The sequence below is a fragment of the Rhagoletis pomonella genome, unplaced genomic scaffold (assembly GCF_013731165.1).
Source record: "Rhagoletis pomonella isolate Grant_MI unplaced genomic scaffold, Rhpom_1.0 Rhpom_scaffold_00882, whole genome shotgun sequence".
NCBI classification, from domain to species: Eukaryota; Metazoa; Arthropoda; class Insecta; order Diptera; family Tephritidae; genus Rhagoletis; species Rhagoletis pomonella.
In genome coordinates this window covers 1-58,366 of record NW_023459436.1, presented here as the reverse complement: position 1 = coordinate 58,366, position 58,366 = coordinate 1, and the positions used below count along the sequence as shown (strand labels likewise).

The 58,366-nt window shown below is 33.9% G+C and overlaps 1 protein-coding gene across 1 annotated transcript; it reads right to left on the bottom strand.

The window, feature by feature from the left end:
* Window positions 1-20,553: 20,553 nt before the first annotated feature.
* On the bottom strand, window positions 20,554-55,406 carry LOC118751650 (uncharacterized protein DDB_G0292186-like; the record flags this gene model as incomplete). The annotated part of the gene is given in 3 exon segments (XM_036486464.1): window positions 20,554-21,035; window positions 22,294-22,711; window positions 54,904-55,406. Coding segments are annotated over 2 exon segments (670 nt in total), but the record flags the coding sequence as incomplete, so codon positions are not given.
* Between the last annotated feature and the right edge of the window lie 2,960 nt (window positions 55,407-58,366).

The following is a 58,366-nucleotide window of genomic DNA, read 5'->3' as shown; positions in this document are numbered from 1 at the left end:
CAAAAAAATATTGAGGTGTAAATATTGTATGGAATGACCCATATGTATCATAACCATGTTTTTGTGAATACTTTTTTATAGAGGGGCGGGCTAAAGTATTTGAAGTGGCGCAAATAAGTTTAGTTTTCTGCTTTATCCCTATTTTGTAATTCTTTTATTTTAATTTTCTTTCTTTTACGTTAAAGTTTATAAACTGCCAACTAGCGCAAAATATTATACACAGCTGTAAGATAGTATAAGTAGAATGAAGAATTCATTAAGGAAGGAAATTATTGTGCCACTTTTCTTTTACCTTCCAGGAATGTAAAGAACTTTAACAATTTCATCGAACCAATTAAAACTTGTAGTAGAAAGATAGAACAAAAGCAGTTCGCGAGTTATTTCAGCGGCTGAAGTTAGATCTGAGTTGAAATAAATATAAAAAATCGTTTAATTGTTTGAAATTAATTTATGAGACGGTTTACACGAACTTAATTACAGGCCTTTATTAAGTTTCACGTGTAAGCATATTTTTAGCCAATTTCCTGACAAGATAAAGACTTCAAACTTAGCTCAGAACCCGATGACAATGCCATACGAAATACGAGTTAATCCGCTTGGTGGCGCAGATGAGTGTATATTGGGGAAATCCCTACTTATGGTCCGATATGGTGCATATTTGGAATGTAATTTATTTATACATAAAAAGGAATAACTGAACACACAAATTTTCCCCGATAAGTAATTCAGGGTCGAGATATTTGAAAAATCCGTATTTGTTGTTCGTCTTGTTTTATATTTAGAGCGTATGTATATTAATTAAACTAGTGTTCGCCAACCGCATACAAGACAAAAGTAACGATTTAGCTGGGCAAAAATAATTAACAAATAAAATTGATTTAGGGTGTTAGAAATTAATATTATATAAGGGTTTGAAACTATTTAAGCAAAAATAACAGAATTAATAAAAATATAATATAATATACCCAGTGGGAATTAGGAGCACGTAATAATACCTTATTAGCAACTTACTCTTCACCTGGCAGTCATTACCATTTCCCTGTCGAACGTCCCTTACTTTTACAAAGGCATGGCCGCCTTATGTAAGTAGGAAGGTAAGAACTGAAAGAAAACATGGCTTACCTCGCAAGGTGCTTACCTATTTTCCGAGTGGGTACCGACCCCTGCGAAAAATGGTTTTGTCTACTTTGATCTGAAAAATGATGTTTACATTTTGTTATTTACATGAAATAAACAATAGTAACAGAAAAATATTGTAAAGGTGAACTGGAACAACATGGGGTTTCGTAGCAAAGTAAATATTTGGAGATTCATCGTTTCGCTTTTGTATTTTTATATTTTTTACTTTTTTTATCATCTACGGAATAATTATTTTCTAGTTCATTTTATAGAATTTTTTTTAAATAACCACAATTTTAAAACTGTAAAACACGTAAACTAATGAAAAAATAAAAACTTACTTGTAAAAAGTGCTTCTTTGATATAAATATAATTTTAAAAAGTTACATCCACACACATACTATAATTAATACAGGGCTACCGCGTATGACTGATGATATATGACTGATAACATAATGCATAACGTTACTTCATAACTAAAACTGTCCCTTCGTGAGTCAAATATTAAGGAACGTTCATACATATTTTTATAGAAATTATATATCATCGAAGTTTTCGACTTTTGTCCAGTTAAATCGTTAAATTCAACCACTAAACTTGAGGAGTTGAGGTGAGCTGAAGTGAATTTAGATGAGTTAAGGAGAGTTAGTGTGAGTTGAGCTGAGTTGATATGAGTTGGGGTGAGATAAGATGAGTTGAGTGGAGGGGAGTTGAACTTATCTCTATGAATAACATTACATAGCATAATCTAACATACTATAACATAACATAGCATGCCATAAGATAACATAACACAAAATGTCATAGAAAAACATAGAATAAGATAACCTAACATAACATAATATCCCAGAACATAACATACAATAACATAACATATCTTATTCTTTAGTTTTATCTCCCTCTGTCTCTATCACTTTCTCTATCTCTATTTTATGTATGTGTGTATATTTATCTTTTCGTTTTTATACCCGAGCGCACTTGTGCATAAGGGTATATTAATTTTGTTCACATAACGGTTGTTTGTAACAGCCAAAACGAATCGAGATAGATATAGACAAATGTATATATAAATGATCAGGATGAAAAAAGAAATCGATTAAGCCATGTCTGTCTGTCTGTCCGTCCGTCTGTCCGTCTGCCCGTGTACACGATAACTCGAGCAAAAATTGAGATATCTCAACGAAATTTGGTATGTAGGTTTCCCTTAATCCAAGGTATGTTGGTATTGAAAATGGGCGAAATCGGACTTTAACCACGCCCACTTCCCATATAACGGTAATTTCCAGAAATACGAAAACTGCGATATTTTAGTAACTACTGAAGATAATTCACTCAAAATTGATATTTACAATAATTTTTAGACGAAAAATAAGAATATTATAAATTTTTGGAAAATAGGCGTAGCCACGCCCACTTATGGTTACATGTGTATATCTTGGTAACCGCTACACCAATTTCTTCCAAACTTGGCACAGTTGTTGGCCTTCGCATAACATACCAAATGGCCGAAAATATTTAAAATCGCTCAATAACCACGCCTACTTCCCATATAACGGTAATTTTCAGAAATACGAAAACTGCGATATTTTAGTAACTACTGGAGATTATTCACTCAAAATTGATATTTATAATAAGTTTTAGACGAAAAATAAGAATATTATAAATTTTTGGAAAATGGACGTAGCTACGCCCACTTATGGTTACATGTGTATATCTTGGTAACCGCTGCACCAATTTCTTCCAAACTTGGCACAGTTGTTGGCCTTGGTGCAGCATAAAAAACCGCCGAAACTTTTTAAATTTGGACAATAACCATGCCCACATCCCATATAACGGTAATTTAGAGAAATACAAAATCTTCGATAAATCATTAAATATTGAAGCTAATTTATTCAAAATTGATGCTTGCAACAATTCTTTACCAAGAAATACGTTTATGGTAAAATTTTGGAAAATGGGCGTGGCACCGCCCACTTATGATCACATATAAGTATATCGGTAACCGTTCTACCAATTTGTACCAAACTCGGTATGGTTATTGTACTTGCCACGTGTAAGCAAAACGTTGAAAATTATTGAAATCGGACTAAAATAACGGCCGATTCTCATATAACGGTAAATTTCAGAAATGCTTGAAACTTCAATATTTCGAAATTGAAGGACGCTAATTTACTCAAAATTGATACACCTCGGCTTACCATCTAGCGGAAGGTTTCGGAAGGGTGAAAAACATATATTTAATACTTGCGCCGGGTATTTAATGTTCGGCTCCGCCCGAACTTAGACTTTCTTACTTGTTATCTTTACCTTTTCCTTTACCTTTATCCTGATCTTTATGTTCAAGCTTTTCTTAATCTACAAATTCACCCCCACCATTGCCATAACGTTAAGTATTTAAATTCCTTCCCCTTTTTTATCTTTAGGTTTCTTTGCTTTATTTTTTATTTTATTCTTTGCCTTTATCCCTTTATTCTTCTACATACTCAACTTTACCTTCTTCCTTGTATGAGCCATATCACCGTGCGACAAAAACCAAACATTTTTAAAACACACGAAGAATCAATATATTCACAAAACTAGGAGCCAAATATAGTATAAATGCGTTTTTAATTTTTCTCTCTGACGTCAGGATTTTTTTTAAAGGACCTTAAAATTTCTGGCATATGATTGAATAAAAAAATTATTTAAAAGATTTGGTGCATTGTAGAGTAACAGTATGGATATCAAGTAAAAGGAAAAATGCAGGGCGAATAAGTGTTGAAAATGTCATTTTAAAACTTTATCCTTGAATATCCTTGGAAATTTTCAGTAATTATTTTTGAAAAAAATATATATCAAGGACTACTATGTAAACTACCACACCCTCGAATTTCGTCCTTCTACCTTTATTAGTTTTATAAAAAACAAGTAAGAAAGTCTAATTTCGGGCGGAGCCGAACATTAAATACCCGGAGCAAGTATTAAATATATGTTTTTTCACCTTTCCGGAAGCTACCGCTATATGGTAAGCCGGGTTGTATCAAATTTGAGTAAATTAGCGTCCTTAAATTTCGAAATATTGAAGTTTCCAGCATTTCTGAAATTTACCATTATATGAAAAGCGGCCGTAATTTAGTCCGATTTTAATAATTTTCAACGATTTGCTTTTATGTGGCAAGCACAATAACCATACCATACCATAATTGGTATAACGGTTACCGAGATACATATATGTGATCATAAGTGGGCAGTGCCACGCCCATTTTCCAAAATTTTATCATAAACGTATTTCTTGGTAAAAAATTGTCGCAAGCATCAATTTTGAATAAATTAGCTTTGATACTTACTGATTTATCGAGGATTTTGTATTTCTCTAAATTACCGTTATATGGGATGTGGGCGTGGTTAATGTCCGATTTTAAAAATTTTCGGCCATTTGGTGTGCTGTACCAAAGCCAATAACTGTGAGAAGTTTGGAAGAAATTGGTGCAGCGGTTACCAAGATATACACATGTAACCATAAGTAGGCGTGGCTACGCCCATTTTCCAAGAATTTATAATATTCTTATTTTTCGTCTAAAATGTATTTTAAATATCAATTTTGAGTGAATAATCTTCAGTAATTACGAAAATATCGTAGTTTTCGTATTTCTGAAAATTACCGTTATATGGGAAGTGGGTGTGGTTACATTCCAATTCCGCCCATTTTCAATACCAACCTACCTTGGATTAAGGTAAACCTACATACCGAATTTCGTTGAGATATCTAAATTTTTGCTCGTGTCATCGTGTACACGGACAGACGGACAGACGGACAGACGGACAGACGGACAGACGGACGGAGCATTTATGTATACGTTTGTCTATATCAATCTCGATTCGTTTTGGCAGTTACAAACAACGGTTTAGTGAACAAAGTTAATATACCCTTGTGCACAAGTGCGCTCGGGTATAAAAATTAACACTTCTCTTACAAAATATTGATAGTTACAATATACATAAATGAAGATACTGGAATCTCTACACTGTACAGCCCTCGGTTGGGTATTGGACCAAACCGTTTTTTTTTTTTAAGATTGAGTAATTTCTCCGTTTATCGAAGTTAGCCTCCGAGATCGATATATGGGTCTTCGAAGTTCGAAATAGGGCCTTTGGTAAAAAATTATTTCTTATTATTATATATAAATAACTAAAAATATAGACGTAGTCCAACTTTTGCTCTTATTTAAATGATATATAACCTTATTTTTTGCAAAATTTTTTGATTAGATTGCTTAGAATGATTTTGAGTATTCAGTTTTGCACATCATTGAATTCTGGTAGAATAAAGTACAAGTTTTAAATTGCTAAACAATTCCGTTGGTTTTTTAGAATTTTTTTTGCCGCATATGTTACGGTTTTCTTCCATATAAAAATAAATTGCGTTTATTCCTTATATGGCAGCAAATAAGACAAATGAAATTCTAAAAAAAAACGGTAATTTTTAGCCATTTGAAACTTGTACTTTATTGTACTATAATTCAAAGTTCTGCAAAACTGCATACCCAGAATCTTTCTAGGACATCTTTTTAAAAGAGCGCGAAATTTTTACGAAAGAGTGTTGATTGTTTTTTTTTTTTAATATTTACAAAGTCTGAAATTTGAATTTTTGTGGTTTTTTTTTAAGAATGAACTATATTTTCATTAAAAAAAATAACCAAAATTAAATAACGAAAAAATTATATCTTAAAACTTGTCAAAATGTGATGCGGCTATAATTTGGTCGACCACTGCATTTAAAATACTGGTTCTCTCTGCTTTGCTTTGTTTTCTTCCTATATGAATCCTTAGTAATATGTTTAAAAATGTGTCTCAACCAAGCGCTAAAATCGATTGGAAACTAAAACCGCATAAAGCTAACGAAGTTTCAAAAACCAAAACGTCCCGCACGCATAACAGGCTTGAATATATTCCAAACCAAAAATGGTTGTATTTGCATGCTTTTACGTTGTCACTTATATATGTACAGATTTAATATGTACCCTGCAGTAGACCGAATTGGTTCCGCACTCGCGCCGATCTGGGTTAGCAAGGCACTGTAGTGGTCCATAATCTATCCCTGACGAAAAAGTTTGCATTTGCAAAACCGAAAACTCCCATGTTAGCGTAGGGCCTAATATGGCAATGCCTTCCGAAGCGACATTCGTAACCTTCTCCAGGGCCTTTGGACCCCTCCTCTTGTTAGTGTTTAACTTTAACATGTTTAATTTTGTTTAATTGTAAGTTATACTTTTTTCTTCAACACTGGCTATAAACATTGTTAGAGTAGTGGGACTTCTGGTGAGGTTCCTCCATATCCTTGTATAGTAAATGAGAATTTGTGCACTTAACGTCTTTGCTTTCACTTTCCTAATTCGAGTATGGCGAACTCTGAAGACTACGTAATTTGCAAAACACTAGTTTAAACTATCTCACTTCTGCGTAAGTTTTGTAGTTGTTCATATATATATATGTAAAGTAGTGTGTACTTACAGCATTACAATACTGTCTATAAATTTTGCTGCTGGGTAAGTATACAAGTGAACAATGTTTTTATGTAAGGCAACAGTGCTTTGCGGTTTTTAACAGCTGCTTGTTTGATGGCGGGCTTCCATATTACTAACTGATGTTTTGGCTGTGATAAACAGGCTTTTTTAACACAAGTGTTGGACAGTTAATACAGATATCGGCCATACATTTAAACAAATTTAATTTTAAAGTGGAGCTCGAAGAGAAAACCTCTAACAAATGTTACTCCGATTAACACAGAGTGGAAAACAATTCTAGGGAGGGCAGAGAATTAGAATTATATGAGAGCGGGCTTATTAAGAGTCAGAAAATCCCAATTCTGAATTCTAAAACTGTTAAGCGTCCTCAAACCTTTGAGGAATCTGAAGTATAAATTCTATACAATAGGCAAAAGCATTCTAATGGCCTTAATTGGCGTGAGCGTTACGTGTTTTATTGAGTTGAATTTAACAAGATCAATAATTGTAGTTGTGTTCATCTACTTTCTGAACAGAAAATAGTAAATCGGAGAAAAATATGGAGTGAAACAAAGAAAAGAAAAACAAAGAATTAGTGACATGAAATTTTAGCAGGTTGCTTCTGCATTTTTCATGGTATAAAAGGTGTATTAGGAAAACCTAGTAATAATTACACTGTGCGAAAATTTTTTGACAATTCAAACCAGCCTGGACTTTGCTAATATTTTCTGAAAGTATACATATCGTCGTTTAAAGTACAAAACCGCGTATCGTCATTCTGTAAAACCGCGTAACTGACATTGGCTGCCAAAAATTGGATTTGCTCACACAAGCTCTTGGCTCAATCCTTATCCATTCGTCCTAAAATACACTAGCCAGAAATGCGATTGCTTTATAAAAAAAAGAGAACCATTTTGAAATATGAGTGTTTTTACGCTTTAGAAAATAATTTCTAAATAATTTATACGCGGTTTTGCACTTTAACCGACGATATCCACTAATAAGACACTCGATGGATTTGCAAAAGTTAGCTCGTATTTTTATTTTATAGCCTAGTAAAATTTTCATGTCCCGGCCTAAGTAGTTTTCAAAAAAAGTGGAAAAAATGGTTAAAATAAATGTCTGAGCGAAGTTAAAAGTTGATATAGCAAAATTGCATAGGAAATATTTTCTCAGAACATTTTAACCCATTAGCTCCCAGCTGAAAATGTCGTTTTGACCCATAATTCAAGAAACCCCGCATAAATCAAATTAGGAAGGTCGTTAGAGGATTGATATATTCTAGAAAATTATTTTCGGGAAAATTGTACCAGGGGTCTTCTGAGGCAAAAAATGCATGCCACCAACGTAAAAGTCTCTAACAAATTAAAATGCAAAATCAACAAAAAAATTTTATTTCTTATTTTTATTATTATTTTGTTTTTTTGGTAAGGCGAGTCTCTCTTGGCAGTTGAAGCTCCGTTTGTGGTACAGGTGGCTGCGATCACGACATTCATAGGCCGGGAGTCGTGGTAGGTGGTGACCGACTACGTCGTCGGGTCAAATGGTTGGTCTATGTGTGTTCGGACCGCGTCCTTATAAATTAGTAGGTGCGCCCTGACGTGCCTGGACTTTCCAACGCAATGGGGGCCTCCCTGTACCTCTGCTACCACCAGCGCGTTCCGAATTGAATGGAGTGTCAGTGTCCATTCGAACGACATGGCCAAGCCAGCGTAGCCGCAGCATTTATATTCCCTGCACTATGTCTTTATCGTTGCGAAGCTCATACAGCTGATTGTTCCAAGGCACAGTGCTTCCAAATCGCCATTAATTTTTCATTCAATTTGAGATCTTTTTTACTGCAAAGTGCGGAAAAAGTAGCAATTTTGAAGAAAATCGATTCTCCTGTTCCATAATAAAAACTTGATTGATTTTTAATAAAATTAGAGCTTCCGCTTGCGTTCATTGTGACAGGGAAAACTGAACACAGATGTAAACTTGGTAGACTTGTATAAGGAATCGGTTATGTTTTATCCTCAGATTAACGAAGGCATTCAAACACTTTTAACTTTGCCATACTCAACTGCGCTCAACAATACAAGAAGACAGTTGGAATAGCTTGTGCTTGCTAAGCGTTCATCGCAAACTGGTTGACAAAATGGGAGATAAACTTACAGAAAATGCTTTATAGAGATTTTCTGGGGATACCAGAAAACTTATACTTGCTTAGACCTAAAAATAACTATTTTTATACATACAAAAAAATTAAATTTAATTTAAAAATTTTTTCCGCCTATATAAAACTCCGCCCCCTAGGTTGAAGGCATCCTACGCCCTTGTATATATACAAAACGCTGCTAAAGTATATTGCTTGAAGGGCAGTGATTTGGCCCTATGTATGTGCGTCAGAGTGGTTAAAAAAATGCTTCATAAGCGCTACCTCAATTTATTGTTATACGTGATAAAAAAGAGAAACCGCTGGTCGGTTCTTTATAGAATCTTATTTTTTTTTATTTCGTGACATGCTAAAATGCAGCTAAAAATGTTGTTGTTGCATGTAATTACTCTGGTATTATTGGGGTACATTACCTTAATAACAGACCGGTCTTGGACAGTTAGAATGTGCCTAGTGCCCGAAAATATGCTTTCGAAAAGAGGCGTTGCGGAAAAGAGAAATGCGTTGATACTGGACGACTAATGCATTGTCATGAGTTAGAACTTGTTTTGAGCAGGTTTTTGGGTTGCTAATTAGGAATCCGAAGTCAGTTTCTCAAAATTCAAAATGGCGGATCCAAAATGCAATACATTTGTTCTTTAAATGATTGGATTTGTTCGAAAATCGGCACTCGGGAGTTTTCGGTGTTTCTAATTATGAATCTGCTGCATTTTAACATGTCACCGACTAGCGCGACCTCCAAAAAAACGTTTTTCAGAATAAAAATATGCGTGTCTCTTTTCTATTACAAATAACAATATTTTGTTGTAGTGTTTATGAATTTCCAAAAAGGTGTTTTTTGAACGACTCTAATGTGCATATATATATGTTTACTCACCATTTCTAATTTAAGAAAGAAGTAAGACAGAATTTATACTTAATCGTTAGTAATTTATTCGGTTTCATTACTTTCAATAAAGATTTTACTTTTATTGTTTCCTGTATTACATAATTAAATACATATATATATGTACTTGTATATATACTCAAAACGTTTTCAACATAAACTGATTTAATAAATTTCCTTAATTTTATTATATGGTCCTATAAATACAGATTAAATAATCCTATATAGTATTTAAATAGTAATAGTAATAATAACCTTACACATGTGTAGATATTGAGCTGCATACGTATATTTTTATATACTTCGTCGTTTACGTAAGTGCCTACATTTATGCATACAAACCTCTTCATGCATTCAGTTTGGCTTTTGGAAGTTGAAATTTCTCCCAAATTAATACACTTTTTTTGTAACTAGTTATTTTATCATTACAGTTTTTGCTACTTTTTAACTAATATACAGTTACAATTATTGTTTGTAGTATGTAAAATACCTAAGTACATACATTTACATACATATCATAAACTTATTCACTCGCTAAATTATGAAATTCATATAGTTACAGTTATAATTAAGTCAAAATACAATGCCAATAAATGCAAGTCTATTATGCTTAATTTTTGTGTTCTTAGTCAAATCTATTAATTTTTTAGTACCATCGTTCACTGCATATTTTTGTCCAAAATTTAATTATTTAAATTGTCTGCATTATTACAGAAGTAAATTAAAAATAATGAAATTTTTTCAATTGCTTGTAAAATTTATAATAACGTAAATATTTGCGCTTTTTTGTGCTATTTACATAGCTTAAAGTTTTTTCGCCACTTACAGCGGGAATTTTTCATTCATCGTTTGTGCTTTTTGCAAGGAAATCATTCATTCCGTTTATTGTTTTTTTGTTCTTTGCTTATTATTACTATTTGTTTAAATAGTTGCTCGTTTGACATTTATTGCCAGCGCGAACTGTTTATTTGCTTAATTTTTGTATTAGTTCGTTTTTTTTTGTAACTCTTTTCATGTATGCATGTAATTAAATATGTATGTATGTATTTGCTAGCAAATGCCGAAAATGAATTTATTAACAGCCGTTTCACAAGTAGCTTAATATGAAATAGTACCAGTATAATTATGAATCAATAGATCATGCAAAGCAATGAAAACTCACACTTTTCTGATAAGAGTTGGCTTTATTTTTAAAGAGAAGTAGACTTAGTTCTATAATCTAAATTAAATAGTTATATCAAAACTGTAGGATGATTTTTTCACACCTCTAACTTCGTTTGAAGTAAAACCGATTTCGAGAAAAGTATTTTATCAGGCTGAGAGAGAAGAAAATACCGCTTTTAAGAACGCCTGGAACATTAAGAGCTTGTACAAGAAAATTGGGTTTTTTCTGAGCTCAGCGTCTAGACACTCTAAAATGTTTCGTAACATTTTTCGATTTTTCACTCCGCTGAAATCCACACTTTTCTTTACGAAATATGTATGTATATAGCGACCATTTCTGCACCTTTGACGAAGGAGATCAAGCCAGACATAGATTAAAGCTTGAAGATACAACTATTAGAACGTGAACAAAATTGAGATCCTCAATAAAGTACAGAGCCGCAACCAAATCCTCAAACATAAAATACGATTGGCTAGTTGGTTTGAAAGTGTGCTTCGCTTGTGTGGTCACTAGTGTAGGATCAGTAGGACGCAGTAGATGAAGGATCGCACCTTCAGAACGCCGCGCTTGGCGCTACCGCAGCATGCCTTCCGGACCGAAGAATTCCTGACCTGAGCCAATTCTGGCCAATTGATCAGATGTCTCATTACCAGGTACTCCCCAGTAACTTGACAGCCATACTAAGCAAGCTAATTATATTTACCAACATAATTTAGGCCAGACTTGCATTGCCCAATTAGTTTGGAAGTAGTTAGAGGGCTGGCCAACGCCTTAATTGCACCTTGGTTGTCACTGCAGATACGTAAACTCCTTCCCCTCCATCTATTTTCCATGGCCTGAAGAATTGCAAATACCTCAGCTTGGAAGACCGAAGCATATTTCCCAAGAGGAAAGTGAAGATTGTCCCCATATTTTTCGATAAAGACCCCAGATCCTGACCTAGAGTCAGTTTTATAGCCATCACTAAAGATTCGACAAGGGGTGTTTGCGAGATCACTTCTGGAATTAAATCAGCATTTAGCCTCAGGGAACTAAAAATTATAGAATCTCTTCAATAAAGGTAATGGTGGGGCACTATCCTGTGACATTGAAAAGACAAGACTCAGATCTCTGCCGCCAGCGATTTCCGCCTAGCCCCACCCAGCGTTATATCAACATCCGTTTCGTTTTAATCTGCAGGTGGGCTTCAAGGCGTCAGAACGTATGAAGACACAAAGTGACGTTAAATACAGCAGTGGATCAAGAGCAGCGCCAGGTGTTTAAGAGGAAGCTTCCTTACAGCACACGACAATCAGTGATCGGACTTAAAAAAAATTCTGTGTAGTACAATCTGGAAAAAAATGTGGTTGCTTTCAAAAAAATGTGGTAGATCTCTGGTTTTGGATCAAACTTTGTACAAAAAATTGAAAAAAAAATCTACAAGGTTTCACCTAAATTGCAAACTTTTAATTAGACTCTAAACAAATAATAATTTTAGTATAATAAAGTGCAAGATTGAAGTTGCTAAAAATTGCTTTGAGTTTTGGCAATTTTTTTCCTTGAAGGTGCAAAGCAGTTCCTTCCATATTAAGATATTTTTGGAACATACTTTAAGAGATTTCTAGAACCTTACGGAGTGCCGCCAGTTTTTTTTATCACATCACGAAGTAGCGAACAAATGTGGCACGTTCCAGAAACAGCTAATTCTGATTTGTCGATTTTGACAATTCTCAAGTAAAATTAAACAACACTTAGAAACTTTAGATGCACTGAAATTTGCTAATACTTTCACAAAAATCGCGTTTTTTTAATTTTCGCCATTAATTCCCTTTATAAGTCATATATTTAAAAATTTAACATAATAAAACCACGTTTCCTGTCGAAAAATTAATTATTGAGAAAATTTGCTATTTTATAGTTTATTTTATCCTCCCATTCGGCTTTGTTTACTTTTACTTGAGAAATTTCATCGTCGCCGGAATCTTGTATTATATTATTGTTGTTACCATATAGTGTTTAGTGTTGGACAATTTTTGCTCTTAAAACTACTCAAAAACGCGAATATGTGGTAGATTTCATACCTTGAGTGGTAGATGCTCTAAAAAGTGGCAAATCTACCACAATGTGGTAGAAGTCCGATCACTGACGACAATAGTTCTTTGAAGTTTACCAAGCAGACTTCCCACGCTATTGATTGACATTCTGCACCACCATACCACTGACACATAGCTGATTATGGTTCTCTGATCCTAGAGGAAAAAATCCAGAGGCTTCTCTTTTGTGACAAACCCCACTTTTTGCCAAAGACCTACTTACTTTGATAAAATGACCGCAATGCTTTGGAGGGCTTGTGCTCCACGTGAGATTTCCACAATAGTTTAGTATCCAGAATCACTCCTAGATACTTCACTTGGAGGGAAGTTTGAATTGTGACTCCTTTAAGTGCGAGCCAGACTAACTATTTATTTGTATTTACGGATATAAATAGAGAGTAAATTAACTAGTTTGTTAACTCTCGCGTGAGTTAGTGTTTCCTCCTGAGATGAGCGTTACGCTGTACAACTTAATTCACTGTATTTTTGTAGGAATTGCCCTGCTATACTCAATTTATGTATCTAAATATGTCCTAGGTGTACTTGGATGACCTTGAGCTACTTTATCTCAACTAAAATCCCTGCGATTAACTATCTTCCCTCGATAAATCATTGTAACTTTATTCTACATTAGCCAAATATTGTTTTTTTTTTTTCTTACTGCAACACTGTCAGAATACTATCTAAGCCATGCCTATTTACCATGGTCTGAGTTGCATAAGACAAAGTACATAAGTAGGCACATCTGAGTTAGGATATTTTGTCTGACACCGCTGAGATAAGATGAAAAAATTGTGCTTGGCTGAGTTCAAACAAAGTTACAATAGTTCATCGAGTATTGATCGCCATCGACCAGTTGAGCTCCATCGATGTGAAGATGCCCACCTCTTCGCATGTCCACTTAACTTAGCTCACGTAAAACTCCTCTCCCTACAGTCGACCCCATGGGAACAGCCCGTTTCATGGACCTACAATATATTTTTGTTATATTCACAATTTAAAGCAGGTTTTAGTAAGCTTCGACGACAAAGGCAACCTTAAAAAAAACACGTCTTTTTATCTCCTATGAAATTGTCTACGTATGTAAAATGGCGATTAGCAATTAAAAAACTTTTTTTTTTTATAGATTTGCCAATTTTTTTTTTATAGATAGCCAAATTTAATGGTCAATGAATAGTTTTGTGGTGATTCCAACTGTTGAAGCGAAATGGATCGAAACGCACATTTCGACCTGCTCTACGCGCATTCATTGAGGCTGTTAGCTCATTAAAAATTATCGTTTTTTAAATAATAATACACATACATATAGCTAAAGAAATATTAACATAAAATACCAAATACTACGAAAAAGCGCTAAATGTATAGTGATAATTTGTATTATATCACGTTTTGAAGTAATTATTTAAGCATTTATCTCTATTTGAATAAAATTTGCGCTTAAAAATATGTGTTTAAAAAATTTGCAAATAATTTAAATGCCAATTGGAAACAATAACTTATTTTGCAATTGACACTAATTAAATATGTGTGTCTGTTTGGGTTTTTATCCATTTCGATTTTTTGTTGCCTTTTGGCACAACTTTTCGCATGAAATGTTTCACCACATGTACATACATAAATACGAGTAAATAAAAACAATTTTATGGAAACTGTAAAAGCGCGTACGATTCATAATTAAAAACCAATAAATCAGTGTGGTTTAATGTGAAAAAATAATAATTTATGAAATTGTTTCACGGCATAATGTTGTTGTATGTTTGTGTATGTGCTTTTGATTACTTTTAATTAAGTTCTTGAAGTGATTATCTTTGAGCAGCTGCAGTGTTCGCTTTGTTGCATGTAACTTTTTCTGACCCATATATATGCACTATAGTACATACATAACTACATTCTTGTGGATGGGGGCGTCTGTATACATATACGCTCAAATACAAGTAGTAAGTAGGTACTTCTTCTATTCTGAACGTTACAGAAGATTTTGTAACCCGAAAATTGTATTACCAAAAAATGTTATCATTTCTTGTCACCGCGATTCTGGGTACCTTGGTAATGCAGTTAAAATAGCAATAGCAATTCAGCTGTGAAGAATTCTTTAAATTCCGGCATTGAATATCGTTTAGCATATTTTTATAGTTCCTTTGATTAGAATTGGTTCAATTGATCCTTAAAAATTATATAACGTTATTATTGCGCTGCTGTAAACAAATGCCAATATAAGACAGTAGTACAAATACTCAGTTCAGCATAAACAATAGGAGACAAACTATTTTCTTTCTATTTAGATTAAGGCATCCTTATGAACCATACTTTTAGCTTTATCGTGCTTCAACTACTATATATTTGTCATTATTTTTCGTACTAAAAATCTTGTTTTATTATTAATATTAGGTGGATTAAGGCAACGATAGAATTTGTAAATGAAAATTAGTCTACTACGGTACATTCCGCTTAGCTGCCTATTCAAATGCCGTAGCATTATGAATGAACATTTTTCGTTTAACAGCATCGCAGGATAAAAAAAAAAACGATTTAATCTTTCCATTTCGACTGTAAGGTTAAAAAAAAAAACACAGTTTTAAATATCCAAGTGATATAATAGTTGAATACATTTTTATCCCCCTTCTACAAAGTCATTTATATATACTTTACTCTAAACCACTCCCACATATACATACATATGTCGGCATACCAAATTTCAAGTTCATGTGACTATGGTTCCCGATTTATGGCTGATTAAAAATTCCACGCTCCACGGTCCCTTTTACAAGCTCATGTATACAAACCTTCCTATAATCACCTACCATAGATATGTCTGCATACCAAAGTTCATATTCTTGTGAATTATAGTTCCGAAGTTGTAGCTGATACAAAATTTTATGCCTGTGGGATGTGTCCCTCTCAAAAAAACAAAAAAAAATATAAATATATGTATATACCTTACTATGAGCACTTATCAAAGACCCTCACACCAAATTTCAAATTCATGTGACCTGTGGTTCCGAAGTTATATCTGTTGAAAATGTCACGCCCATGGAATGTGTCACGCCCTCTTGTACAAACTCATTTATATACACCCTGCTATAAGGACTCACTATAGATATAGTATCTAATTCCAAATTCAATCTCATGAGGCTTATGGTTCGGAAGTTATAGCTGGTAAAAAAATTTCCGTCTATGGGATGTGCCACACCTCCTTTTACAAACCCATTTATATGTAGCCTACTATAAGGCACTACCATATATATGACAGCATACCAAATTTCAAGTTCAAGTGATTTATAGTTCCGGAGTTATAGCTGATTAAAGATTTCACGCCTATGGGAGGTGCTACGCCCCCTTGTCGAATCCCAATTTTCTTCACCCTATTATTGGCCCAGATGTCAAAATTTTGTTCGATTCTGTCTGTCCGTTAGGCTGCAACCTGGCACATGCTTACATACATATATACACACTTCCGAAAATATATAGTGGATGTTTTGCGGTCTTGCTTTGGAATTTTTTAAAATCCTGCACGTATGCTAATTGCACCATTGGGTCCCTATTGTGAGAAGACGTGAAGAAAAAAAAAAGACGAGGTGTTCATTTGTGGGATGTTATTGTCCACGTTTGATTGCAGGCTATACTCTTTATATTAAAATATATACACAACTACGAAAAAATGTATGGCTTAGCATTTTAGAATAAAAATGCGCTTTCTTAATGGGGCACCCTTTAATTGGTTGCGGCGCTGCACATGTGCGGTATTCAAAGAGGTATACAGTCTACAATTCTTAACGAATATTCATCTATATAGTTGAAAGATAATAAACATCGTAAGAGGTTTAAGAGTCCACTTTTTTGGTTTTTATTTTATTGTAGCAAGTTTAAAGATGATCGATTCTCCTGTTCCTGATGATGAATGTTACAGAATGAAAACCGCTTGAAAAAAATTACAGGCTTACCCTAAAAAAAAAAAATGCAGAAGAAAAATGCAAAACGTTAAAAATTTTTTTTTAAAATTTCTTTTTTTTAGTTTAAAAAAAATAATTATGCCGTTTAATAGCCAACCAAATTTTCGTTTAATAAAATGGAAGATTCAAGTGGCCAAGAAGTCACGCTGATTTTTATTAAAATTTTTCTTTTGCTGAAGGTGCTAGGCATTTTCTTCCACATACGAAAAACGTGCTCGAAATGTTAGAAAATTGTTAAAAATCAACGCAAATTCTTAATCACTTAATAATGTTTTTTTTTGTCCTAAATTTAAATAAACTATTCAAAACATTAAGAAAAATTTAATTTTTAAATTAAAAAATGTGTCCCCTCAAATCTCTTACAAATTTAATTATCCTTAAAAAATGATCGACAACTTCAACTGAAAAAAACAATGGCCAAAAATTAACGGTGTGTCCTATCTACTTTAAACTCGCAACTCTTTTTCATTAAAAATTCGTATTTTTGTAGCGCTAACTGATAATTGAAGATAGGGGGCTGCAATTTTGCCTCCAAAATTTTTGATTGTGACCGCCAACGAAATTTTCATATGGACCGAAAGAAGAAAAATTAGTCATTTTATTTGACACAGTCTAGTACATATGTATAGAAGTGAATATATCCAAATTGAAGTCATTATCCTTGAATAAATGTTAGAAATAACAAGCTCGAACTTCTTTTAAACTTAATTTGTGCTTTGATTTTATTGTTGAACAGATTACACGTGTATATGTGTGAATACATACATACATATATATGTATACATTAGAGTGGCCCGAAAATAATCTGTGCGAAATATGACAATTTCATCAAAGTTTAAGTGCTAAAAAATTTGTTTCTTAACTTACTTCGATTCTCCTCAAAAAAGATCCATATACCAAACTATGTAGGACCAATACTTTCGAAGACAATTGTATTTTTATTAAAAAAAAAAATTTATTTATTAAAAAGTTTATTAAATTATATTATTTAAGCACATTGTACTTTGATGGACTTGGGTGAGCCTAAGGCATTGCCCGAAAATTGTCATATTTCGCACAGATTATTTTTGCTATTACCAATCAAAATTCTAAAAAAGCGTATTTTCGGTCCATGCTAATATACATACACATGTATTTATAGATATCGATGTGCTATATTACTGTCTACTTGCAAGGATAAGCAAGGTTCAAATTTAATTTTTATAATGCATAATAAATTAGTTAATCGGATTAATTAAAATTTTTAAGGGAGACCGTAAACAAAGTATTGTAGATTTTATTTAGTGTACTTATTGGTTACATGTGTATTTATTTACCTTATAAATAGAGTATATTAATATTCCGAAAATTTCCGCTTGATCAAATATTTATTTACCATTTCTGATTTAACTTAACTGTATTTATTTGTATAATAACGAAATGAAATTATTTGTCTTTAGTCAGTTTTTTTAGTTGATTTTACTTATATTTATTTAATTTGGCTTGCATATATGAGTTTTTGTTTATTTTATTTTTTCGAAAACTAATTTGGTAAGAGTTCGTCTCATCAGTTTAATTTTTTTTAAGATTTACTTACAGATTTACTTAATGTTGTTTCTACTCCTATGTAAATTTTAATATGCATATTGGTTGCTTACATAAGACTGTATGCATATAAGTTTGTATGCCTATTATAGTTAACCTAACAATTTTTGTTTCTAAATTTATATCTGCAGTAGCCTCATGACGCCTTGTGTTATCTGTACTCGGTTTTTTAGTTTTAAGTATTATGTGATGTGTACATGAGTTTCGGTATGTGTGTGTTCAAAAATCAATTACTATATAACACATTCACTTTTTAATTTTATTTATTTTTTTACGTTGTAGAGATGCTAAAATGGCACCAAAAGATGCCGACTCACATAAACTTATAGCGTTTTCTTTTCTCGAAATAATGTTGCCCCTCCGCCAGCGCTGTCAAGCTTTCGTGTTCTTTTCTCAGCATCTTCACATGCATATTGCGGTGCTCTTTCTTTAAAATGTTGACATTTTTTTCGAGAAGAGAAAACGCTATTAATTTTGGATCGTAGGTTACGGATCAGTATACTTTTTTAGATACAGTATTTTTCTCAATATAAAATAGTCGATTCTGAGAAATTTATTAATCGTTCCAGATTTTTTTTATAAACATTAAAAAAAGTAAAAATTTAACAGGGAAAAATTTAAAAAAAGAGCAGATGTTTTGTAATTTTTTAATTTGTTCTACATATCCTGAAAAGGAAAAGAGGATAGTTCTGTAAAATTAGGCCGGAAGAACTCCTTTTCAAAAAAGCTGCAGGGGTTTAATGTTAAAAAAATAAAAATACAAATGAAGATTGTTCTGAGAGAGCACTCCTACAAAGGAAAAATTGTTTTCAGAAAAATGCAAATATTTTTTTGGACATTTTAAACTCTTTTTCGGCTTATTTGAAGAACTTTTTTTTCCTTTTTAGGAACTCTAGAGCTATGGAAAAGCAACTGAGAACAGCTTTAATTTTTATTTTTTTCAAACATTAAATAGTTTAGTGAAATTAGCAAAACTCTGTCCATTTTTGGTTTGCATCTTTGGGTTATGGTTGAGTAGGTTTAGGAGATGTTAAAAACAGATTTGCGATACTCAGGTAGTTATGGAATTGCCGCCATCTTGGAAAGAATGGTGTAAAGCTTTTTCACAATTTATATCGACACCGTTCATTTTTTCGGACGGTTCTAGTTTTCATATGGTTCTACTTTGTTGCTATTTTTTTCAAATGAGTTGTATAAACCTAGCGCTCTCTCGGAAGATTTGAGAATGAGGAATCGCGCGGAAATACACTGCCGAAAAGTGGTAAAAAAATTAACACTCATTTTTGTATTAATATGCAAAATAATGATGTTATGTGGTGTAGTTCAAGCCCTGATCAAAGCAACACCGCAAAAAAAAAAATTTAAAGAAGGTTTTTTCTCCGAGTGTATTTCTGCCATGAAAAACAGCTTCTCATAAAAATACAATCGCCGTTCGGAGTCGGCGTAAAACTGTAGGTCCCTGCCCGTTGTGTGACAACAAAAAGGCGCACGCCACAAGTCGGAGGAGAAGCTCGGCCAAACACTAACATATGTGTAAGCGACAATTTATTATTATTATTAATGACGTTAGAAAAGAGTCGTAAACAAAAAATGTTTTTTTTTCAACCAGCAAAAATGTTGTTAAGTTTTTTTTTTCGAAAAAAAATGAACGGAATCGATGTAATATTCGAGAAACCCTTTCACCCTTCTTTCCAAGATGGTGGCGGTTGTACAACCCTCTGAGTCCCACAAATCTATTTTTAGATGGCCGATGTTTTATACCGTTTTTATTGTAGAACTTTCTTTCCTTGTGAATTCTGTGAAAGTACTTCTTTTTGGCATAGCTTGAAAGAACGATTCATGAGCTACTCACACCAGAATCTTATCTTTTTTGCCTCATTTTGTATGCTAACTTCAAATACACGAGTATGGCGTATGAGTATCTAATATTCTTTTCTGCTAACATTTCTTACAAAAAAAATTTAGACCTACTCAAACTTTTTATTTATTCATCGATTTTCTTCGTTAGTAGGATTTTGTTAATGAAAATGAAAGAAATAAAAAAAATTTAGTTTTTTAAATTTTTTCCCTCCCAAAATTTGATTTGTTCCTTTTCCGTTAAAAAATCTGGAATTATTAATAAACTTCTCAGAAGCCGCTAAACTTGTCGAAAAATGAAGTAAATTTCGTTTATGGCGACGAATTTCTTTACCTTTAATTTGCTATATTTCTTATTCAGATTGTTGGAATCTACGACCTAAAATTAAGTTTATGTGCTTGGGCATTTTTTTTTGGCATCAATTCAAAATTTGAGATTTCCCTTACAATGTTATTAGTTTCATTTTATCAATTGATTTCTTTCACTTTATCATTGATTTTAATTCGTTCTTTCATATATGCTAGTTAAACACTTACAATAAGGTGACTTTTTTTGCTGTCTGAAGTTGTGTGCAAGATTGTTTGGAAGGAATATGGTTTGTGTGTTTTTTTTTTTTTAATTTTATTTCGCCAGCATACATATTTAGTATATAAAGGTTTGTGTAAGAATACGTTTAACGTGATGTTTCTTTGAAAGTTTGATTTGTTGGGGGATATGCCTTGACGGTACTTTTTGGTTTGACCGAAGATTATTGATTTGTTAGCTGAAAGTAAATAAAGTAAAGGAAGATATTTAAATTTACAGTGCAGAAACATATATTTCAAATACGAATATTTTGCAATTCACAATGCGAAATCCAAAGACGTTTAAGAGATTTTTATTTCAAAAATATTTTTATTTTATTCAAAATAAAATTATTAAACAATATAAAAAAATATATTAATATGGGTATCAATAGAGAGAGGCTTAAGTAAGCTCATGAATATCCTTGGATAATTTTGCCTCCTGTTTAATAATTCAAGTTGAGTTGTCAAATGAGAAAAGTTTAAGAAGATATCGCATCCTTAAATAAATATTTCTGAAGTAACAACCACTGTCTTTTACTGAAACTTACTTGCACCTAGACAGGTGATGAAATTTTATTTTCTAGGTATTACCGATTCGATGCTGTTAATGCATTTCAAGCTGTACCAGCATTTTTATTTAAATTTCATTTAGGCTACTCTGGCCCTCAAGGCCTCACATGTACTGTGAAGTTTTCATAATTCATAACTTTTTTGGACAAACTCTACAACATTTCAAATTTGAAATAAAATTCCACAACTTTATTACTACTCTTCCTTCTAGTGAAAATTAGCCATTTAGTGACCAAACCTCTATCCATAATTATGCTCTGCTCACTCATTTATGGTTATGAAAAGTAATTCAAATTCATTGGTATTAACACAATAACAATTGTAAATATTTATCTGTGTGTTCACAAATACGCACGCTGTGTAGTTTTGTAAGGGCGTGGGCTTACCCACATCATGGTTAGTTAACCTTGAGTATATAATTTTCAAAATCAGCAAAGCGTGAAAGCATAAAATCACACAACATCGCAAACATGTGGGTGTATTTCAAAATTATCAACGAAAACCAACACAACAACAACATTGCTGGAAATAAATAATAAACAAAGTAAAAACAAACTTCTAATCAACTGCTATAAATAAATATGAGTAAATTTGCCCCAGTTCAGTATATATGTACTACCATTTCTAAGTTATATAAGCGCCAGCTGCAGGGCTCGTATACGCCCTGGTGTGCCTGCTTCATGAATATCAGTTTATGCAACTCTACACAGAACGAAATATGACATTTAAAGCTGACTTAACAGCGGTGGAAAATGCAACTGCTGATAGCTGACGATTTTGTTATGCGCTAATATCTAATACGTCCCCGATTAGCGTACCCCTCCCCCCCGGATATGGTCAAAATGTCAATGAATCACGCGCTGTCTGATGTTATAAGCAATTTACCTTTCAACATTCAACGACATCAGTTGCTATAGTTGATGAGCTATCTGCCAGCGAAACGCATCGTTATTGATACTGCCACTATCATCGGTAGTGATGCACTCATATAGAATTTTTCGCCTTTGTCCATTGTGTGTATGTGTGTGTTGATGTGTGCGTGTGTTTGAGTGAATTCCCAGCGATGCATCGAATGAGCTGACTTGTGTATGTAGTTGTTATTATTGGTTGATTTTTGCAGTCATCTGTCGTGCTGCTTAATATCCTGTCGCATCGAAGAGATCTGGCAGCACTAGCGGCGGACAATTGTGCGGACTGCAGGTGACGCGCGGCATGTCATCGCTCGTCGAGCCATCTATGCACACACATTGCAGGCAATTTCCGGTATCCTGTGGCAGTACATCGCCGATTTTGTACAACGTGCCTGCAAAGTAAAAAAAAAAAAAACAAATAAAAGGAGTTGCCGTATATGTGCTTATACTAGATATACTTAGCAAAAAATCGAAAAGTAAGAGAGTAAAGAAGTATGTAATGTGCCTATTTATATGTATATATGTATAAAATGGTGCGCTACTCTGTGAAAAGCTTATTTGTGTACTGGTATATGTATATGTTTTTTAAAAAGCAGCCCAAATAGGAAGTGAGCGCGTATTAAGTAGAGCGGAAAATTCAGACGCGCGTTGTTAAGAGCCTTCAAATGGGAATGAATTTCATATTGCCACAAATGCACGTAATGAATATATGTACCTATATCGAAGGAATAAAAATGTCATATATCCAAATAACACGCATCTGCTTGCATTAGGCCGGATCGGGTTGCATATGATAAAACAAGTTTTTGAAATGCCCCCTTCATGGTTTAAAGATACTTTGAGGTCATAAAAATGTTGGTTCTTGACGCGTCGTAAAACTTAAAATTTTTTCGAATTTATGGCGAGTAAAATTTAATCTATGCGAGTAGAAATTGAGTTCTTTGAGTTCGCTTGTCGACGGTGATAATTTAGATAAATATGGTCTTAAAAGTATTCATAGTACTTAACTTGTCTTTCCAAGGTGTGTGTATCAGCTTTTAAAATCGGGTTAAATTTAGAATACAAATATTATGCTTCTGTGCATGACACAAAATTTCCTCCAAGTAAGCTTTCAGGAGGTGTAAAAAAAAGTTTAGACCCAATTGGCCATGCCAGACATTTTCTGTTAAATTATGCACGAATATCAGTAAAACATCCCCCAATTAACCACATCTTAAAGGTTTTTCCCACGAAAATCTCCCAAAAAATTCAAAACACATATTTCAGTAAAAAATTAACATTAAAATAGTTAACTTAATACATATACATATGCGTGGAAAATCGTTTGAAATTCGAAGGTCATTGGATTACTCATCTAAAAGGCCTAAAAGAATTTAAAACCATCTACTTATTGCATAAACTAGCTTAAGCGTTTATTAAAGCCCAAGATCTTGAAGAACATTTTTTATATATTTTTTATTATGGAATACTTACTGGCATTTCATCAGATAATTTGTTCTCCTTTTTACATTAAACACCAGCTACAAAGTTTGTTACTCAGCGCTTGAATTGGTTAACGGGGGAAAAACTTAAAAATCGTCCTTTTAATTTTTAATACTTATACATAATTTTACTCCACATCACATCTACAAAACGATTTCGGTAAATTTGTAGATATGAGAGACTTTTTCGACAATGCGCGTATAGTACAGAAATATTTTACGTGTAATTCCAAGAAAATGTGCCGAAGAAACAATGGGTCTAAGATCAATTTTGAGTATGCCACATTGCGAAATTAGGTTTCATAGGATTTTGCTGTAGAGTCGTAAAGAAGTGCTTGAATTTTGTATAAAGACATGCTATAAGTTAATTTTCGGTACGAGAAATCCATTATGCACTTATCTTTTTCTTAAAATTTTCCCCAAAGGCCGCAGCAGTGAAAATTTTCACATTTTATTCGAAACCTAACTCCAAGTTGATTTTATACCCATTGTTTCTTCGGAAAATTTTCTTAGAATTAAACGTAGAATCCTCCTTTGCTATAAAAACGAATGAAAAATTACTTCAAATTTAAGTTACATTCTATACTTGTATTAAACCCATACATATTGCTGTATCTTAAACAAACTATATTTTTCTCTCTTTAAGTAGAGCTATTGCAGACCTTAATTATGCAAAAAAAATATCTGAGATATACGGATTTTTCCGATTTCGTTTAGTAAATAATTGTGGGATTTCAGAGCAATATGACTGCATTTATTTATTCATTCTGAACGTTTGGAATAAACTCTTTTGTTTACTTATGGCCTTATTCATAAAAAACAGATATAGATACTAAAACAAATAAACTTACAACGCGATGCACTGGAGAAAGTATAACTATATACATACATATAATTTGCATGTATGTGTAGATTAGGGTGCTCCAAAAATGCATGTGAAAAAGTAAAGTCGGAATCTGTAAGCTCTCACTTCCTAGGATTGTTCTATACCGAAAAATGTATACTCAGCTTTCTCTGAATTTTATATGGGGAGTCTTATTACTTATTGACTTATTTTCGACCACCCCAATATAGATACTTATATACATTAAGAAAACACTATACGAGACTGATTCTCTAATCTGCAGAGCTTACTTGCAAGTAGAAGATGACACATACAAATATCAAGATAATACGTACCCAGCAAACAATTATGTTTGATATACATTTTAGAAGGATTTGAAATCAAAACACTTTCTCAAATATCAAACGTTTGAAAATGATTTGATATTGTCTTAAAAATTCTCGGCTTTCTCAATAAAAAGGAGAATTTGATCTCTATTTGAGAATATGGTTAATTCCCAAATCAATTTCAAAGGTTATTTATCAATTGTACTTCAAATTTGGAAATAAAACTTATTATAGGAAATATGAATTTCATATCTATTTTTTCTTCACGATGTACAATGTACGTTGTATATACATACAAACATACATACATACATAAAAGAGACAAATCCACTAAAGTAATTTCTAATATATTCGTCTTGAAGTCAATTTATTGTTACAATCACAACACATTTTTCTCAAACTTTTGAAACTGTGTTTGCTGGGTTAGTGAACAGTATTCACCAGAGGTTTAGGCACGAAGGAATAGTGCATGAACCCTAAGGCAGGTTCTTAACCCCGCCTTGGACACCCTTCTCTTCATTACATCCCGCCCGATAGTTATATATAAGCACTTAACTAATTACATAATTTGATAATTCTTCAGTTTCAGTGGTTCTTTAAAAAAAATCTTTATTAAGAAAGCATATTATGAAAATAATAAGATTGTTAATAATTTTGAAGGTCAGCCACTGCGAGCATTTTTTTCAATATAAACAAAATAGTTCCAAAGTCACTTGTTGGTTGGTTTTTTTCAAATAGTTCCAGTTACAAACTTTTTTCCACGATCAAGCCCAGTGCATATCCTAATCAATATTTTAATTTATTGCCGCTGAAAACTTTGCATATTTCTCACCTCATGCAGTGAAAACATATGCACATACATATGTAGGTATATGCATATGTATATAGAAAAACATGCAGAATTGTATAAAATTAGTATATAGTGCTAGATTTGAACTTTATTGACATTTTGTGTGGTGGTGACGCTTTCTGTATCTAATTGCTTTCGCTGTGACGAATGTTTTGTAGTTTTATGCGCTGTCATATGCCCATTTCAGATTGACTACATTGAGCGATGTAAACACATTTGGTGTCAACATGCATTTGCAATTTAGGTTTGTATTTTTTATTTTTTTTAATTATTTGTAAGCGATGCATGTTTGCACATCCGGTGCACCAGCGTGTATGATTGATTTGTTTTTGGGCATCACAAATCGTCAAAATCAAATTTTGATTATAAAACTGCATACAAGTTATAGTATTCACGTACATTTTTATACCCGAGCGCACTTGTGCACAAGGGTATATTAATTTTGTTCACATAACGGTTGTTTGTAACAGCCAAAACGAATCGAAATAGATATAGACAAATGTATACATAAATGATCAGGATGAAAAAAGAAATCGATTAAGCCATGTCTGTCTGTCCGTCCGTCTGTCCGTCTGTCCGTCCGTCCGTGTACACGATAACTCGAGCAAAAATTGAGATATCTCAACGAAATTTGGTATGTAGGTTTCCCTTAATCCAAGGGAGGTTGGTATTGAAAATGGGCGAAATCGGACTTTAACCACGCCCACTTCCCATATAACAGTAATTTCCAGAAATACGAAAACTGCGATATTTTAGTAACTAAAGAAGATAATTCACTCAAAATTGATATTTATAATAAGTTTTAGACGAGAAATAAGAACATTATAAATTTTTGGAAAATGGACGTAGCCACGCCCACTTATGGTTATATGTGTATATCTTGGTAACCGCTGCACCAATTTCTTCCAAACTTGGCACAGTTGTTGGCCTTGGTACAGCATAAAAAATCGCCGAAACTTTTTAAAATCGGACAATAACCACGCCCGCATCCCATATAACGGTAATTTAGAGAAATGCGAAATCTTCGATAAAACAGTAAAATTAAAGCTAATTTATCCAAATTGATGCTTGCAACAATTCTTTACCAGGAAATACGTTTATGGTAAAATTTTGGAAAAATGGGCGTGGCACCGCCCACTTATGATCACATATATGTATATCGGTAACCGTTCTACCAATTTGTACCAAACTCGGTGTGGTTATTGTGCTTGCCACATATAAGCAAAACGTTGAAAATTATTGAAATCGGACTAAAATAACGGCCGCTTCTCATATAACGGTAAATTTCAAAAAGGCTTGAAACTTCAATATTTCGAAATTGAAGGACGCTAATTTACTCAAAATTGATACACCCCGGCTTACCATCTAGCGGAAGGTTTCGGAAAGGTGAAAAAATATATATTTAATACTTGCGCCGGGTATTTAATGTTCGGCTCCGCCCGAACTTAGACTTTCTTACTTGTTTTAAATTAGTTTAGTTTTTTTTGTGATTTAACTATATATTTGCAACCCTTAATTATAAGCCATAAAATTCTATAAAGTATTGCATTTCAAAAATGTGTAGTTATATGCGTAATGTGGTTTGTTGGAAAGAAAGAAATTTCGTTCGTCGAGAGAGGCTCTGGTTTTCAATTGTACCTGTTGGCAAGAGCTTAGTTATTCTAAACTCGAAAATGCTGCGGTTACGTCCCTTCCCGTATCATAACTACTGTGCATAAAAATAACCTTTTAAGCGCTCTAATACTGTAAATGATTATCTTCCATTAGCAGACCAGATGAACTTCGTCCCGCCCAACAACAATTCACGTTCACGTTTGGTTTTGTGGTCGACATCCTAAGAATAGCGTTATGTCCGCGAAGAGATCCTTGCGGCAACAATGCTTTGGTTCGAGGGTGAATCGTCCTTGAATCTGTATAGTATAGTTGGTGGCAATTTAAAAATTAAGGAGTAACATTGGTCCACAGAAATCCAATATACACCGAATTATTTCACCTAACCAACTTAAGTGCCTTACAATTGTATTTTTACTATGTTTAGTCACCGTAAAACATAGACCCATTGGTTTTGGTGGTTGATTTAACGGTGGTAATTTGAGTTTGATCCTTGGTGTCTCCATATGACTTCACTTGATAATTTGTATTAACTGATTTATCGAAGATTTCGTTGTTCTCTAAATAACCGTTATATGGAATGTCGGCGTGGTTATTTTCCGATTCTAAAAATTTTCATCTGTTTGGTATGTTGTACCAACTGTGCTAAGTTTGGGAGAAATCGGTGAAACGCTTACCAAGATATGCACATGTAATCATAAGTGGGCGTTACTACGCCCATTTTCCAAAAATTTGTAATATTCTTATTTTTCGTCTAAACATTATTGTAACAGGTCTATTCTGCCCGTTACCGAAGATTTTGTGACCGGAAAATTGTATAACCAAAAAATGTTACTACTTCTTGTCACCGCGATTCTAGGTACGTTGGTAATGCAGTGAAAATATTCAGCAATTCAGCTATGGAGATTTGTGGAAATTCTTGTATTGCATATTTCACGGGGCAATATTTTGTTACCAGCTCATGAGATGGTAACCAAATTTACCGGTTACAAGAGCGCACAGAATGCGAAAAAGGTTTAAAAATTGACAGACAGTTTAATTACCGGTTACAAAATGTATGTTACCAGCGCAGAATAGACCTGTAAATGTCAATTTTGAGTGTGTAAGCTTCAGTAGTTACTTAGAAATCGGAGTTTTCGTATTTCTCATACATTTACCGTAGGTAGGTGTGGTTGCTGTCTGATTTGGCCATTTTCAATACCATCCGTCCTACGCTGAAAATAAGTACACATACCAAGTATCTTTAAGATATCTCAACAGACAGTCACCGCTTAGTCGATTTATTTTCTCATTCTGATGACTTATAATAATAATAATATCCCAACGGTTTTTACCCTCCATTCCCGCCCATCCGCACGAGGGGCGCAGTCCGCATGACGTACGGAACCAATATTTTAAATTTTTTGTGCCGAGTCACGAATAGGCAGGAGTTTGTTAAGTGTCGAGATCTAAAACTGTTCAGCTACAGAACTAAATTCATCAGCTGATTTTATGTATTTATGTCAATAATTCACTTATTGAGAGAGGAGAGTATCGCTTTCTTAATGCTGAAAAGCGGATCTGATATATCAAACGTGCTGGAATGAGAGTTAAAATCCTGGCATAAGCAACGGAGTGGGTCGTGCAATTCAAAATTGGTTTTACAAGCTTTCAGAAATATGGGACAAAAGTGTCTTGATACGCGTGACGGAACATTAAAGCTTACATCAGCCAGAAGAGACGGACTTGAAATTGAGCCTGTCAGTAATTTAACCATAAAAATTATACCAAGCATTTCCCTGCGACTGGCAAGTGTAGGAAGGTTAATAAGTTTTAAGCGACTCGTATAAGGTGGAAGACTATATTGAGAATCCCATCGGAAATTTCTTAAAGCAAAAAGTAGGAATTGTTTTTGAATTGATTCTATCTTGTCTGAGTAAATTTGATACCTTGGATTCGAAACCACCGAGCCGTATTCCAGAATCGGCCTAACTAATGTTGTAAACAGGGTTTTAGTGATATACGGGTCACTAAATTCTTTTGACCATCGTTTCACAAATGCAAGTACACCTTTAGCCTTGTTGACTGTCACATTAATGTGAAGACTAAAATTAAGCTTAGGATCCATTGTGATACCAAGGTCCACAAAATTGTATACCTGTTCCAGGTTATGGTTACCTATTATATAAGAAACTGGCAGAACAGCTCTTCGCGAGAAGCACATTACTTTACATTTCTTAAGATTTAGAGGCATAAGATTTACTTTACACCAGTAAGCCATGCTGTTTAAGTCTGATTGTAGCAAAGACTTTTCTTCAATTGAAACGTACGATTTATAAAGTTTTACATCATCTGCATACATTAAAATTTTGGAGAATTTTATATCTGTAGAAATATCGTTTATAAAAAGCAAGAACAGAATCGGGCCTAGGTGGCTACCCTGAGGGACTCCTGAAGTAACATCAATGACGTCAGAGATAGTATTTTTAAACAATACCCTTTGTGATCTATCATAGAGGTATGAAGAGATCCAACGTAGAAAATTAGGTGGAAGACCAAGAAGATCAAGTTTATAGATGAGCAACGAGTGGCACACTTTGTCAAATGCTTTACTGAAATCAGTATATATAACATCAACAGTTTTGCTCTCACTAAATGCTTTTGAGATATAGGATGTTAATTCAAGTAAATTTGTAGAAGTTGATTTGCCCTTGCAAAATCCATGTTGACTGTATGAAATGCTTGAAGTGATAGAATGCGTCAACCGATTTGTTATAATTGCTTCAAATAATTTAGGAATTGCAGAAAGCTTAGCTATGCCCCGGTAGTTCTCCACTGAAGACCTGCTACCGCTTTTATGTAAGGGGGTTATGAACGATTCCTTCCATACAGTTGGAAAAACGCCCTCTTTAAGAGACAAATTAAATAAGGCTGTTAACGGCTCGTAGAGATAATCAGCACAATTTCTAAGAAAACAAGTGGGGATCTGGTCAGGACCATAACTAAAAGACTGCTTTAAGGACTTCAGGTAAACTAAAACATCATCGGGAGATATTATAGGGTTATGTATTGAGTTAATTGGACTTAGTTTAAAAGGATAGTCAAAGTATGCTTGGGAGTTAGTGGAATAATTGGATTTAAAAAACTGAGCGAACATGTTAGAAATTGTTTGATTATCACCAGAGACGGTATTTTGATACTTCATGGCGGAAGGAAACCCACGTACATTTCGCTTGGAGTTTACGAAATCATAAAATGATTTGGGGTTATATATTATACGTCGTTTGATTTTACACAAGTAATCTTTATAACACTTTTTGTTTAATTCAAAGAACTTGTGACGCAAAAGTGAGTATTTTACATAGTATGAGTGTAAGCCGGTTTTTTGTGTAATCTAAAATAACGTGACTTTCTGTTTTTCAAGTTTCTCAGTTCTTTAGTGAACCATAACTGTGTTTGCTCCTGATGAACACACATGCGTTTAGGCACATACTTTTCAAATAATCTATGTACAGTAAAATTAAAATGTGCAACGCTTTGCTCAACTTTTTATTTGTATATAGGCCACGACAATTTAGACAATTCTTTATTCAGTTTTTTAAAGTTGGCTTGCGAAAAATCAAAGCGAATATTTGGCTCGTATGTTTGGGAATCGCAATTTTGACCATCGTTTATAATTTCGTAAGATATCTCAATAGCAGGGTGGTAGACATCTTCGGGCAAAACTAGTGGGTCACATTTATTTACAGCCGACTTAGATGCATCATCAACATAAACAAGATCTAATACTTTGCCAAACTTATTGCGAAGTACATTAACTAGATTCAGGCAGAGTTCAGCCATCTCCTCTAAAAATACGTTGTTGCACGCGCTAGACGAGAAAGGTACAATATCATTGTCAATGATGTTCCATGATACATTTGGTAAATTAAAGTCACCCAACACAATCAATGAATCAGAGGGTTTAATCATTGAATTAATTGATTTCAATAAAGATACATGTTGTGAATACACTGATAAGTCAGATCGGGGAGGAATATAGCATAGAGCTAAGTAAGTAAACCCCCTTCCAACCTGAACACGAATGCATTTGAATTCTGCAGATACGATGTGTGGAAGACTAACTTCTTCAGATGGTATTGAAGAGTCTACGGCAAAGAGTACGCCACCGCCGACTCTGTCCTCCCGATCTTTTCTGTAGATATGATAATTATTTGAAAGAATCTCTGAATTAAAAGTGTGAGGTTTGAGCCAAGTTTCAGTCAAAGAAATTATATTATCTGTGTTCGTATGGAAAAGTCGCTTATGTCGAAAGGCTGGCTTTAGTATAATGCGGCATTCCCTTTATTCTTTAAACGACAATAAATTTTTTGCAGAGACTTAATAAGAATATTGACTTGCTAGTATCGGAACTATTTATTGCACGTTTATTTGCCAAAAGTTGTTCAACGGCTCAGCGCCAGTGAGCTATTCGCAATCCTATGCTGCGAATGCCGATTTATACTAAAGCCTGCCTTTCGACATAAGCTACTTTTCCATACGAACACAGTTATAATTGCATTCAAGGCCATTAGGATATAAATTCGTTAATTTAGTATTTATGCCTCTTACGTTTTGATAATAAATACTTAAAGCAGATTTAGTAATCAGTTTTTTGGTTCTGTATTCTGACGGGGAATATTTGCTAAATTAATATTTTTGTTGGGCCTATACTCAAATTCACGAACGAAAGCTCCGGAGGGCCAAAAAGAACTACTAAGCAGCATGTCAAAATTTTCTAAATTTACGTCTATTTTAAATGAAGAAATATTTCTTTCATATTTAAAATTAAATTTTCTGATACTTAAGTTGACAGTTTTAACTTTGGACGAGATGTATGTGTCATTGTCTATATCTATCTCGATTCGTTTTGCCTGTTACAAATAACCGTTATGTGAACAAAGTTATAATACCCTTGTGCACAAATGCGCTCGGGTATAAAAAAAGAAATCAATCAAATTCCTGACAAATTGCCAATGATCCATAAATTGCGTTGCGTGGCGAACAATCAATGCAAAAAAAAAAGAAAAAGGAAAGCTGGAAGTAAAAGCAGTGAAGAGCAAACAAAAGAAAAATTAAAAGGGAGAAAACGCTTCGCGCTACCGCATGTCTTTCACACTTCGCATCAGGAAGTGCGCACAACTGCGTGCCTAAAGGTTCACTTGATACACTTCCCAGCAGAGTTGGCAGAGTGGTAGTTGCCATATACCGGAAGGTACGTACACACATACATACATACACGTATCTATGTATGTATGTTTCATGCTTTGGCAGTGGTAGACTGCTGCTAACTTTTCGCTTGCTGCACGCCTTGATTCCCCGCTCGACTGTTTTCCGCATAATTCGAATAATTTAAATGCGCGCTTGAACAGTGTACATCCGCTCATTGATTGAATGAGCTCGCAGGTTGCGTTGGTGCAAAATATGTCAGTAGTCCATAACGAAGATACGTCAGGCGGATCGACCGATAAATTGATTGACTGACTAACTTATTTACATACACACTTTCATGCATATTCATGCAGACGTAGTACATTCATAGATATATTCATATAGGCGAACTGGCGGCTTGGTGACTTGACTTGGCTAAAGATTGGCAGTTGCACAACGAACAGCATCATGTGGCATAAATGAGTGAGTGTTGGAGGAAAAAGTGAAAAAGTGAAATTTTTCACGACTTAATGCCTAACCGTAGCCAACAGCTGTATCCGCACAATGTATGTACATCGGTGCGTCTACATAAATTTATTTAAATAAGCGAAAGCGCCTTAGGCGGCACTCGAACTCTATGATCACGCATACACACATACAGATGTTTGCGTTTTCGCAATTATGTAGCGTCAAGGCATACACAGCCTCAGCTGTACGCAGGTGTTCAAATGTTTTGTGCGCTTTATTGGCCACACGGGGAATGTTTCCATTGCAGGAGCGTGTCGGATTGCTGGAAGTACTAAATGAATATTAATTTTTTGCTTATTGAAATCGTTTTTTGTAGTAATTTCCATGAAATTCCCAAACTGATTGATGGGAAGTGAAAGGCATTGAACCATAATATAATAACACTGGATTACAAAACTTTAATTTGGTTTTTGTTCTCCAGACGCCACTATCCCATTTGTATGTATGTAGAATCCCATGCTGATTCCAAAAATCGAGTTAATTTTTTATTCTATGAATACGTTTTCGAGATATTTTCAATTTACTGTTATTTAGCTTAAAGCAAAAGGTGGTTCCACTTGGTCGCTTATATCTCAAGAACCAATTTAACAAACTACTCGTACTCCATGACAAATCAAAGCTAACGAAATTTTCCATAGATCGTCTATACGTCACTTTCTGGTAATACTGATAGTTTATGACAGATTAATTAAACATTCCAGTTTTTTTTTGATGAAAAAAAAATAAAAATCAAAGTTTTAACGGGAGAAAGATTAAAAAACTAACAGGTTCTGTGTCAAAACATATAGCTGATTCATGAGTGTAAAGGTATGAAAAGCAGTTTGTTTTTTTAAATACTTAAATAACTAACTTTTTAGGTTTGTAGTTTGCTTTGCAAACGTGGTAATTTATTTTTTTTTTTGACTATCAGTCACAGCCATACCATTTTCACGATTTTTTTTTTCGTTACGCGCCGAGAAACACTGGTTAGCAGTTGAACGTATCGTTCAGTTCCTTGCATGTGGCGTTAAACTTGTGGGTTAGGAAGTGATCGGTTTTCAAATTCTAAATATTCCTTCAAATGGTTTTGCGGAATGTAGTAATTGGCGGTTCTGTTGAAATATTGTCATCATCCAAATCGATCATAGTGAAATAATTGGAGCAGTCAAAATTAATTTTACGTTTCTTGTACTCTCTTAAGTTCTTCTGTATCGCAAAGTTTGTCACGTTAGTGCGTACGTTTTTATTGCCTGGTCGCGTACTGAATCAGGATCATCGTATAGCATGACATTTGCTGGATGAGCAGAGTATGAGTTATTTCTGCCACTCCTTGTAGGGAAAAAAATGCATGAGGCGGATATATTTGAATAAAAGCGGACTGCCGTATATTACAGAATGGTAGTATTTAATGTTAAAGTACATGGGAACATAAACTCTTATAAGGTATTCTTCTAGAGTTTTACAAGGTGGTAAAATCGTAAAATTCGATCGGCCTTGGTTGGCCAACGGGACTGCGCACAGGTCCAGGTTTTATGTTAGATATTTTTTTTTTTTGTAGAGCATTCAATTCAGAAGAAAAATCAGCATTGGCCATGTTTATACCGTAAAATGCCTCTGATCTATAGAATTTTGAAGAAGAACAATCAAAGATTACGTGAATTTCAATGGGAAATCTTTGCATGCCTTGGTCGAGCACTTAATATTAATATTAAGAGCTCAAATTTTCAGGGAACTTATTCTTGTTATTTCCCACAAAATTTCGAGGTGGGAGTAAGAAAAAATTGTTCACAAAAAAGCACCCTAATGTACAAGCTTGCTCTAATATTCACACTGAGTTAAACAAACGTGTTAAGCAGAAGTATAGGAATAGGATTTATGTATATTAAGAACCATACAAGATTGAAAGTAAAGTTGAGAATGTAGAAGAAGAAAGGGATAAAAGCAAAGATGGTAAATTTAAATACTTAATATAATGACAAATGTGGGAGTGACTCTGTATGTAGGTGTAGAAAATAATGAAGATAAAGTTCATGACGAGCGTAAAAGAAAAGGTCATCACATAAATTAATAGATAAACATAAAGATACAAAAATGATGGACACAAAGATTAGACAGAGGAAGCTATAGAGATAAAAAAGAGACCAAGAAAAAGATAAAATTGAATAATGAGATGTGTTATGTGACTGTACATATATTAGATATGTTAAGCTAACATTGTTTTTGAAAAAAAAAAAATCTACCGTGACGTTTTCAAGAAAACAGGCTTTAAAATTAAATCGCGATTTCCTAAAAGTCCTCAAATTTAACATACGACAATCATTTGTTTAAGCGACGACATGTAACCATAGGTGGGCGTGGCTACGCCTCTTTTTCAAAATTTTTAAATTTTTAAATTTTCTTCTAAAAATTATTGTAATTTTGAGTGAATAATCTTCAGTAGTCACTCGAGTTGTAGTGTACACAGACGAACGGATGGACGGGCATGGCCTAATCTTTTCATTCTGATCATTTATGTATACATTTGTCTAGCACTATCTCGATGCGTTTTGCCTGTTACAAACAACCGTTTTGTGAACAAAATTATAATACCCTTGTGCACAAATGCGCTCGGGTATAAAGACTCGGGTTGAAAGCCACTCACTGGATCCACGGTACAAATCAGAAAACCGTCGGAATGGGTGGCATCGTGATTGAATATTACGTGCCGCGCCCATCTCTAATACATACACTCATATGTACATATGTACATATGTGCATATGTATTTATATACATATGACCACAGCCGATAGAGCTTCAACCAACCTCATAACACTTTCCAATCGCCGCAGCATTACTTTTGTTTAGTTAACAATTTATTTGTCGTTTACCGTTTGCCATTTCGGTTTAGCTAGCTCACTGCGTGTTGCGCTTTGTTTGCTTTTTATTTATTCAGCGGGTGGCTTATGTTTGTGTATGCATTTGGGAGGTACATACATACGTACTTCTACACTTGATTATCCTAAAAGTGCGTAATGTTTTTCATTTATTTTTTGCTTGTACTACTTAGCGTTGCTTTACATGTTTAACAGCAGGCCCAGCGGCAGCCAACAACAATAGCTTTAGCTCAGGGTTGGTTACTCATACACCCAGGCATACTTAAATACGGCGCGTATACACAGCTGCGTCAACAAGTTCACACCTTTTACAATGCTGTGACCTGTGCTGGTGCTTTCGCTTTTGTACTTTTTCCGTAATTTTTATTATTTTAGGAACTTCTTACTCTTATTTTTTTTGACCGCTTATTCTTGCTTAGCTATCCAGGTATTTAATTAATGTAGCCTTAATTAAGTGGAAGCCATTGCAGTATATTTGAAACTAAAAATATACGTCACGTGACGAATTGTTAATAAAAAAACCCACTCATAAATTTGCGCTTAAGTACTTCTGACATTATTGTCATTCTAAGACTGGGTTGCTCTTTAAATCACCAATTATTAATACTTCGCGAAAATTATTGCCGATTCATAAAAAGTGTGCGAAAGACCATAATAAACACAAAACTCGGAAATTCAAATAGAAATTAAGGTTAAATCAGACCAAAATAGAGTTTCGAAATCGTGTGTTAATCCAACCAACTATCAAAGAGGCTTATTACCGGTAACAGTAAAATAATATAAGGAAAAATGCGCTGGCTTAGAGCGAAAAGTGGCTGGGTCTTCTTCTTTTGAAACTCATATTTTTATAGAGCCAGTAAGAGATAGTTAAAGTGCGTAGTTTCCAAAGGCTTTAAGGTACTTGGTTTATCTCTTTCCGTTTGTATTCAATGAAAGGCAAATTTGCTTCCAATTATAATAGTAATTGCTGATCTTACAAATAGAAAACGATGATTTCATATGAGATATAAAAAATCGTTGCTAAATTATCTTTTCCTTGATGACGCGGCTTATTTTTAAGAAATATTTTTCGGATAGATACAACTATGGAGTAGGACCTTCATTCTTTTAACAGAAAGTATTACAAAAGGTCCTTTAATTATCTGCGAAAAGAAAGGTCGCGATACTAGCGCCAAAAGCAGTGGCGGTCAGTTTTATTTCGCTAGACCAACTTTAGAAGTAGTCTCAAATAACATAAATTGTATTACAATATGCAGGATTAATATACTTTATTCTATATTTAGCTCATATTGTCGTTAAAACAACAAAACCGCGTATCGTCATTCTGTAAAACCGCGTAACTGACATTTGCTGCCAAAACTTGGATTTGCTCACACAGGCTCTTGGCTCAATCCTGATCCATTGGTCCTGAAATATACTAGCCAGAAATGCGATGGCCTTATAAAAATGAGAACCATTTTGAAATATGCGTGTTTTTACTCTCTAGAAAATGTGGCAGTTTTCTTGTTTTTAAATAAAGTGATTGAGGTTTGAACTTTGAAAATGACGACCATCGTTTACAATTACAAAAACATATTTAAAAATACCAAATTTTTCGTTTGAACATACATACATATGTATGTATATCAGACAGCCCCAAAAGTGTACGGACTTTACAACTTTATGGGTGGATCTACTCACTTTTTAGCCATATTTTATTTTCTAACATTTTTACCAACAAACGCTAAACCTCTACCAATATTTTTCGGAAAGTGAGAAAAGAGATTTAAATGAACGCGGTGTATAAATATGTTGTTATATCGAACACAACTAGAATAAAAATTAAAAGTTAACTTTGACCATAACCAATAAAAAAGTGAAATTGCAGCCGTTTATGTAAATATTTTTCGTTTACAATATGTTTGTTGGGGCCACTGCCCCACTAATGGGTTGCAAATTTTAATAAACAACTTTTGTATTGGAGAGTAATTGTTTGAGCCTCCTATTAAATTAATACAGGGCTTGAATTACGACATCCGTGATGGATTTTTTGAGATTACGGCATTCGGCGCGAGCTCCCGTTTTCAGTCCAAATTGTATTGGAGAGAAAACAGGTGTAATTTTTATACCCGAGCGCACTTGTGCACAAGGGTATTATAACTTTGTTCACATAACGGTTGTTTGTAACAGGCAAAACGAATCGAGATAGATATAGACAAATGTATACATAAATGATCAGAATGAAAAGAGAAATCGATTAAGCGGGGACTGTCTGTCCGTCCGTCCGTCTGTGCACACGATAACTCGAGTAAAAATTGAGATATCTTAACGAAACTTGGTATGTGCATTTCTTTCGGGAGTAGGACGGATGGTATTGAAAATGGGCGAAATCGGACAATAACCACGCCTACCTCCCATATAACAGTAATTTTTAAAAATACGAAAACTGCGATATTTTAGTAACTACTGAAGATTATTCACTCAAAATTGATATTTGCAATAATTTTTAGACGAAAAATAAGAATATTATACATTTTTGGAAAATGGGCGTAGCCACGCCCACTTATGGATACATGTGCATATCTTGGTAACCGCTACACCAATTTTTTCCAAACTTGGCACAGTTGTTAGTCTTGCTACAGCATACCAAATGGCCGAAAATTTTTACAATCGAACAATAACCACGCCTACCTCCCATATAACGGTAATTTGGAGAAATATGAAATCTTCGATAAATCAATAAATATTAAAGATAATTTACTCAAAATTGATGCTTGCAACAATTCTTTACCAAGAAATACGTTTATGATAAAATTTTGGAAAGTGGGCGTGGCACCGCCCACTTATGATCACATATATGTATCTAGGTAACTGTTCTACCAATTTGTACCAAACTCGGTATGGTTATTGTGCTTGCCACATAGAAGCAAAACGTTGAAAATTATTGGAATCAGATTCAAATTACGACCACTTTTCATACAATGGCAAATTTCAGAAATGCTTGAAACTTCAATATTTCGAAATTTAAGGACGCTAATTTACTCAAAATTGATACACACCGGCTTGCCATGTAGTGGTAGCTTTCGCAAAGGTGAAAATCATATACTTAGTAACTGCGCCGGGTATTTAATGTTCGGCTCTGCCCGAACTTAGACTTTCTTACTTGTTCTTTATTAATTTTGTGTGCTTTATTGATAGCGTTTTCAAATTTTATTTCATTCGACCACGGATGCCGTGATTCGGGAACATTTTTGTGTATAGGTTTTGAAATTAATAACCACCGTCGCGAAATTCAACCTGCTCTGGTAACACCACCCAACATAAATTCGCCTTGATTTATCCTATACGATTAGAAACTATCTATTAATGCTTCTTTTAAAAAATCTACCAACTTCTACCATTTTTTGTATTATGTAAAATCGACCACTATTAATTTTTTCGAATTCCAGGCCACACCTATCACTCATTTACGTACGTGTAACCAAACTTTTTAATTAAAATTACTGTTTTTATTTCACTATTTCATTTTCAATTCATTTTAAATATGTTGCCTTAATTAAAACAAATAATTTATATTTTTGAGCAAAAATATTGTGTTGCATTAAGAGCAGTGAGTCATAAAAGCTAGCAGGTATCATTTTGGAAAAAATTTTCCCTACTCATACAGAAATTGATAGCTTTTTCGTGGTCAGCGTGTTTTAGAACTTACTAAAAGGAATAAGAAAAAAAATATTTCTCAGTTTCACCGAAATTTACTGTCAAATTGTTAGTCTAATCCTTACTCAATTTTTATGAAGCCGTCATAATTAGAAAGCTTGCAATTACGTTCCATGAACTATTATTGTTAAAATATGAAGAACTAGCCTTTGGCCCTAAATAAATATCTCATATTTCACAAAATCCCATTAACCAATTTTTAGTTAAACAATTAAAGTTTATTTTTTTTCCTCTATGTGTACCTTTCTATGCATCTTATGGCTTTTTCCTTTCCCTCAAAACAAGGCACCGTCTTATATGGCAGCATTTTAAAGAAAGAACGCGCAAGATGCCTGTGAAGATGCTGAGAAAAGAGCACGGACACTTGACAGCACTGGCGCAGGGCAGAATAAGTGCAACATTATTTCGAGAAAATAATACATGCCATTAGTACTTTATTTCACAAAACTGCATACATTAATGACCAAATATGTATGCCAAACGCAAATTTCATGGAAAGCCTTAATGACATCGAGAAGTACGAATACGAAGGATATTTAAGTAATGGATATAGTCGCTTTGCATAATTTCAATTAAGCAGCAGATATCTAGTACATACATACATACGTTTACGGCGCTATCATTGACAGCCCTCCCGTGGGTACAAAGACACCATGACGACTATCGCAATAACACTCACAGCAGGCATGCATTTGCGTTAGCAAGCGATTTAAGCCTCAGCAAGTGTTTGCTCGCTTGCAGGATTGTACGAGTACATATGTATGTGCATTGACTTGTATGGCGGGGCAATTGAGAATTGGGAATTTTGCGCACAGCAAAAGTCAGCCAACTAACAAATGAAAATAGTGTCGAAGCTAACTTGTTTACCAGATCTGCATGCATAAATGTACAAATGCATATGTATCCTGCGCCTATGTGCGCACGAATCATAGTGTCTACGACGCTCAGCGTTGCCGTTTTTATACAATTGTATCATTTTTGATACTTTTTTTTCAAAACTTTAAGATTTGATATTTTAATACTTTTTGTTCACAAATGCCCCATTTCGATATTTTTGTCTGGCAGAAATGAATTTTTGAAAACTATGAATAATAAATATTACTAGTTTAAAGCAAATAATATTTTTCTTGTTATTTAAAGTCTTGAAATTTTATTTGTAAATACTTATATGTTTCATTTGGTAAATCTTATATCTATCTATATATATTATATATCTATCTATATATTATCTGTTATAATCGCACAAAACCATTGCGCAATATCGGGCTTGTGTCGGTCGTTTGTGTGGTGTATGGGGTCGTTTGTACTAAATTGCACAGTTATTGTGCTAAAATAAAAATCATTTAGATACTGTGCTCATGCTTGTGTTATTGTACAATAATTTGTGTTGCGTATAGCGACAACTGCGCAATTTTTAGTATAATTTTTATTTTGGTATCCAATAATGGCTGTAAAATAATGATAAGAGCGTAGTAAAAATACAAATTGTTAAAATGTTATTTTTTCCACAATACTGACTTGTGCAAGTCTCGGGTTGCGCAATCATTTTGTATGGTTTAGGGCCCTATAAGTTTTTTTTCGTTATGCAAATAAGCATTCAGATTCTCTGTTTTAGTTAAAGCAAATAATATAATTTTTTTTTTATAACTTTGGACTTAATTATAAAATTTTATTTACATATTATTTGTTCTTCAAATAAAAGTTTTAAAAATATCAGTTGTTTGCTTTTGATAATTTTAGATAGTTTTTCTGCTTGGCAACTGATATGTTTTTTTCAAGCTCGCGGCAACGTTGATGACGCTGCGTCATATGGAATCGTGCCCTCGCCTTGCATTTGTATATGCACAGACATATGTATACAACTACAACGCTTTGCAAAATTCGTAAAAGTACACACCAATAGTACATGAAAATGCACTGGCTTATAGTTCCAGCGGTATTTGCATTATCCGCTTAGTGTGTGGAAAATGTGTAATTTTCAAGATGACAACAATCAAACCAAAGCATACTTGACTTGCACACGCAACTACGGCTGCATTCACTAAGCTGACCCCATTTTAATTGTATGTATTCGCATAGAAAAACGTAGTAAAAACATGAACTTTAACGGTGGCAGTTGTGAGTTGTGTGAGCCACGGAAAGGATTTAGGCTTACACAAAGGCGTAATAACGGTGCACTTTTTTTTAATACAAACGAGTACATACAAAAGTACTAAAATATACACAGTTAGTACCCAGCAAGCATTTTCGGTCGTGAAGATGTCTTTCGCAAGTTTCTTTTCTTACTTACATCGGTGTCCCTTTTGCATATACATTTTTCCTGGAAAAACTGTTGAGCCGATTTTTCGAAAAGGTCTTGTTTAGTAGATAATTAATGCAGCTTTTAGAAATTATGAGACCGCCCTAAATTCGAAGAAACATAACTTTTTTTTCCTATTTCATTGTTGCAACATTTCTGTATTAGGTGGACCTAAATATTCAGAACTTTCGGAGAAATTGCGGGCAACCTTCCTCTTTCTAACAAAATAAACCAAAAAAAAATTACCACATTTAGAGCACACCTAATATCCCCCAGTCTGAAGATACATAGATGTCCCATTGGCCGTCAACGTTAAAAAATCAATGACATATTCGAATTTTGCAGAGGAATTGGTTGACTAGGAACAAAAATAATTTTTTTTATTACTTTTTAACCGACTTCCAAAAAAGGTGGAGGTTATCAGTTCGTCGGAATATTTTTTTTATTTTTTTTTTTTTATGTATGTTACCGCATAACTTTGGACCACGTCAACCGATTTCTTTTTGCATCGGAAAGGTAGTGTCTAAGAGGTGGGCCCATACTAATTTGGTTAAGATCCGATCATTGGATCATGAAATATATAGATATATATATATTTTTTTTAAGTCGGTTTTTTTTTTCTAAAAATTACTTGTTGGCTTATTCAATTTCGAACATATTTTAAAGCAAATAGATTTTTTGAAAGAGGCACATAATGCGTTTGTTCGCTGATTATTGCCATGTTTTTAGCAAACAACACACCTCTTACGTCCTGTTTCACTTTTGCGCTTAGGCCCATCTATCACCGCTTCCAATGATGCTCTTTTGTTTTCGGTAAGATAATCAATTCGTTGGGTAGCCAGCTGTGCTTTTTTTCGACATGGAGATTGTAAAAAAGGCGCAAGTCGAATCGGTTTACTTTTCATATACTGCTTCATGATTTTCTTCCCTTGAGTTTTACCATATTATCGATTGCCTGGCACTTCGTCTCACTCAGCTCTTCTGCGAAAGTTTTATTCATATGCGCAGAGTTTATATGCTCGATCGAACGACGTATCATCTCGGGATGGCTGTTCAATACTACTAGTAACAAAATGAAAGTGAATTTCTTCGAATTTATTTAAACTCATTATATTCGATAGCACCGAGAAAAGGAGAAATGTTGACCAATAAAGCCCAGTTGCCCTTTTGCTTAGTGTATATTTCTGACTGTTGCTTGATTCATTTCAGCATCTTATTCAATTGAAAACGCCGCGAATTCCTGGAGGAACCTATCGCGTCAAATTTTGGCAGGTACATTTTTCTTGATGTTAGTAATATGTATTTTGAATTTTTAATTTGAAGCAAATCGGACCATTAATGAAGGTTTCGGAATAACTCCACTCCTGCTCCACCTACCGGAAAAACAAACAAAATGCGCACCTCCCCTTTGAAATGTCTTTCGAACAAAAGAATAATCATTCAGATCGATTGAGAAACATGGGAGCAGTAGGGAGGAATAGATTTGTATGGGATTTCGTTAGCGTATTAATATATAGATAATATTTTGTTGTTGCAAGTGATGCATTGATCATCTATTTAATGCTCAGCTGTAAAATTCGCTATACCAGTTAATCTTTACATATACTTTCTTCTAAATACTGGCTGGGTATGAACATACTTATGGATTTTGCTTTGTGAGCTTAAAAACATACATACATAGATTCGCGCGTACATATGTATGTATGCATTTATGTTAATTTGTCATTATGTACTTATTATAAGCAGCTTGTCACAGGTCTCTCGATTTGACTTGCGCTTCTGGGCAAAAGCGAAAATGCACAATTCAACCTATATATACATATGTATATATATGTATATATTTATACATACGTATGTATGCACATGTGTATGTTCTTATGTAAGTAAAAATTGTGCCTGCATATAAATATTTTATCCTTCTTGATTTTTGCGCCCGCAAATAAATATGTAGGTACATATATACATATTTTTAACCTGTTAAATATTAACCTACATGCGTTTGTAAACACATATGTATATATATGTAGACATGTTCACACATTTAAGTGCTTTCGCAATTTATTTGTGCAGCTAAGCGTGTAATCTGCTCTGGCAACTTATTTCTGCGTTTTACCTTAACTAACTGGAGCAGGCAACCATTGAGCTAATTTGTACAGTCGCATAGGTAAGTAAGTATGTACATTCATAGGTATGTATGCATTTGTATAAGTATTTTGATATTGCTAGGAAAATAAATATTAACTCCCTCTGCTGTCACATTAATAAAATTGTGTTCACATACATACATACATATGTATGGAAAAGTACATGCCCATTCGTTTGTTCGCACCGTCATGCCATTTATTTTTAAATATGCATAAGTAATTGCATTCGCAGACGCAATTTTTTTAACGACATATTACGGTCTATTTATTTATTTGACAGATGGCTAATTAGTAAGAAGAATATTTTAAATACACTTTAAGCAATTATGTACATAGCGGAGAGGCGTCAACTTTTTTAATTTACACTTACCGGGTAAGGGTACGTATTAGGGGTGTTAATTTTTCGGCTTTTTCCGACCCCGGGGTTTTCGGGATGGCGTTGTCACATTCCCGGGATCCCGGAATTAGTCCCGGGATTTAGGCATTCATTACCTTTCAACATCTTGAATCGAAAAAATTGCTTCTATAATGTTTGAGAAGCTTTCCTACCATGAAATAAATAATAATAAAAGGGTTTGAAACCTACATTTTTGTTTAAAGTGGCTTTTTTATTTTTTGTCTCTGACCGTAGGATTTATTTTGAAGGACTTTGTTATTTCAAAGATATGATTTATCCTAAAAATTGTTAAAAAAATTCAATGCAATGGAGAATAAAAATATGGGTAACAAACGCAATAGGAAATATCTTTAGAACTTAAAAGATTCAAATTTTTTTGGATTCATAAGGACTGATAGGTAATTTTTAAGCTATCAGAGTTAGAAGAACGAAACTCGAGGATGTTGTCGAGTTTATAGAAGGCCTTAACATATAACTTTTTCAAAAACAAATATTGCGAAATTTCAAGGATAAAATTTTAAAATTACATTTTCAGTATTTACCAGCCCTTCTGCACCAGAAACTTTTATCTGTTTAAATTCTAAAAGTTTTCCTCATTAATTTTATACCCATACTTCTTCTCTAAGGACATTTCGCTGAATTTTTTAAAATCATTTTTAAATTACTGACGTCAGAGTGAAAAACTAAAAACGCATTTTTACTATATTTGGCCCATGGTTACGCGCATAAAAAATCTGACAACCCTAACCAGTGGCAAAACCGCCTAAATCGCCGTTGTGGCAAAACTGGGATTTGATAACCCTGAATTCCAGGCATCGAGATTTGTGCATACAAATCGTTAAATCGGTATTAAAACAACAGATTTGTAAAATAATATTTAGAGAAAATACCGCCTATCAAGGCAATGCTTTCAAAGAATAAACCGTTTTTTCGCTCGTAAGATAGGTGGTTTTGCAATTGGTCGATGGGCGGTTTTGAAAACACATCGACGATATAAATATTATATATATTCGTTATGAGACAAAATAGATATATAACGTAAGTTTCACTTCTCCCTTGTGGCCCAGGTGCACTTACTTTTTTAAATATATGTACATACTCGTACATATGTAGGTACATAATTAGTTCTATCACCAAGATTTATCGCTGCAATAAATACAAATCAAATGTGATGTAAGTTTCTGGGACTAAATTGGATATAATCCAAACTTCTGGTAAAAGTTTTTGCAAATTAAAATGTAAAATTTTCCAAGACTACGATACACAAATTTTAACGGCTTTTTGTTTGCGGTCGTAGTAAACAAAAACATCACGAACACATAAAATTTTGCAAAACATCTAGATTTACTTGTTCATAGTTCGAAAACATATTTCACCAAGTCGCTACGTGTTTGGCGAGTTTGCCAAAGTTGTAAATTTTCGTAAAAACGTACAGACTGTTGAAGATACTTGTATGTAAATAATTAATGCATACATGTGTACATATGCAGGGTGGTTCAGATCTTTGACAGCAATTATTTGTTAATGTTGTTTTTTATTTTTTTCTTTTAGACGATTGGCCCTGCGAGCTTTGGCAAAGTTAATCATGGAACGATACTCAGTTGAAGAACGCATAAAAGTGATCTTAATGTTAATGTAGATTAAAAAAACAAAAGAACTAACTATCATGAGCGATAGAGCACACTTTCACCTAAACGGATAAGTTAACAAACAAAACTGCAAAAAAATCTATGCACCCATAATAAGTCGTTGTTTGGTGTGGTTTTTGGCTTAGCGAAATCATCGGGCCATACCGCTTCAAACATGATGCCGGTAACGCTGTTACTTTGAAAGGTGAACGTTTTCTTAGACAATATGTAATTTCAACAGATCGGTGCCACTTGCCACACTGCGCATGAAACTGTGGATCTATTGCGAACATTTGTGGTCTTATTGGCTCACCCTATATTTATTTATTTGTATTACAAGAAATGTGTATCACACATATGATAAAGTTTATACAGATGTATAAGAACAGAAATACCATACCAAAATTATTCGTCTAAACTAACTTTGCACATTTTGGCAGTGCCTTGGACCAAAAACGTGTTTTCCTATTGTTTCGGACAAATTAATACAACAACTTGATAACAACATAACATTGTTTACAAGAATAGATGCACGCATAGATACAATATGTATGCAATTATATATACATTTGGATATGTAGAAATGTAGATATGTACATGTACATGTATGTATATAAAGTTTTATTATTTAGCAGTAAGTTGGGCATACTTCAACGTATGTATGTAGAGTGGTGGGCTGCTATATGCTCTTTATTAAGACTTATTGTTATTGTTTTCATTGTTACTGAAAATGACATTTCTTAGACTGCTATTGTGTTAGTATTTTAAAAGTTGCAAAGTTTTAAGCCAAAAATTAAAAAATAAGTTAACGTATGTATGTACATGAGGTTGGTCTAATTTTTTTTTTTCCAGATACCTACCAGAACTTAAGCATATTGAAAACAAAGATACTCGAGTATTTTAATTCGGCGCTTTGAAGTTTTGCATAATATTTCATATCGACAACTCTCGCCACACAGTATAAATTGAAAATTGCTCAAGAACGCTCTAGTTAAAAATTTGTTTGAAAAATGCTTTATCTCAGAATTTGGTTGAAGAACTCCCTATCTATAGAACATCAAATTCTTTAACCACCAAACTAAAATTTTCTTGAACCTCTTTCTTGTGATGCATGTTCGATTAACTTATTCTTTAAATTCTAGCCCAATTGAAATTTTTAAACAGGTGAAAACCCTACAAGTTGTTTAGAGATGAGTAGTTTCAAAACCATCCGATTGATATTGTTGTGATTAATTCAAATTATTAAATAGTTTGAATTTAGCCTTCTTAAACCTTTTACATGCATATGTGTTTCAATTACCTAATTGCTATAATTAAAGTGGAATTTGATTTTGCAAACAGGTGGCAACCCTACATGTACTTGTAAAAACAAGGCCTTTTAAAAACCATTTGTATTGTCATAATTAATTTGACTTATTAAATAACTTTATTTAGGTTTAGTGTTAAAATAGGTGGCAACTCTCTTCAAAATATTCTCAAACCACAACTTCTTTCGTCTGACATCCATATTGTGATACACATTCCACTTACCAAATTTTCATAACCCGAGTAAATTTGGACTTTTTAAAAAGATGAGAAATAAAACCATTTCAAAACCATTTCGAGTGATACCGATAATGTAATAATTCCGTAAATTCAGGTTGAATTTGATTTTTTTAAAAAGGTGGCAGCCCTCCATTTGCATGTATTGATTTTATATGTATACCAAGTTAGAGTACTTTACCACAAATACTTCCGGAGGTATGTAGTATAAGAAATTCCGTTTATATGGAAGGTGATACGTCCTCTCGTCTAGTCGAAATAGAAGCTACCCTATGTAACAAACAAGCAAACTCACCTTCGTATATATAATACTAGTGAAGACCAGCATATACCCGGCGTTCTTCACCGCGCCTTAAAAGTATTTTCGTGTTGTTTGATACCCGTATTGTAATATTTCATTTATTTTACCAATTTAATTAAAAAAATTTACAAATAGGTGGCAAACCTCCTCAAAAATATTTTCGGCAGTAAACTTTCCTAAACCTCTTCAGTTTGATACCTATATTGCAAAATATTTTTTTTTGGTTTTCAATTATATTAAATTTAAAATTTTCAAACATGTGGCAACCTTCAACAATAATATTTTCGGCTGTAAGCCTTCCTAAACCTCATTCGTTTGATAGACATATCGCAATACTTACTTTATCTTATCAATTCACTTAAACTACAAATTTTCAAATAGGTGGCAACTCTCTAACTTTTTTCTTTCTATATTTTAAGTAAGATCTCTAGCAACACACTAGTGAAAACTGGATTCAATTTCAATCATTAGTTTTAGAGTGATGCGCGTACAAACATACAGACAGACAGACAAATCTCCTTAAAATTTTTGATTTGGCTTCTATTGCTCTAATAGCGAGTATCGATCCAGCCATTCGTGAGATAGAGCCAAAAACCGTTACCAAGGGCTTGGAAAACTGCGTTAACAGGATGTGCTAATGTGAAGCCAGCTTAGGCAGCTAAACGAATGAAATCGAGTTTCATAAATAATAGGAAGATTTGCTCTTTCGATAGTATAATATACTGAAATTTTACTGTTAGTTGTTTTGTTTTTTAATTTTTAAAAAGAAACCATTATATGGAAAATTTCCAAGCTACGGCTGGTAGGTGACAGCATGAAAATTCCAAAAAGTAGAGATAATTTTTGGACCACCCTAATTTACACACACAACTAGTTGCTCAAGTAATTATTCACATTCTCACACCCCCGAAAATGAATATTTATTATTCTGCATCTCCGCTGTTGTATTTTTTGAGTTTAATTTCAATAATTAAATGCCATCGCTAATGGCAAAAGTTCGCGCGAAAAGTAAGCCTCCGCATTTCGATTTAGATGACTTTGCAACCAATGTCAACCTCCAAGGGGGGCAACGAAATTTTAATACATATACATGTATGTGTGAGGGATACATGTATGTGTATTCTCATACATACATATCTACGCACATCTGCTCAAATAATCCGCATCGTTGCAACGCAACACAAAATCCAATATGGAAAAATTAAATTTTATTAGAGAAGTTGAAGGATATTACGCAAATTTAATGTGCTCGAAAGTTTTCGCATTAAGTTTTATTTCCCTTTAAGCTGTAACCTAAACAACTGCAATTTTAACACAATAATTAACAACAAGAATTTGGCTCATGCGTGTGCGTAGATACAAACTGTGTACATGTGTATGCACGTATGCTCATAAAAGCAGCAGTAATGATGATGGATTTACATATTTTGAATCAAAGTAGTAATTACCGCGTCGCAAGACATATTTATACACCTGCATACGTACGTAGCTATGTCGATGTAACTTGCATGAAAATGAGTCTATTCCGGTATGACCCCGGTTTCAGTTGCTCTAATCTCAACTCATTACATTTTATGCAGGATAATAACTCATAGCATAGCCTTGAAAGCACTTAAACAACTGTGGTGGAGTCCAATAAAGTACGCCATTCGTTTTTTGCTGACAGTCTAACGCAGTTAAAACGGCTAAGTGAAGCCAAGTCCTTTTCCACATTGTCTTCTTCTTTGCCTGCTGCCACCAAGTACAAAATAAAGAGGTACCCGATGATTTTGATATTTTACAAACCATATGAATATACTGGTTACTCGTAACTGTATTTAGACCAATTTATGTGAGGTATTACAAAACTCAACACCAAATATCCTCCACATCACATCTTGCTTTGCTGCTTTACTTACCAGTACGCCATGGCGTATGAGTAACAACAATGTCTACATTCAATTTAAACATATACATAGTACGGCCATAGCATAGAGGGTGGCGACGAAAAATTGTCGCACAGGTTTTTTTTATATAACAGGGTATTTTATAGATTTTTCGAAAAATGTATTATATTTTTAATTTTTTGCATATTTTACTTTAATTTTACTAATTAGTTTGAAAATTTTAATCCTAATTTGCATTTGCCAGCAGAGTAAACTTTGTGAGATAAGTACATGCGGCACGCAAGTCTTTTTCAGGTGTATTTTTTCTTAAACTTTGTATAAAAAAAAAATTAAAAAAAAAGAAAAAACTGTATAGGGTTGGTTGAATAAATAGCCGCCCTAGTCACCTGTTCCGAATTTATTCGATTTCTGAGTCTGAGAGCTTATGGCGGACAAAAGGGAGAGTATCAGCCTATGGTTACAGAGGAGGAAATCAGCCTATGGTTACAGAAGATGTATAACAAATTAACCGACGAAGACTTGCCTGCCTGTTTTGCTTTTCTCTTAAACTGATTAATAAAAGTTAAGTAAAATCTGTAGAAAACTGACAATAAAATACTAAATACCACATGGAAAGTCTCTAGCATATGCTCTTCAATTGCTCAATTTATTACTCCTTTAGGGACTACTATCTAGGACCATTTCTAAAATAGTTAGAAAGCAACTTAATTTATATAATCCAACAGACCGATCAATTATAAGTCAGGATGGTTTACCTTTGCGATTCAGAGCCAACAGATTAAGTGAATAAATTGTGTACTGTAATTTTCTAAATAGTTTTTTAAGTATTTTCACTTTCATGTAATTCTCAAATATGTAAAGTCAAATGTAGCTATAAGAAAGCGTACTGTTTGTAAGCAAGGTTAAATAAAATGAATTATGCCGAAAAAAATTATACCTCTGTTTTTTGTTAAACCAAAAAATATTTAGAGGTCGTTCAAAACGCTCAAAATTTTCCACGTATTTTATATGGGGAAAAAACAAGTTTTCATAGGAATGAGAATCTATATTTTTTAAACGGAAAACTTTGCTTCTCTTTATGAGACTGCCAATAATAATACTCAGTTGATTATTTTACCATTTTTAAATACAAGCGATTTTTTATGGGTCCCCTATTGAATTTTTTGAGGGTTTTAGTGGTCCTATAAGAAATAGTTAGTAATAGAAAATGGTTAAATAAATAATTGGGTACTATTACTGAAAATATCAAAAAGATAAATAAAGTTTTCCGATCAAGAAATGTGCATTTTCAAGAATTTTTTACCGTTTCTACGAACCCAAATTTTTTCCCCATATAAAATACATGGAAAACTTTGAGTGTTTTGAGCGACCTCTAAATTATTATATTATTATTATTATATAATAGATTGCCGCTTACATATATGTTAGTGTTTGGCCGAGCTTCTTCTCCGATTTGTGGCGTGCGCCTTGATGTTGTCACACAAAGCGGAGGGACCTACAGTTTTACGCCGACTCCGAACGGCGATTGTATTTTGATGAGAAGCTGTTTTTCATGGCAGAAATACACTCGGAGGTTTGCCATTGCCTGCCGAGGGGCAACCACTATTAGAAAAAAGCATTCTTTATTTTTTTATTTTTTTGAAGTTGCGTTGAACAGGGCTTGAACGTAGGCCCTGCCGCCCGCATATGCATATATCGCAATAAAAACACAATTTCAATAAAAAACATAACATTTTTTTAATCAACCCCTTCGGTGTTGGTGCCAAGCTAGTATCATTCCTGTCTTTAATGCTTGACCAAAAATACTCCTTCATAAATGCGTTACGTTAAAGCTGTTTTTGACCTTTAATAAAGTGTAATTTTGATTTAGTTAAAATTTTGATTAGTCAAAAAACCGAGAGTGAGCAAAAAGCGTATTCGAAAATAAGTGGCTTTCTGAAACGACCCTTTCTGTTTGTTGAAATACTATTTTCCGTCAAAAAGGCACCAAATGGTGTTAATTATGGCGCTGTGAATTTAAAGTGTGCGCACAAATAAAGCACAGAAAAAATGGAATCAAAGCAAGCCAACATTTCGCCAATGCACCGGTGTACATAATTCGGTTACGGCCAACATTTGTTCCATTGTATGTAGCTCAAGGTCGCAGATGTTTGCACTTTGAGTGTTTCCCTTTTTTTCTGTGTCGAACCGCTGAAGTTTGCTTGCCATTTGTTTGGTACTTTCACGTTTCATCTAAGTTATTGCCGAAATATTTGTACATACACACATGCATACTATATCCACTAGCTTAGGGTGAAAAGTTGCTAAATCCACTTTTTGTGAAAACTCATATTTCGATACTATAAACGTAAAGAATTCAGGTACCTGTTACATTTTTTTTTCTATTTATATTCATTGAAAGGCAAATTTGTTACGTCCAAAATAGGCACAGAGAATTCGATAAGACTAAAATGATCCCAAATGTCTTAATTAACATCGAATCCTTCTGACTCGAATGGAATTTTGCTTTGCTTTGAGCACGCAAAATTTTGTATTCAAAGTTTTTCCTCTCCTGTAAATTTTGTAAAAATTGACTTAGCAAATCTTCACTCTAACGTAGCTATGTATATATAAATTGCAGGTAAATATGTATGTATGTATGTGTGTGCGTCTTTGCAATACATTTTTTGTTTATTGATTAAAACTGTCATGGAAAAATTCACTATGAATGAAATGTTCTACAACTAAGTTATACATGCCAATCAATTCCTTTTTTCACCAAGACTCGTATTTAAAAATAAATTTTTATTTGCAATTTTTATTCAGAATTAAAAAACAAATAATTATTTTTGATTTTTTATTATGTCTTTGATAAGAGTTATTGAAGACTTTTATTTATAAAAGTCAACAATTTAGATCCGTCAGTGACTTTTACTTTCAAAAGTCATTAATATAAATCACTCACCGACTTTTATTTTTAAATAATTCGTATAAAATTCATTAACATTTTTCGCAGTTAAGAAGGCTTTGGGAAATAAAAGTTACCTACGAGACTTTTATAAGCATAATTTGAAAAATAAAGGTGAGTGACTGCTTTTTATTCATGACTTTTACAAAAAAAAAGCCGTTGATAACTGTTACGTAAGACATATAATTTAAAAATCAAAAATAACTGTTTTATTAGATAAAAACCAAATATAATTGTTATTGTGGATTTATAAAATAAAAGTCAGAGATAACGGTTATTTAAGGAGTAATTAAATAAAAGTTAAAAAATAATTGTTAAAGAACGATTTTTTAATAAAAGTTTTAACAGTTACGGTCCCTGTTCGTATCATTTGATGCCATTGCGAATGTCGAAGGAAATGAGTAAAATGATGCGAATCATTCGAACGAATGCGAATGCAACATCCCCGATGTATACTAATACTAATATTTTCTTAACCCGTTTTGTGATGAAAGCTTGATAAAACTGTCCTCCTACACTGACAAAAAAAAATAGCAAAATCAATCAGAAACATAGTTGCTCTTACCATAAACTTCAACAAAAGTGCTTTATATTGATACATATTCAATTCAGTTACGCGCAAATTAAAATGAAGCGATCGTTTTGAAAAAGCATCCATGAAGTAAATAATCAAGATAAAAAAATATGTATTTGATTTGCATATTTCCTGCAATGCAATTCGAACCTTGACCCCCTGGAAATCAACAAATTGGGGCAAGCATGTAAATGCACTTTCAAACCCAGTGGGAAAAGGTTATGTCGGGGAATGCAAAAAGTAATGGAAAGCCCCTATAACCTAAGCACGAAAAGATGCAAGAATTTCTCCACAGCGATGTCATGCGAAAGTATTGTGTCGCATGTCGATTTACGAAACTATAAATATAATCTACAAATAGAATAAAAATCAAAAGAAAAAATGATAGCCTTCCGTGCCATAGTTTTTGAACCCGTGAACACGGCAGTCGAACACGCATCCATTCGGCTACAGCAGCTGTTACGTGCAGAGATAACGTGAAAAAAAATATACTTGAGTTAATTTTCCAACTTGTTGTTTTGTTTGTGGCTTCAAAACTACACATTATCCGTTCGCTTACTTCGCATCCTTTTGTTCAACCGTAGTTGTTAATCTTTTCTTGAGAAAAAGGTAATGCATTCCCATTTTCCCACTGGCTATGTACACTTAAATATACATGGACATTCGAATACGTGCGTGCGAAATTTTGATATACAATTTTTTTTTTTAAATATGCACATTTTTTAAATTTACAGTATACTTTTTTACTATGCATTATTTCAATCAGTGTAGCATGAGGTTGGGCACTTCTAGCTGCTGTATTCATCCGCCGTACATTTTTTTTTGCAAAAAAGATTAGGACATTTTTAATTGCGCCGATATATAGTCTTTATCCCTTAACCAATTTAGACAGGGGCTTCCGTTATACGAAGAAATAGCCACGCAAGCTAAGCAACCTTAAAGATGGTTTTAGGATTGGATGTATGGATAATTTGCAAGCGAAGGTCAACATATTTGTATTCAAAAGGGTTTTTTTTTCCTAATTTATATAGAACCAATGCTACTTCATTCACCTTCATGCTGAACTCAAGCTTTTACATTGAAAATAAAATTGTTCACCGTCTTACACATTTTAATTGAACGCAACTGTTTAACAAGATTTGTTAGGATTTCAAGGACTGTTAAAGAAAATTACACAAGAGTCTCAGCATACCTTCAAAGCACAATCCAAATCAATTGCTGGACATTGCGCCACGCGATAATTAAAACTCAAACGTGCTTCATTTAGTTGAAACCAATAGTCGATTAGAGCAGCAACAAAGCGAACATAAATTGAACGCATCGACAGCAGCGCTTGATAAGCGCCATCGTTGCGAGAATTCACTCACACCAATACGCATACACGTACCCACAGGCACATGCACATACACACTTCCATATGAACATTTATAAGCTCAAATATCAAACAAAATTGCATTGAATTCCAATGGTCCATTTGCAATGCTAGCAAAAAGTATGACTTGACTTACCCATAACATTGCATTGTCGCTCTGGACTGCTCGTTTGCACGCTGGCAATGGGAAGCGTTGTTGTATTTGTAGTCACCTCTAAGCCGGAGATGCTGCTAGCTGCTACCACTGCTGCTGCTGCTCCTGTGCCTGTCGTCTGTTGTGAATTACTGCTTGGCTGCGTAATTAAATCCGCCTTCTGCTGCTGTTGTTGCTCATCCGCCGTGGTGAGCAATATATCGATATTCACCACACTACCATTGTATTCGCTGCTGTAGTCATTGTAGGAACTGCGAAAATATACGTTGTCAATTGTGCTATTGTTATTGTTTCTGCTGCTACTGTTGCTGCTGTTGCTCCTGTTGCCTCCCCTCTGTGGATTAGTACAATTCAATGTTTTTGTTGCTATGGTTGCATTATTATTTTGCGCCTCAGCGAAACCAAACAAATTTTTGCGACGTGCTGGTGTCGCACTGTCCTCCACGGAATTGTTATTTGTATCGCTGCTGCTGGTAGTATTGTGTTTGTTGTTGTTCGTTTCGGTGGACGTGAGCCAACGATGGAAGGCGTCATCCTGATCTTCTTCGCTGCTTTCGCGATTAAACGCATCCTCTTGTTGGTGTTGCGCTGTTTTGTCCTGCAAAGAAAATTCAGAGAATTTGTTGAGTTGATGGCGAGGACTTTTGTATTTGCGCTTAATGCTAAGAGCAGAGGAAAGTTTTGTTAAAAGTTTTTGCACGCCGGCAAGTGGCGAGTTGATTGTACATTTATACATATAGACCTTAAGTGCTTTTAAACCCTTAGGTTAAATGAAAGGTGCATAGGTTCTTTGGATGTTTTAATTTATTTGGCGCTTAGTGGAGTTTAATTTTAAATGGATTAAAGTGGAAATCAAATAAAATTGAGCTTGTAAGCCATTGAGGCATATCGGAGGTATTGGTTAATTGTTTCCAGTTGAAATGGAATAGGAGTAGAATTTGGTGGCATAAATAAAATGTAAAGTTATTATTTCCCTTGTTGGAATAAAAACTGTCGCTCAAAAATAAAATTATAAATTATTTGTATAACTTGTTGTTGTATTAATTGATTGATTACATTACATTCAGTTATCACATTTTAAATCAAAATTAAACAAATTAAAAATGAATTGTTAGCAATGATCCATAATTTTTCTTTATTTAAAGGATGTTTAAGAAAGGTAAACCTTACAGGGTTCGCAGAATTTTGCTTATTTTTAAATATATTCTGAAACCATTTCTTTTTTTATCACGTCCGTTTGGACCCGCTTTAAATAATTTTCATTACAAAAGTGTACCAAGCGCACGAAAATTGTTTGTCAGCCAAAGGACGGTGTTAAAGCTACACAAAGGCATTTTTTTTTTAACAGCGACTTCCGTTTTTGTATGATTTATTTACGCCCGACATCATGGAAACACCCTCAAAGCCTAATTCTATTTTTATTATTATTATTATTATTTATTAAATTGGTGCTACATAAACAAGAGACACCGCGACCCAGAAGATGTTTTATATCCCTTTGATAAGCTCCTAACCTTGGTGGCCAAAGGCACTATCTTCTTCTTCTTCTGCGGCGCTGTAATGACTTTGTCTAAAAAGAACATCATTGAAGAAAAATATCGTCAAATCTTATCAATTGTACTTAATCGGTGAATGTCAGAACTTGGAAATCTTACAGCAGCAGAGAAACCCATGTACGAAATGCGGTAACAAATCCGAGTGCAGTCTTGGGTTGAGGCAAAAAGAGAAGGAGCTTCCGTGGGGTCACTCCGACTTATTCGGTTAAAGGCTAACTGAAGTCAACAGCGTGAGTTCTCAAGTAGGTGCGAGTGCTTGTTTGGAACAAGCGACTAACTACATGTACGTGTACTCGGTTAAACAATGGGTTGTGCGCTAGGTTTGTGACCCGCAGCATAAACAAATTCAAGCCAACGAAAAAAAGGTAAATTTATGAAAATACAAAAATTGCCTTCTATAATTGGCCTCCTAAACTTTGACGACCCTTACTTACTTAAGTAAAAAAAAAAAGGTTTACATTAAACGGTTTTATTGAAAAGAAAGAGAATAGTGATGTAGATAATGTACGCTGGTACGTGGACGTTGTCGAGCAAAGATCAGAAGGGAGCTTCCGAGAGCGCTATTAAATGAAAGATCTATATCCCAGTTCGCGACGGCAATAGGTGGCGAAGAATATGGATTGCAAGCGCATAAAAATATAGCGACACTGACTAGGACAGGCTTTACGCTGGAATGATGTCACTCCAGTGAAAGATGCGCAAACTCTACACTCATGGGTAGACAACGAAAGATAAGATAAAAAATAATATTTTTCTTAAAAAATTTAAAAAATTTTTATAAATGAGATTGAATTTATTGGCCAGAAATTTACATAATTCAGTACACGTTAATACTTTATTTGTGGTATTCTTCAACAAGATACTGCACCTTTAAATCGGGTAAACCTTGTATTAAAAACTATATATGCTCATTGCGATCTCAACAGCCTCAATATTTCTCCGCGTGTAAAAAATAAATTCAATATTCTCTTACGTAAATTGTGCAATCAGCAGAAACTGGTTTGAAAAGATGCAGGTAAAATGAAGAAGAGGCAAATTGATTTTGAAATGATAGCAACAATTCAAGCGTGATTCTTATTTAGTAGAGAATGAAGTGACCAATAAAGTGCTTTGTAGAGTGAGTACATTGTCAACGAAGCGATTAAAGGTAAGCATATACCTGAGTGAAGAATATTTTGTGAATGTGTTTGTATTTGTATGGCACACATAGAAAATTATTCGCATTCATACCATGTATGTATGTACATTTATGAATATTGCTGAATTTTGTACTGCGTTCGTTACACGATATTTTTTTTATGAGTACCTAATAGATAGTTGATTGAATTGTTGTACAAAAATTGTTTTCGTTAAAGAACTATTGTGTGCTGTTGGACAGGACAAAAATAAGAGAAATTCAACGTAACATCCAAATTAATTGAAGTGAAATTGAAATTTACTTCCTGCATAACACTTTTAGGGACTTTATTTGTAGCATGATTTTTAAAGATTGAGTTTTATATCTGTAACCAGATTAGTGAAAGGGTATTCTCATGCAGTATAAGAAAAGCAGGATTTTAGTGGCAATTGCAATGCACCTCGCGAAACTGGGCCCCGGTTCAGATAATCTACATAAGTATGTCTACCCTTACTATATAAATAAAACCCAAAAAGAATAGGTCCACCTGTACCGCGCTACGGAAGTAAAACTTCTCTTGATTCATTCATAATCTTGACAGTTAGCTGTTTCTATTTACATTACACAAGATTACATAACAATGCACTGGGATGAGCGATTTCCAGTTGATCAAATTGACTTGAGTTGAGTTGAGTTGAGTTGAGTTGAGTTGAGTTGAGTTGAGCTGAGTTGAGTTGAGTTGAGTTGAGTTGAGTTGAGTTGAGTTGAGTTG